General features: G+C 45.3%; 3 protein-coding genes, 1 long non-coding RNA gene and 1 pseudogene across 9 annotated transcripts; 2 read left to right on the top strand and 3 right to left on the bottom strand.

Annotated features, from left to right (window-relative positions):
* Positions 1-6795: 6795 nt before the first annotated feature.
* Positions 6796-8357, bottom strand: LOC124675963. The gene is made up of 3 exons (XR_006993472.1): positions 8274-8357; positions 7915-8029; positions 6796-6836 (listed from the first exon to the last, which is right to left on the bottom strand). It is a non-coding gene; the product is annotated as an uncharacterized LOC124675963 (long non-coding RNA).
* Positions 8358-16280: 7923 nt separating this feature from the next.
* LOC124673845 lies at positions 16281-20268 on the top strand. Of its 6 annotated transcripts, none has more exons than XM_047209880.1 (6): positions 16281-16464; positions 16864-17006; positions 17735-17785; positions 17968-18068; positions 18890-19064; positions 19857-20268. In XM_047209880.1, the coding sequence occupies exons 1-6, from the start codon at positions 16364-16366 to the stop codon at positions 20078-20080; spliced, it is 795 nt and encodes a 264-aa protein (XP_047065836.1). In that variant the 5' UTR covers positions 16281-16363; the 3' UTR covers positions 20081-20268. The 6 variants fall into 6 exon arrangements, with proteins under 6 accessions (XP_047065836.1, XP_047065837.1, XP_047065838.1 ...); XM_047209881.1 differs by having other exon boundaries at positions 19867-20070; XM_047209882.1 differs by lacking the exon at positions 19857-20268 and adding an exon at positions 19754-19851.
* A 31237-nt stretch (positions 20269-51505) lies between these two features.
* LOC124671236 lies at positions 51506-53829 on the bottom strand (annotated as a pseudogene).
* Positions 53830-54478: 649 nt separating this feature from the next.
* On the top strand, positions 54479-55562 carry LOC124669897 (elastin-like). The gene has a single exon (XM_047206432.1). It carries the CDS (start codon positions 54479-54481, stop codon positions 55349-55351), a length of 873 nt encoding a protein of 290 aa, XP_047062388.1. The 3' UTR covers positions 55352-55562.
* A 540-nt stretch (positions 55563-56102) lies between these two features.
* LOC124679083 (NEDD8 ultimate buster 1-like) lies at positions 56103-60732 on the bottom strand (the record flags this gene model as incomplete). Its single annotated transcript, XM_047214911.1, is given in 11 exon segments — positions 56103-56757; positions 56862-56898; positions 56977-57079; positions 58204-58281; positions 58373-58554; positions 58683-58785; positions 59120-59307; positions 59391-59426; positions 59524-59620; positions 59706-59828; positions 60402-60732. Coding segments are annotated over 11 exon segments (1748 nt in total), but the record flags the coding sequence as incomplete, so codon positions are not given.
* Between the last annotated feature and the right edge of the window lie 1671 nt (positions 60733-62403).

The raw sequence follows: 62403 nt of genomic DNA on the forward strand, positions 1-62403 counted from the left end.
GCCCACCGCACGGCACAGAGCTGCCGCACGGCAACGATGTGCCGCACGGCAACGAGGTGGCCGCACGGCAACATCGGCTCGCACGGCAAAGGCGTGCACGCACGGCAAAGGCGATGCGCACGGCAAAGCGTCTGCCGCACGGCAGCCTCAGGCGCGCGCACGGCAAAGGCCATTGCCGTGCAAAATGTCGACAGCGCACGGCAAAGGCGCCGTTGCCGTCGGGTTCGTTGCCGTCCACGCTTGCCGCTGTCGTCGCACGCACGCAAGGCTTTGCCGTGCATTTAGGCTCCTTTGCCGTGCAAAGTGCCGCACGGCAATGCCTGGCTTTCCCGTAGTGCAGGGAGTCACGCGCCGCTGCCCTTATCTTAGCCGGTTCGGCGTCGCGCCAAACCGCCCACACTTGCCCTTCCCGCACGGCACACGAGTGCACAGAATTTACTACTACTGTGTGGAAGTGATGGGGAAGGCGAAGAAAAACCCCGCAGCATTTAGCGTCGACTTGTACTGGGGCCCACAATACTCAATCCATTTGATTACCAGAAAATGTCGTGAAGCGCCTCCACTTGACCAGCAACCATCCTCACTTCATGGTGCATGCCATTGCCACCGCACACGAATGGCGCGCGCGCGTACGTACGTGCGCCTATAAAAACCATGCCTCGCACTGCAGGAGAGGCACACACAAAATTAACTCACACGTAGACGCAGCAAGCTCGCAGCAATGGACTCCACCAAGCTCTCCGCAGTGCTTCTTCTCGCCACGCTCGCGCTCTCCTCCTCGCCGGTGGCGCTCGCGTGCGGCTCCGCCGGTTCCGGTACCGCGTGCACCACCACCTCCAACGTCAGGCTCCCCAAGCAACCCGGACCCGGAGTCGGCGGAGGCAGCCTGGCCGTCTCCGACCTTCCGTCCCACGGCGCCGTTCCTACCGAGCTCGCCGCCGTTCCGATCGACCTTGGCCCCCTCGCTCCCGTCGTTGGAGGCCTGGCCCCCGTTGTCGGATCCGTCGCCCCCGTCGTCGGATCCATCGCTCCCGTCCTCGGCGGCGGTGCCGCTCCCACCGTCGGTGGTGCCGCTCCCATGGTCGGTCAGGTCGCTCCCGTCGTCGGTGGCTTAGCTCCCGTCATCGGTGGAGGCCTCCCGGGCATCGGTGCCGTGCCTACCAGCCTTGCCACCGTCGCTCCAGTCGTCGGCAGCAGCGGCATCCCGGGCGTCGGCGCCGTGCCTAGCAAACTCGCCACCCTCGCTCCCGTCGTCGGCGGGGTCGCTCCGGTCGTCGGATCAACCGCTCCCGTCGTCGGCAGCGCCGCTCCCATCATCGGCGGCGGGACCGTCGTGTCCACCTCCCGAAAGATCCGCCACGGTGGACGCAAGGCATAATCCCACACTCTAACGCGCTCATGCAGTGAGTAATCAGGTCACAAGCTTGATATTAGGCCGCTGGGCGCTGGCAATACAAGTATCGTAAGCTATGATACCAGTACTACAATCTAATATTATGTTCGTAATTATACACTATATAAAACAAGTTTGCCATCTCCAAGTGATTTAGCCACTGTAGATTGGCTATTTATCCACTTCTCTATCCAATCTTTTTTTGACACGTAACCTCTTCTTTCACCATTGTGTTCTTTGGTCAATCTGGTATTTTCCATCTGCATTTTTTCTTAGTTGGATGGACAACCGGTTACCGGCTCTTAGGCATTATTTCTTCATACACTCCGGTGACTGCATTCATCGCTTCTCGGTCTTGGTTTAAATCAATGGTCGGTGGCTGGGAGCCCACGTCTGACTAACGTGTTAGTTTCCCATCGAGTTGCCGCTTTGGGATGTGTATACACGTTTCGTGATATCGCCCCATTTGTCTTTCCTCTTCCTCCCATTTATTAGGAGGACAGCTCCGCAATTGTAGTTTTCTTGCGCGTCCATGGTCAGCCCACCATCCCTTATTCGATTGACTTCTAGGCCACACCTCCTCACCAAAATGGTGGCTCCCAATCTCACCGGCGGATCCATCGTGTGGGCGCTCGACGACTTGCAGCACTGCTTTCTTCCGGTGTGGTCGCTTGGCGATCTGCAGGGCCGCCGTGTGCTCCGGATGTGTGACTGCATCGTCCCATGAAAACTGCCACCATGAATTGCTAATCCTTTATTCTCTCCCCCATCTCTCCCCTTCCGCCGCTACTGCCGTCCCTCGCCAATCCAATCCATGCCTCCATGGCCGCCTTACAATATCTTCATTCTTCTCCGCGAGCACTGCTTCTGAGGGTGTCTCTGACACCGCCGCATCTGGCTCTAGGTCTAGGAGTAACCGGCGTGTCGAGCATCCCGGTGGGGTGCGGCTAGAGGGCATCTCCAAGTCGTAAAAGGGGTGGCCGTCAGATGTCCTGAAATCTGTAGGGAGAGGTTGGGGCTCGTGGGCGTCAACAACGCCGGCAACACCATGCAGCTCCGCATCATTGCCGACCCCGAGGATCCCGACGGCGTCTATGTCGCCAAGGGCAAGGGGAACATGAATATTGGCTTGCTCAGCCAGAAAATCCAGGTCCGCGCCTCCCAGACCGCCAGGGAGGAATTCGCCAACGCCTTCTTGGAGGAGATGGGCGTCATGGACTCCCTCGACCAGGTGCTGGCGGCCTTCGAGCGCGCCACCGAGGACATGGACCTCGTGGGAGGTTTCTTCACGACTAGATCTGCTACAGCTCGCAGCCTTCCAGGATGTCGACCTGGGCTTGGTGCATGTCAAAATTCGAGGCTGATGCTTGAGCTCAGCTTCGTACTGGAGGATTGTGACCCCGGATTGCGACCCCCTGAAAGTATCTTTGACTGTTGGCTGGAAAATGAGGATGTCGCTTGGCAAGATACTTCTGCAGGTATAGATTAAAATTTTAGGAGTTTAACTTCAGTATTGGTTAGAAAATGAGTATGTTGCTGGGCAGATACTTCATTAGGTATAGATTAAAATTTGAAGAGTTCACATGTACGAAATGATGTTGGCAATGGTAGACAAGTTCAGGTTTTTTATGTGGACTGCTAACTTAGAGGACACTGAATGCAAGTGCCAATAAAATTAGTTTTCTGATTGTTCCATTGCAAATGCTTTTGGTTTTATCTTATACCAAGTATACAGTCACATTTTCTGTGCATTTAGCACACCAATCCTGATTGGGTGCAGGAACCTGTTTTGCTTCGACTTGATGAGCCATTGTGTTGCTCGAGAGCTATCTTAAGGCACAGGATGTGCCAATGGTCATCTGCTTTCTTTTTTGCTATTTTATTGATATGTCCTTTCATGTCTCCTTCGTGTAGATTTCACCCTTCGGTTGATGATGCTCGGAGGCGCGGTGTTCTCCTGGTGCATGCCTTGCGCCGACCCACTGGAGGTGTTTCCCTTCATGGGGGCGATGATTCCATTATTTATGTCCTGTTTGTTCCAGGCATCATCAGCTTCCTGGCATTCAGGATGGAGGAGAAGGTCCCCTGATGTGGAGTGAGGTGTTTTATTTTTGTCCGCACCACTTTCAGGTGGTACAGCTTCGTGCTCGGACAATCTGCCATTACATGCTGCGTTCCATGTTCTGGTTCAGGAATTCTCTATTTTTATGTCTTCTTGTGTTTCTCGGGGGCATTGTATCCTTCGATTGATGATGGTGCTCGGAGGCACGAAATCTGTCCACCTTTTTGTATCTCCTTCCAGGGAATTCCGGCTCGACTATTTTTATGTGTATTCTTGGCATTTCAGCTTCTCAGTAAATCAAAGGAGAAGAATTACCTACTTCCACATGTCAAGTTAACACCCATGTTGATTCTTCTCCTTTCTGCATTTAAATTCTTTTTTATTTCCCCATAGTAAATCGGTTGGCACCAATGAACTTCTTCATCAGCTCATCCATTTGTGTTTTTTTTCCAGACTTTTTGTTCACCCCAGCATCAAATCTTATGTTTCCATCCTTTGAATTAATTGGAGTTTGAATTCCAGTCTTGGTTAACATGTATTGCCACTACAACAATAAATAAATAATTTGGTATCCTAATAGGCTATCTATATAATATCCCCTTTAATTGTTAATTCGCAACAAGTATCTGTAGTCTCAGGTACAACGCTGTTAGGATATCACCACAACGAGTAAGGATTTGATGATGCCTCTGAAGAATACGATCCTTACATGATTATGTGATAATAAATCAGATTTTTTGTGCAAATTAATATGCAGTGGAAGTTCAAACTACTCTAAAGTTAATACTAGCAGTCCTTAGGTTATATATGTTTATCCCCTGATGTGTGCTTAGTACACTATTGGTATATTTAAGTTATTGTTGTTGATGCTAGAATGTCATAGCAAATGCAAGTTTCTGATGGTCACCTGAAAGTTTTTGCCTTAGGTATAAAATGGTATTCCATCATCCTTCCTCCCAACACCATCAGAAAATAAGACATGTTTGTATATTATTTTTGATAATTACTTTCATAAGCACAATAGCATGCATAAACTCCATTGCAGTGCTCTGTTTATCTCTGCAATACGTGGAACATATAAAGCATGACATATATGTTTAGTATAGAATACTGATACACACATATCTTGTGATCTAAGTTTGCTTCTAGGGTGTTGCAACCATTTGAGAAGTTTTGAGGCACTCGTCGCATTTGTGAAGCCTCGAACAATTGCCCAAATATTTAATTTACCATTTTGCAGAAATATCAGCGATAATAAAAAGATGAAACCTGCTACATTCAATCACTGATCTTGAAGTCACCTCCACACTTATAAACTGATAATAACTGTTAGATAGATCTCCACTGTCACTACATCACGGTATAAGATTTGGGGCATTTCAAAGTGCCCCAAATTTGAACCAAAGTGCCACTAATTAGCTATAGGGGCACTTTTTCAAGTGCCACCTTTACTTGCGTCTCTAAAAGTATTTGGGGCACTACCTAGTGGCACTTTGCCAAGTGCCACTAAATTTAATTAGGGGCACTTTGCCAAGTGCCACTAAATCCAATTAGGGGCACTTTGCCAAGTGCCACTAAATCCAATTAGGAGCACTTCTAAAAGTGCCACTAAATCCAATTAGGGGCACTTTGCCAAGTGCCACTAAATCAATTAGGGGCACTTTGCCACTGCCACTAAATGCAATTAGGGGTACTTTGAGATGTGCCCCATAACCTGTGGCAATTTCCAAAATTCCGCAAATACCATTTCATGTGCTGCTCACTGTCATACAAGAATGAGCACACAATATGAACATTATTTCATACAAGAATGAGCACATACTCGTCACACAAGAATAAGAACACACGAGTACCAACATATATACTGTCGTACACACCGAGCAAAACGGAGACGAAAATTGTGACACTCTCGGTTTTATACTCGTCAAATCATCACCATGTTTCGACTTTGAACATCATAACTGATCAGCATCACCTTCAGTTGAACCCAGCACGACCGAGATGGTGCGGCATCGGTGATCACCATCACCTTGAGTATTCAGAATTGTACCTTGAGAGAAGCAGTAATATGTTTCAGCAAAACGGAGATGAAAAATAGAAGTGCAGTGTCCATGCTCAGATGCTGACAGTAAGTAGTAAACCAAGTAGTTTGGTCATGTGCACATGGTGGATGCTAAAAACTTGCCTTGTTGCATACATCAATGTGGCACAAAGGAGCATGAGTAAGTTGACGCTAGTATAGAGACCCCTATTTTGAGTGAAAGAGCTGAAAAATATGTCCTAATGAAACAAGAGAAGACAGTACTAAAGCATTTTTAACTGAAATTCAAATGCTCAATATGAACTGTCCTAAAGTCATTTGGATAACTCTGTAATAAAAGAGTTGTCTATCAATTCCAGTAACAAATATCAAAGATAGATACCCAATATCTCCATCTACAGTATGCATTTCTTCAGAAAGTCATGCAGCTGGTGTATCCACATGGCTTATTAAAAGTATTAGCTAAATGTCAATACCGTAGAAAGTGAAAGAGGGGCTTGGATTAATGCAAGTAGCAGCCTGCCCATGTGAAGTACGTTTTCCTAGCATGCAAACTGAGTAGCTGTAGCAGTATATTACACTAGATGTCTTGTATTTTTTTTCCGCCCGCTGTAATTTGCAAATATGCAGAGCAAGGGTAGTGATGCTGGACATGCTAAGGGCTTGTATGTTGGGTTACAGAGAAGTGAAGATGTTATTAAAATGGATGGATGAAGTACTCGATCCAATAAGTTCATGCAAAAGCAAAGCACTATAGGAATAATCTGTTGTTTGGACAAAAAGAAACTAGTCTGTCCAACTGAGCTTCAAGAAATGTACATACACGACAATTTTCGATTCTTCACTTAAATAATATAAATTCAGACAAACCAATTCCACTCTATAAAAAATCAAGGATTATCCTGTTACAACTCTAGACCTAATGTCCCTGTTTGGCCTGGGAAATGAAATGTTTGGTCCATCACTAACCCTCTGTGGCGTCCAGCATAGTTAAAACGCAATTGAAAACCATCATGAACAAGAAAATTCCAAAGACTTCTTGTGATGATCTAAAACTAGTACCATACACAGCATAGAATATACCTTGACAATAGATCCTTTTCCAATAAGGATGTTCTGAGGTTTCATATCCCGGTGGATAATACGATTGGAGTGCAAGTAATACAATGCTTTTACCTGAAATGAGGGCACACGTTCAAACCGTGAAGGCAATAAGTTGTAGACTGGTATGGTTCGTAAGGAGAAAAACAACATTGAGTCCATACCAGCTGCTTAGCAATTGCTTGAACTTGTTCTTCCGGAAGGCACTTATCATCCTCGAGCACCTCAAAGAGCTCTCCCTGAAACAGCCATTACCCACCATTAATACTGAAGTTTGGCCAACCCAAGTACAATGAGACCAAACCAATCATTGGCGAGAAAGCACACTGTGATAAGAAAGATCTACTCCCTCCCTAAACCCTAAACTAGAATCAGATCACGATCTGCACGATTCGCTTCCTCGCCCAGGCGCTCCTCGCCCAGATGCATCTCGGCCTGGGAGTTGCTTCTCCTCCGCCCAGCGACCATCAGGTGCTCCACCTCCGGCCTCCCGCTGCTTCTCCGCCCGGCGACCCAGCTGCTTCCCCGTCCGATCGATCGATCGCGGATGCCATCTGCCGTCCCCTTAGCCAGAATCTCATCGTTCCTCGTCCGGGGCTTCGCCAGGAGGCGCCAGGGCCATGAGGTCACCAGAGATCGGAGCGCGCTGCGCCTCCTCCTCCACCGACGATCTGGTTGCGTCACCCAGCTGCACTTCCCGGAAGCCGGTCGCACCTCCAAGTCCACAGGCGCCCAACACCCACCCAAGAGCGCCGGCCAGCACCTCCAGGTCCACGCGTCCACGCGCGCCTAGCACAACACCTTCCTCGCTCGGCAGCACATCAGATTAACATGATTCTTCCAGACATCAACTTCTCTCCACCTCAAGAGGAAGGAATCATCCCTGAAGAGGAAGGCAAATCCCTGAAGAGGAAGACAACATATCAAGTCAAACTCACGTTACAGTCAACTTTAGTATCCATTTATCTATTGTATTTGTAATTTTTCTACTATATTTATTCCACACATCATGCATGTTTTGCTACATCAATACTCCTAAACACTACTCATGATATACTAAAACTAAAATGAGCATGAGCAATGCACAGACGAAATTTCAAATGGACTGGCTGCAAAGAAGATCTTGCACAAACAGCCCAGGAAAATTTAATTTTGTTATGGTTAATTAATTCAGTATTGCACTGAAACTTGTTCCAACCCAACCAAAAGTAGTGTCATTTGTTCTTATAGCAAAATAAGTGCTGGAGTACTTTTGTGCAAACAATAAAAGTGCTGGAGCAATCCACAGATTATTTGACATAAGCAAGGCACAATTACCTAATGGTCATCGTCATTTTGGGCATATGTTATTCCTCTGCCCACTCATCATCAGTAAACTGCCCTTTGACAAACACCCGCAACTACTGTTGGATTCCATGATACTCCATGATATCTGCAAGGACATGATGATACTCCATGAGTATTTTACTGTAGCAATAATCCATAGCACAAATGTATGTATTGAAGCAACCATTTTCCCTTCCCCAAAATAAAATAGAACAATTTTGAGTAGGACATAAGCGATTAAGATCATGTTTTCTAACGTTCAACTTTCAAGCATACACGGAAGTGATTAAGAAACCTGGATCAGAAATGCTTCCACTCTACCACACCTGCATTGCTTGGCTCTGATACACCTTGGCTTTATACTCCAGCATATACGCAAGGCAAATGTCTTGGAAGCATCCGCAGAGCTAGTAGAAGATAACAAACGAACATCGCCTGAATAAAACGAAAATAAAAAAGTTTAGAACCAACTGTGCCTCATAAATGGATCAGTTTCTAGCTTGGAATCCTCTGATAAGGATTTCATGTGCGCATATTATAAGCGTAGTCTGACCATGGAACAGCAGTTAATTTAGTAGTGCAAGCACTGCAAGCAAGATCACATCGTCTGCTGTACTAGTACAAGCTGATAAATTAGATTGGAAAATGCCAGTTAGAACTGGTCCAACTTAAACAACTCGAAACGTTGGGCATTACAGATCAATGGAATTTTGAAACAAGCAGATTTGTCGCTTTTTTTTTTGTCTTTGTTAGCAGTCCTTAATGAGCAAAAACTTGAACAGTCAACATGAAGCAATTTATTATTAGAGCCTGCTTGTTCACAACAATGCTTACAATATTGATCAAATTAAGAATCCCTCCTAGTGAACCATTGAGGAGACACAATTATGACCATCACCTGACCAGAGTCTCCCGTTTAAAATCGATATATGAGTTATTCAGACCCAATGGTTTCAGTGTGATTTTAGTACGGTGATCATTGCTTAGTCAGATTAAGAATCATTCCTAGTAAACTTTCTAGGAGACTGGAGTATGCGTTCCCTGCGCTGGCAAGAACTACGATGACAGACAAAGATTGGGAAGAACGAGGCACCTGGTTCTCGGTGGCGTGCGGCGGGACGATGTCATCGAGTGAGCATGAGGTCGAGCTGGACGCCGGTGTTCCACTCGCTCCAGGTAGCTCCTCCGCACCCGTCGGTTCAACAATCTGCAAGATCGGCAACCTCCGCTCGTACTGGACCCGTACCGCGACCTCGGCAACCTCCGCCCGCGGCCTCCGCCACACCTAGCAAGACCGCCGCGACGAGGACGGTGAAGACTCCCTCGCCCAAGCTGCAGGGTGGACGTCCCTCCTCTCGTCACCAAGCACCACCGCCCTTCCGCCGCCTCCGACCACCACGCCCTCCTTGCATCCGGCCGGCGGACCAAACCTCGTCTAGAGTACTTGCGCCTCCCCTTGTAGACCTTCCCGAAGGACCCCTCCCCGACGAGCTCCACCACATGGTAGTCCTCCACCCCCATCTCGCCGCTAGCCTCGCAAAACCCTAGCCCGAATCGGCCACCGGGGTCGGAGACGCCCCGAAACACCCCGAGTCCGAGCGGCACGCCCGGAGGAGCGGCGGAACCGAACTCACCGTGGACTGGCGACGGATTGGAGCGGCACGAACCGGGCGGAGCTCCCCACCGCCGGCCGAATCCGGCCGAGGCAAGGCGGGGAGAGGGCCCGGGGTTTGCGAGCGAGTCAATCCGCGCGCGGGTTGCGGGCGGATCGGCGGGGGCGGCCGGAGCAGCTCGCCTGATCTGTGTAGGCAGCGGCTGGAGTTCCGCTCTCCTCCCGACTCCCGTGCGCTCGCTCCGGAGTTGGATTTGGAATTTCCTTGAAGACGATGGCGAAGCGCGGCCTGGCCCTCGACGGCGAGGCGCGGGCCGGGCCGTCGGCTCGCGAGGGCGAGGACCACCTCGACCGCGACGGCGAGGCGCGGGCCGGGCACTCGACGGCGAGGCGCGGCGACGGCGATGGAGCGCGAGGCGCGGGCCGGGCCCTCGACGGCGAGGCGCGGCGACGGCGATGGAGCGCGAGGCGCGGCGACGGCGATGGAGCGCGAGGATGGCGTCGTGGATGGCGTTGAGTGGACGGCGTGGAGGAGTTGATTTTTTAATATGTTTGATTTTTCAATTAAATGATGTCCTAAAAACATTAGTTGAGGCCAGATTTTTTAACACGTTAGTTGAGATGTCCTTAATAAAGATTAAATATGTCCTTAACTAAAAAAATTAGCAGATTTGAACTAATTCTAAAAATTTAGCAGAGCTAAACTAATTCACTAATGTTTTTATTAGTTAAAAAATCTTGTTATTATTTCAAGATGAATTAAAGATCTCAACTAATTCACTCATGATGAAAGATTAAATAAACCCTGGCAGATTTTTTTCATTCTGCTAAATGATGTCCTAAAAACATTAGTTCATCTCAATTAAAAACATTGGCTAACTAATAATTATGCCTGATTTTTTAACACGTGTTTGATTAATATGCCTGATTTTTTCAATGATCCCTGTTTTTTCATTAGTAATAATTATTAACATTGGCTAATACTATGGGTGCCATTTTACAATGATCCCTGATTTTTCCATTTGTTTATTTTGATTTTAATTTAAAAAAAAATGCAAGTTTATTAAACAAAATCTACTAATTCCTAGAAGATCACTAATACTCAAATTCATGCGAGTGAATCTTGTTCCCGCCAGTGACCGGGGAGCAGTTCTCTATCTTCTTCGTGGCGTTGTACCCGACCTCCGACGAAAGAAGGGGTAAGTTGTTGATCTATTATGTACAAAACAATGTATGTTAATCTATTATTAAAAATCAAGTCACCATTGTTTTATTTAACACCTTGCTATATTTCAGAGATGGAGGTGGGGAGCACGGAGTTAAATCCTATCGTGCTCTCTGATGGTGAAGAGGAGATGTCGATGGAAAGTGATCCGGACATGGACATCCCGGTGCAGCAGACTGTGCTGGTTCATAGGAGTATGTGTCTTCACATTCCTACAAATATGTCGTCCACGAGATAAACGGATATGTCTCTCACATGTACAACTATTATCTGCAGGACCGCGTATAACTGGCAACGAGGAGTATGATAAGCACTGTGTTTGGGGAAACAATGTAGTACTCAATGAAGACCAATGCAAGGCCCTCACAAATTTGGTTCGTCAGTTCCCAGGAAAACCATTCAAGTACTATGTGTACAGGATGAGCAAATCTTCTGTCATTCAAAAAAATTGCAAAATGGTGTGTACTTATTTTAACTCCTTGCATAAATTCTGAAAAAATACTAGTACTTTAGGAAGAATACAAATATTCTATCCTAATCATTCTCAAATGTTTCTATTTTGCAAGGAATTTTCCGCAAAGTTCACACAGAGGTACCTCAAGAAGTACCTGGATGATGCAATTGAGCTACCAGTCCAATGTGCGGGATATCAAAAGTCTTACAATGTCAAGATGAGGCTGGGACTAGATCTAAAGAGGGCAATGCTGACAAGTGGTCGGGCGAAGGCTGTAAGGAGGTTCGGCTTAGAAGAAGGTTGCGTCTACATCTTCGCTTCTCTGTCGATAAGAATGGCCATAACCCTTGGCTTCTCATCGACCCCCTGGAAGCATGAAGACGGTGCCAACGGTACCTGAACCCATGAAGACGGTGGCAACGGTACCAGTGGTAGCATTTTGGTTTGGTGGTAGCATTTCTCATAGCACTGTTGTGCTAGTTTGAAATGTTGGACTTCAGTAATCTAGTTAAGTATTGGACTGTTAAGTAATGGACTGTTAAGTAATAGACTGCTAAGTACGGACTGTTAAGTGACTGTTAAGTACTGCTAAGTATGGACTATTAGAAATGAACTGCTATGTTTCTATGCTACTGTTAAGTACTGCTACTATGCAATATGGGTAAGTCTGAATGAACTGCAGTGTTAGTATATATGTATGGAATGTTGCTTCCATGTGCAGCTTTTCCTCTTTCTATCAGGTTATGAAAAGATTGCACTAAATTTTCTATCCCTGTTAACTATAGGATTGGCAATGCTACTAGCTGTTATGTTTGTATATGCTAGCTATAGGATTACCAATGCTACTGGTGGCTGCTATAGGATGTTTGTATATGCTACTGTTATATTTCTATCCCTGTTAACTATATGCTAGCTATAGCATTGTTTACATTGTTTTATCCAAGTAATGATCAATTGTGACACTTAAAAGTGCCCCAAAAGGTCAATATCTATTGGGGCACTTCAAAAAGTGCCCTAGTAGATATACACATATTGGGGCATTTGAGAAGTGCCCCAATAGGCATACAATTAGGGGCACCTCGAAAAAGTGCCACTAATTGGCTACTATTAGGGGCACTTTAATAAGTGCCACTAGGACAAGTGCCCCTATATCTATGCCATGGTGTAGTGTGTGCAGACTATAGATTAACTTATTTTATTATATAGTTGCATTTATAGCACAATGCATATGTCAAGATTAACTGGCTTTAGCATCTCTTTGTTGTTTGTGGTATTTCATCCTTGAAAGAGTTGCGGGAAGAGATTCTTCACTATCATTTCTTTGCATTGTATTTACGTCAGGACAAGATGGTGGGTCATAGTATTGAAGATGCATGAGGAAAACAAGGAACCTGACCAGCAAATGATCTGACAAAATTTACAATTTTGTGAAATATTGCATCAAGATTTTGGCGATGTCGACAGTGAAGCTGGCCCTTTATAAAAAAATATCGATGATGAAGGTGACCGAAAGCATTTGCTATCTCTGAAAACTGAAGCCACAAATTATCATAGATAGTTATCGTGACATAATATTTAGTATCTCCCTTTAAGTTTTAGTCACCAGATGTATGTCCCATTTAGTAAATCTGGGATCTACTGTGCTTTCTCTCTCTGAGATAACATTGCTTGCGATGCAAGAACTTCCAAGTGATGCCACTTCCCAATATTGAAAATGATTGCAGCTATTTTTTGAGTTCAGTGATTTGTATACTTGCTGGTGTAACACGGCGGTCCACTTAGTATATGCTACTATGTAATGAGTAATGACACCTTGTTGTTTTACTCACGTGACACTGAAGGGAACCGAGAGACTTAACATGTTGGGTCGTGAAAGCCACTTGCTTTGTGGTTGTTCATTTTAGAATAAAGTTTCGTTTAGCCCTACGAAGCGTGTTGAAATCAAACCGTCAACTCTGACTCTCCAAAATTGGCACCTTGTACTCTAGATTTCCTATTCCAATTTACCTTTAGATCGTTTCTAAACAAGGATTGGTGGCGTGGCCACTCTCAATGACAAACCTGGCCCACCCTCCATGTACTCATTTTTTTTCGAAATGGAGAAAATATCGCCCAGCTTCATCTAAAGGATGCACACGGCTTTTTTATTAGATTATTCGCAAACCTTACAAGAACAATACAAAAGATCAACCTCGAAGCCACCTCACTAGACCTACAGTGGGATAAAGGGGGTGACAATACACCAACTCACATCATCCAAAAACCAAATGCCTTCCCAAACCGCCCAATAGCAGGTGAGAAGCACATCCAGTCAAGCAGACTCTCCGCGCCCGCGGCACACGCCACAGAAGTTGCTACCGTCGTCTTCCTCGACTCCATCTTCAAAAGAGATCATCGCATTAAACTTGCAAGACCTGCCGTCGATGCCACCATGAGGCCAGACGGCTCCACCATCCTGCACACATACATCATCCCGCATTCGTCGTCGATACCTTGCAGCACCATGCCACCGAGACTCAACGCCAACAATGTGGTAGATGAATACCACTCCACCAACATCCGCCATCATCCAGCAGCTGCTCCAAAACCGATGCCTCAAGAGGTAGAACGACGCAGGGCGCGCCGCCATCGTCCGATCCGGGAGACCCAGATCTAGGGTTTCCCCTGGAACAACACGAGTGTATAGATGCAGAGTGCGACAACGATGCCTCCAAGAAGGTTGCGACGTGTAGCGCCGCCATCGCCCGCCAAGACCGGAGTCGGAGCAAGCTTTTCACCGGCAGCCGCGCATCCCCACCTCGCCGAGCATAGTGCCGAGGCAAGCAAGATGGTGCCTCCTTGAGACACCACCGCTGTCCCTCAGTTTCCGTAACCGCAGAGGACACCGTCGCGCCGCCGCCGGCAGCTCCAGGCCCGATAGCCTAGATCGAACCCGCAGCGAACCGCCGCCGGCCCTCCACGTAGCCGCCGCCAAGCCACCCTTCCTCGCAGAAGTCGGCTGAGCAGCCACCACCGTCCTTGCCGCCACCCGCCCGCGCCGCCCGGAGACACGCAGCCACCACCATCGTCTGTCACGTCACCGCAGCAGGACACGCCCGTGCCGGCACGCCATGCCCCCCGATGGACGGGCCACGCCGTGACCCGGAGGAGACAGCCCGCACCCCTCCACCCGGGCCCGAGGACGAGATCTGGGCAGCCGAAGCCATCCACTCGGACGCCCCCTGCCGCCCCGCACTGCCGCAGAACCACCCAACCACAGGTCGCCCAGACCTCGTTGCGCCTCGTCCTGCGGGCACCACCGGAGTCCAGGGCCGCCGCCCTGGCATGCTGCGCCGCACCACGCTTGAAGACGACGCGGAGGTCGCCGATCCAGGCCCCCCGCCACCACCTTTGGCAGTGATGGGCCCTCTCTCATGTCTATTATCATCATTCCGATCTCTCTCGGCCCCTCTCTCTTCCCTGGACAACACTTTGCACCCCCTCCTACCTCAGGCCAGCAGTGGGTCGGGTTTGACCGGGTCGATGTCTCCCAGACCCATACCCGATTAACAAGTGGGTGAGGGTCTTTGCCCACGAACCTACCCACAGGTCTGAGATCAAACCAATGCCCGAACCCGATGGGTCACCCGACCCAAACGGGCACCCATTGGGTCTGCAAACTGCACTATAAATTTCCGATTCATTTTGAGCCAACGTGGCCAGATGTTCAGTTTTCATGTTGTAATAAGAACACAAGAAGAACACCAATAGTAGAGCTATATACACCAGAAGTCCCATAACTTTTCTTAATATGCAAACTAGTCCCACAACTTGCAAAATGTGATATTGTTTATTTTACACACAACACTTAATGCAATTATCTGTTGCTTGCACCTTAATACTTGAAGGGGTTCCGACGATAACCGGAAGGTGGATTATTAGCCATAGATGCAGCTGGATTACGTTCTATGTATTATGTTGTAATGCCCAAACGAATCTCATAGTAATCATCTTGTCATGTATGGTCGATATTATGTCAATTGCCCAGCTGTAATTTGTTCACCTAACATGTTACTTATCTTTATAGAGAGACACATCTAGTGAACTGTGGACCCCGGTCCTTTCCTTTACACTGATAAATTCATCCACTGCAATCTTGCTATGTTACTTACTACAAGCTATGTTCTCTTTAATTACTGCAAACATCTCCTTCCACTCGATACATTTAATTCTTTGTGTTCAGCAAAATCGGTGAGATTGACAACCTCACTGTAAGTTTGGGCAAAGTATTTTGGTTGTGTTGTGTGCAGGTTCCACGTTGTTACTAACGCCGGTAGTGTGCCCTGCCACTAGTCGCACTAGCAACACCTTCAGAAGTTACGCCTTTCTCCTACTGGTCGATTAAACCTTGATTTCTTACAGAGGAAAAATTTACTGTTGTGCTCATCATACCTTTCTCTTGGGGTTCTCCAACAGTGTCACTACCTCACGTCTCCACATTGCCGGCACTTTGCTGCAGGCATTTTTTATAATTTGCCGTTAATGGTAGGTTTAGCTGGCAGTTTAGGATTAGTGCCGCTAATGGTGATCTAATTACCGGCGATTAGGAAAAGTGCCCCTAATTTTGGATGAATACAGGCACAATTAAGAGCACCGCTAGTCATTTGCGGCAGTTTTAAAAGATGCCGCCAAAGTTTCCTGATTAGCGGCATAGAAAGTGCCGCAAATATTATTATTTTTTAGATCGATGACACCCGCCAGAAGGGTACCTTAGTAATTTAAGAAAGAGCCGGACGAAAAAGAAGAAAAAAAACCCGCCTCGCTCTCGTCCAGGGCCACACGGGGGCGACTCCATCTCCTAACCCTAGCGGTCCTCTCCCGCTCTCACCGTCCCCGCCTCTCCCGCCGCGGCGAGGATCCATGGCGACCGGCGCCGCCGCCGGGCGGGCGTCGGTGCGGCCCGTCGACAGGAACGGCGCGGCGCCACGCGGCAGCGCACGCTCCAAGTCGGTCTCGCCGCGGCGGCCGCCATCCCCCGCCCGAGCGCGCCCCGCCGCTGCCGACCACGACGGCGCCGCTGGTACGTCGGCTCCTTCCTCTCCCGCGAATGTATCGGATGACGCCCCGCCCTTGGGCGCTCTTCCTGTTTTGGGGTCAGCAGTAGCAGAGGATGGCCAAGGAAGGAGCGGGGGGAGGGCCCGACTGGAACGGCCTGCTCAAGTGGAGCCTCGCCCACGGCGGCGACGGCACCACCCCTTCGCGCGCGCTCAGGTCCGTCCAGATCCCCCCCAAACCCTCCCTCTCCCCGATTCAGATTTTAGGGAAGGCTAGAGTTGCTGGTGTATCGGTCAATTGGGATTCAGATTTTGCGGCTAGAGTTACCAGTGGGTTCTAGTGTGTATCAATCAGTCGGGGTTCAGATTTCAGGGCTAACGTTACATCTCAGTTCTAGTGTGTATCAATCAGCTGACTAGTGGAATGAAACCGTAGCAGCCGTAACACACTGAGTCATTAACTTGTTAGTTTTATCTAGAAGTCTAGGCACTATTCAAGCCTCTGAAATTTCTTGCTTGGGGCAGATGAGTTTCCCGGATTTTAAAATGGCTGAAAGACATTCCGAGCGGGGCAGGTATTCCTGTCGCTAACACTCCCTCGATATTCCGTTTGCAGCGAGGAGGACAGGAAATGGTTCATGGAGGCGATGCAGGCGAATACAATCGATGTTGTCGGCAGGATGAAGGAGATCGCCCAGGTGATGAAAACCCCTGATGATGTGTTGCAGTCTCACGGCGTGACTACAGAGAACATTGAAGGTACCTTTTCAAGTGATCATGTCCTCTTCTTGCCATCTCGATTCGTTCTCAAAGAAGCATTTGCTTTATCATGGCTTCTACATTCTGGCTGCTACATTCTGGCTGCTACATAGCTGTTGTTTTGTTTTATACAGAGTTTGTTTATGTACCCAACACACTGTTTAGCTGCTAGTGCTCACATCTCTAAGAGCGTTTTCAACATTGCAATAGAACCAGTGCTGTACAACATGCAAATCTTTCATTAGTTTTATAACTAGGACCTAGGAAGTTTACTTAAGTTAATAGTTTTTCTATGCTAGAGGATATGATAGATGAATAAAATGTGGCAAACGGACAAGTGACTACAGCGATGAGCAATATTTCCTGTTCTGATTTTACACAGTTGGCTTGCTTTTCTGCTGCCTTTATGATGTGAATTTATTTTTCTTTTATTTGATTGTGCAATTGTGTGCCTTGTCGGATTGTTTGACACTTTATGATATACATGTGGTTTGAGGGAAACATTGTTGCAAGTGCCATCAAGTTTTTCTGCTATGTGTTTCTGTATCTATTTCCTTCCTGCTTGGCCGCTTCATGTTCTAAATGCAGTATATGACTATTTGGACTAGCTACTGCTTTTCCTTTCATACCCTCTGTACATGTTTAGAATTCCCTTTTGCACCTGAATCTGATTTTTATGTGCATGCTAAAAGTCCATTGAGCTAACCATTCTATAACTTCATGACCAGATATGTTGGATGAGTTACAAGAGCACGTGGAATCCATTGATATGGCAAATGGTAAGATCATCGTTGTTGAATCAAATCATCTCTCTGATCTTATATGGTCATTTTGTGGTTAATCATATGATTTTTTTTTTGCGAATTAGTTACATCATGATAACTGGCACATTACTGTTCTTATTACTACCATTTACAATTTCTAGATCGTTTTTGGAATTGATGAAGGGTGCGCTTCTCAGATGTGTGCAGAGTAAGGGTCGCGGGAAGGATCTGGCCGAAGAACGCCGATGAACTTGCTCAGGGCGCCGACTTCGATAATATTGTGGAGTTGCAGCCTGAGGTTAGTATGTCCAGCCTATTTTACTCGCTGAGCCCGTGCTTCTTTATTAGCATCACCGACATCATGGATTAAAGTTCTTTTGAAATTTTTGCTCGCTATTGCAAGTACATTGTATAGGATTGGTGGATTTTGCAGATCATTGTTACTCCATGGTTGAGAGGAGAGATTCCTGTTGCATAGTTAGCACTATATTATAATAGATCACATGATTAGTCCACCTACAAAAGTGATGCCATAAACTTGTTAATTTGGTATATGTAAAGTGAGTTATCTAAATTTGTGAACAATCTCTCTGCTGTTTGCTAAGAAATTTAACTGTAGCTTTACGGGCTTGGCTAGTCGATTCTATGTAGTTCCCTTGTGTTTGAGATTTTGGAATGTAGACAGAGGCACGCTGATGATAGCTGAGTCCGCAAGCTGATGAAATTATATCTCGTATTGGTGATAATGTTTTTTCTTTCTTTTATCCGCAGGTTCTGTTTATACTCAACAAAATCTGTGCACTTAGCAGCACCTATTATACATCTTCAGAAATCGTAACCTAGCCGGACACTTACTATTTCCTATGTCCTGAATCTAATTCACATGAACTGGATTTCAATTTTTCTTGCCCTTCTTCTCTTGTTCATGTTCATGCCTTTTATGTCTTATTATTAATCCTCTTTTCAACTTATTACTAATCTGGCATCTAGGTGAGACGTAGAGCAGTTGTACCATCTCTACACAAAAGATTTCTCCCAGTGATCGTTCGTCGTCGTAGCTTTTATATCTTACTTATTAACCCTTTCTTCAACTTATTATTTGTCTGGCATCTATTTTAGGTGAGACGTAGAGCAGTTGTACCATCTCTACACAAAAGATATCTGTCAGTGATGGTTGATAAAGTATTTTGTAAATGTGCCGAGAGATTAGTGGAAAAGCTTGAGACATATGCTTTGAGTGGTGAACCTGTTAATATGGAAGCGAGGTTTTCTCAAATGACTCTAGATGTGATTGGTTTGTCCTTATTCAACTACACTCCCATAAATTTTAGAAGTTTACCATATATATCAGTATCTGGTTCCAAACACTAAACTAACTCTTAGAAGTTTGCTGCTCATCACTTTCTCGTGTTCCCATGTAGAATGTTGAATTAGCTCTTATTCTGTACTCCCTCCGTTCCCTATTAACTGACTCTGATTTATTACAACTTTTTACTAAATCAGAGTCAATTAATAGGGAACACAGGGAGTACTTGCTTGCTTAATGCTACCCCCTACAAAAAAAGATTGGCAATTGAAATTCTTTGGACAGTTAATCAACAGTTGACAAAAAACATTCAACCTGCTGTCGACGATGTCCAGTCTTATTCACTTGCATTTCTTTTCACATTTAATGACATGCCACTTTCCTTTGAATCTTTTACTAGTTCATTGCTCTCTGATCTGCTTATATTTTGGTTAGTTTTCATTTAACCTTTTGTTGTGTAGAATAAGATTGTATAGGGATCTGTCGATGTCGAACTATTCTTAGAGGCTGCACTTGGTTTATATTATGGAAAAGTAAACAAACCTGACAGGCTAAAGGTGATCATTGTATTGCTTACTGGTTAGGGACATGTTACAGTTACACAATCAAACATGAATTGGATTTATTGTGTTCTCAGCTACTCAACTTACCTCTAATTCGGAACATACATTCTGTAGGCTCTTTTACTTCTTGCACGCTCCATTGAGGCAGATCCAAGCACATTTGTGTTTTATCTTCATATTTACTATCAAAAGGATGAAGGACTTGGAACATTTTCAGTGAACTGCAGGAGGATGGGTGGAGGGCGGAGGGCGCGCTCACCGGTGCTCTGGCATCATGCTCGACGAGGAAGAGGGCTTGGCGTCGGGGACGTGAACCTGGCTGTGGCGTCGGATGCATGGCGTAGCTGGCGCAACTTCCTCTGGCCGCACGACGAGGCATCTGGCCTCGCAGCGAGGCATGGCCCAAACTCCATGACAACTTTCTTCCTCGGCGGCAGATGAACCCTGTTGTTCATGATGAGGAGATCAACGCTGTTGTGTATTTTATCTAATGGTTTCAAACCATGTTGTTCATGATGTGGAGATGAACCCTGTTGGTCATGTAAGTTAGATGCCTGGATTGTGAATCCTTGAATGTTTCAAAATGTTGGTTTCAAACCTAGATTGCTTGGAAATATTGGTTTTAAACATTGCTTTACTTCTTGAGTGTGATGTATGCTTGATTGTAGATTGCTTGAATGTTTGCAGGCAGTATAGCAACCTTAAAAATGCCTAAGAAAATAATCAGCGGCACCAGAATTTAAAGCCTGAAAAAGTAATTGTAGGCATCCTTTAAAAGTGCCGGCAAAAAGTTTAGATGGTATCCCTAGAAAAGTGCCGAGTAAAAGATTTCGTGACATTTTTCGAAAAGTGCCGGTAAAAAGATTCTATGGCATTTTCGGAAAGTGCCGAAAAAGATTCCATGGCATCTTTCAAAAGTGCCGGCAATACTAACTAGAGGCATTTTTGGAAGTGCCTTAAAATATAATTAACGGCACTTTTCTAAAAATGCCTGGCAAAGACCTACCTCGACTGGAATAAACGCAGCACTTTTTTTTGTGCCTTGAAAAATCTTTGCCGGCACTTTTGGTGCCTTTGCCGGCACTTTTTTGTGCCGGCAATTTGGGTACCTGACGCAGTGTGTGTAATCTACGCTCATCATTGATCTCCAAGATTTTAATATCTATTGATAAAGAAACACATCATGCTATTCTAGATTTAGGATCTAGTGTTTCTATCATATCAAAAGAGCTATATGAATTACTTAATATAAAAAATATGTAAACATGTTCTATTGATTTATTACTTGTTACTTGTTGATGATTCAACCAAAAAGGATTTAGGCTAAGTAAATGATGTAATGGTTAAATTGCATATGACATCTTCTAAAAGCTCTAAGCTCCCAGTACGTTGCGCTTCTCTGGGTGAGCAGCATGTCGCTTTCATTGGGCCCACTCCTAGGAAGGCGGCGTTTCTGGTGTTCTGGTCGTTGCGTGTACTGTACGTGGTTGGCTGAGATGGCGTGGTCTACGTCGGTTCATGATTACCAGCTAGCAAGTCTCCCGCTGCCTCTTCTTCTACTCTATTCCCCACAAATCACCGCCATCGGAACCATCCTCTCCCGCAGTCCTTCTTACCACCCAGCACGAGGGCTTTGTGACGCCGTGCTAGAGGAGGAAGGGGCAGCGCGCTTGAAGCGCCAGGTTGCGTGCGGAGGCGTGGGCGGGCGGGGCCGGGCCACATCGGGCCCAAGACGTAGGCAAGGCCGTGCAGGCGCCGGAGCCCCGGATCGACGCGGTGGTGTGGCCGTGTGACGCCGCGCCGATGACGGCTAGCCGGATCGAGTTGGAGGCGAAGGCTCAGCGATGCCGGCCTCTCTGCCGCCCGTTGGAGACGACGCCGGGTGAGGGAGGCTAGGTTGCACATGCTTTGACCGGGTCGGCGACGACGAGCACAAATAGACGATGACGGCCGCCGGTCACGAAGAAGGAGCAGCGAAGCGAGGCGAGGTGATTCTCACCTTCTTTCTATGTTATCCTCCTCCCTGTACGAATTTGTTAACGCTCCTTCCGTATGTTAAAGAGAAGTTTGATGCATGTGTCTATGATTACCCGTATCTTTACTTTTGACTACATGGAACCAATTGATGGTTTACCTACTTTTGTATATAATATTTTTCAAGTCTTTGGTGCCTTCCTGATTTACGATTTCTGCTTTTGTTTTTTTTTTTTTTTTTTTGAGGAAGTTACCACGCATACATTAATCAACATTTGGTTACAACGCAGCAACAACACGAACAACCCAGAAGCACCAGCTGGGCCTACATTTTGCACAAAAGACCTTGCGAAAAAAGAAAATTACAATGAAGCCCTGAAGATCTCTGTGCACGACGCCGATGAGCATCTCCCGCCGCCGCCGCCGTCGAAGACACCGGAAGGGAAGGAGAAGGAATCCACACACCAAAACTCGGAGGAGCACCTTCGCAGACACCGCTGCTTTGTGGACCTCAAACCGCACCCACCGCGCCCGGCGGGATTGCCTCCATTGGGGAACGTCGGCCGGGGAGAACCCCGTGCTCATCCGAGTCGCCACGCCACCGGAGCCGATCGACAAGGCCGATGGAAAACCAGCGCGTCGCCCGCCCGCATCCACACAGCCCGCGTCGGCCAAGCCAGTCTCTGGATCCTGCCGGCAACTAGTACCGGCTAAACTCCTATACAAATCCCCTCGCACCCCACGCCGGAGATGGAGAAGACGCCGGCGAAGAGGGAGCGGAGAGAGGGGAACAAAAGTCCCCAGCCGAGCCGCCGCCGCCACCACAACGACTCCGCCTGGACACACACACAGGCCGGCCAGATCTTCGATTGACAAGGGCAGACACCACCCCACCAACCTCGGACCTGGAGGCATATTATTGAAGCCCGCCGCCGCCGCCGCCGGAGCAGAGAAGCAGGGAGGGCATACTCTAGCACCGAAGACTGAACCTAGTCTACTGCTATACAAACCCGGACGCCCGATCCGGCCACTCCTCCACCACCGACGAGCACGAGGCCCTCGGGACGGAGAAGCAGCCGGAACCGGCGCCGGAGAGTTGGTCGCCTCTCTGGTCGCCTCTCTCAGCTACTGTGGAAAGAGATAGGGACGAGAGGAAGGAAAGTCATGCCGCACGATTTCTGCTTTTGTTGGTATGTCCCTCTGTACAGCCTATTCTTTGAAGCTGAAAATTAGGTTGAATTACTCATGGAGGTGAAAATATGTTTTGTTTGTAATTTGTATAAGTGTGTACATGCAGATAATATTTGACAAGTTATCGGTATGAACAGATACAGACTTCCTGAATTGGATAGTGGAAGTTGATCTGAAACTGTTCGTTATTAGCAGTATGAAGTCTTTTGGTTAACTGACATGTCAAACTTTTGTGCTACATGCCATCATTTGCATTGGATATATGCCTTTTAATTTGACAAGCTTGGTTGGATAAAACTCTCAACAAGTTTATCTTTATATTCAGATGTAGCAGATGTTAACGAGGAGCTATTGCATTCATGATGGCACAAACACTTCTTTGTATGCCACTTTTGCTTAAACGACAGATTCTGAAAAATATATACCTATTGATTTCATTATTATAGACATTGGGAGAAATACCTCTAGTCCTATAATTCTTATAAGACCTTTTCTGAGAAGAACAAGAGCTATCATTGATTCTAAAGAAGAGAATATGAAGTTTCAATTCCCTCACAAGAAGTGTATGGATCACTTTCCAAGAAAGACGGAAGTAGCATTTATGACATAATTTTCATAACACTTGAATCAAGTAAGTAAGCGCAACTATATGGCTATAAAGAAAACGCTTTACGGGAGGCAACCTGAGATATTTTTATTTGTGTTTTATTTTATTTTTGCATGCTTGTTGTAGCATGTTAGTTTTATTTTACTTTACTCTCTGGTTTTAAATAAAGTATCAATTTTTACCTATTTGGATGTTTAAAGTTGCAAACATAGTATGAAGTTGCTAATTTCTGCACTGCACTTTTTAAGTGCATGATTTTTTTATCTTTTGTGGGAGATCCTAAAATCTTGATAAAATAACAGTAGCTGTAACTTTTAATCCTCTATATATGCACGTAAATTGGCTAAATTTTCTGAGGTGTATAAGTCGTGCCAAAAATTTAGTTTTTCTGCAGTAACAATTCTGGATAGATTCTACCTTACTTTGTTAGATTCATTCTTTTGAATATAAAAATAATTTTTAATTGGAACTTTTGATATGCTAGAATGAGTAGCAAATTATATGTTATCTTGTTCATGAATATATAATTTTACTCTTGATTAAAATAGCAGCAAGCATGATTCTTTGTACCTCTAACATCACCTCATAGAAAAGAAAGGGCAGAAAAGTTTGTGTTAAAGTTTTTTCACATGGAATGGAGAAATATCATACTAAGATGATTCAAGTATGATTAATATCATAAGCTTGGGGATGCCCATGACACCCCATTAAACTCATTCAAAAATTCCTGGTTTGAGTACCTCCAAACTCTGTTTTTGAGCAACATAGAATTTTCGTAAAAACTTGAAGCGTCCTTGTTTTATTTGTGTCTCGAAGATCGGAGGGCGAAACTCCACCGGAATCATTGCCGGAGGAATCTTCACCCTCTCCAACGTCTTCATCATAATCACGATGACCAAGAGGGAGTAGTCCACCTCTGTACTACGGATTTGTGGCTGTAGCTTGATCTATTTCTCTCATGTTCTTAATAGTTCTTAGTGCCATATGACGTGCCTATCATGATTATGGTCATATTTGTAATACCTATGTGCTGGATCCTTATTCTATGATACTGTTTTATGAGATCTGATCATATATGTGAGATGTATTGATAGATGCATATTATGTACCTCGTTCTTAAGTATTTGTTATGATCAAACTTATGTTCAATAGCGTGTGCGGGGTGATATGTGTATTAGATAGAGTAGCATAGTTTTAGTGATTGGATAGTGACAATATGTTCATGATATATTATGGTTTTGCCTTTCTTTTGCTACCTCACTAGGGATAAAGTGAATGCATGTGCTATGTTCATCACGTGACCGTAGTGATGATCTTATTTGTTCAAGGTAGAATATTTGATATTCAAACTTCGTGTCAAAGTAATTATCTATGCTCTGTTAATTCTTAATACAAGATTGATGAAGTTTCTTTCTTGTGGAGTATAAGAGAGATGTGTTGCATCATATTTATGTTAGGAGGCGATGCCCATATTAATTTTGATCTTACATATACTATAATTTGCACCTTCATATCTCATTGATAAATTGCTATTTATCCACCACAACTTAAAGAGAGAATAGCCAAGTGAACACATGAACCCCGGTCCACTTCTATCATAAGAAACACCTTTACATTGCTATTATCTTTTTTCTATTCACTGCATTATTTTAATCCAAAAATATAAAAATATTTACTTTTCTTATTGGCATCCAAACACCAAAAATAATCAACATCTTTACAGTTTTTTACTTAGTTATTTTATCTAGTTTAGTTTTTACTTGTGTTATTTACTTACGCGAAACTTTGTGCTTGATAACTACACGGTGGAGTTGGGGACACAAGGCATTTTATTTTACTTTCATGATCGTTAGAAGAAGAGAGAAGATATACTCTTTTTCTAGTTCTCCGAGAGTTCGATATAAACTCTCGAGTTTGTAGGCATTCGTTGCATAGAAAACAAAAAATTTCCTACCGCGAGAACGCAATCCAAGCCAAGATGCAATCTAGAAGACGGGAGCAACGAGGAGATGATCGAGACTCACCCTTGAAGATTTCCAAAGCCTACAAGAGGAGGCTTTTGTTGCTGCGGTAGACGATCACTTGCCGCTTGCAAAAGCGCGTAGAAGATCTTGATCACGGCGCCACGATCGGGCAGCACCTCCGTACTCGGTCACACGTTCGGTGTTGATGAAGACGACGTCCTTCTCCCCGTTCCAGCGGGCAGCGGAAGTAGTAGCTCCTCCTTGAATCCGGCAGCACGACGGCGTGGTGGCGGTGGCGACGGAGAACTCCGGCGGAGCTTCGCTAAGCGTTGCGGGAGAGGTGGAGGAGAGGGGGCGCTAGGGTTTGGGAGAGGGGGGCGCTGGCCACTATAGGGTGCGGCCACCTTGTGGTCTTGGGGTGGCCGGCCCCCTCCCCTTGTCCCTCATTATATAGGTGGAACCCCAAGTGTTGGACTACAAGTCTTCGAATAAGACCCGAACCCAAAACCTTCCATGTAGTAGGGAAACCTACCCAAGGTGGGACTCCCACCCAAGTGGGATTCCCACCCTTCCATGAAGGGGGTGGCCGGCCCCCTTGGTGGAGTCCACCTTGGACTCGCCCCTCTAGGGTTGGCCGGCCATGGGGAGGTGGAGTCCCTCCGGGACTTCTCCTTCCTTAGTGATTTCTTCCGGACTTTTCTAGAACCTTCCATAAATGCACCGGATCATTTCCAAACTTGGAATATGACTTCCTATATATGAATCTTATTCTCCAGACCATTCCGGAACTCCTCGTGATGTCCGGGATCCCATCCGAGACTTCGAACAATACTTCGAACTCCATTCCATATTCAAGTTCTACTATTACAACATCAAACCTTAAGTGTGTCACCCTACGGTTCGCGAACTATGTAGACATGGTTGAGATCTCTCTCCGACCAATAACCAATAGCGGGATCTGGAGATCCATAATGGCTCCCACATATTCAACGATGACTTAGTGATCGAATGAACCATTCACATACGATACCAATTCCCTTTGTCACGCGATATTTTACTTGTCCGAGGTTTGATCATCGGTATCACTCTATACCTTGTTCAACCTCGTCTCCCGACAAGTACTCTTTACTCGTACCGTGGTATGTGGTCTCTTATGAACTTATTCATATGCTTGCAAGACATTAGACGACATTCCACCGAGAGGGCCCGGAGTATATCTATCCGTCATCGGGATGGACAAATCCCACCGTTGATCCATATGCCTCAACTCATACTTTCCGGATACTTAATCCCACCTTTATAACCACCCATTTACGCAGTGGCGTTTGATCTAATCAAAGTACCTTTCCAAGTATAAGTGATTTACATGATCTCATGGTCATAAGGACTAGGTAACTATGTATCGAAAGCTTATAGCAAATAACTTAATGACGTGATCTTATGCTACGCTTAATTGGGTGTGTCCATTACATCATTCATATAATGATATAACCTTGTTATTAATAACATCAAATGTTCATGATTATGAAACTAATCATATATTAATCAACAAGCTAGTTAAGAGGCTTACTAGGGACTCATTGTTGTTTACATAACACACATGTATCAATGTTTCGATTAATACAATTATAGCATGGTATATAAACATTTATCATAAACATAAAGATATATAATAACCACTTTTATTATTGCCTCTTGGGCATATCTCCAACAGATCTCCCACTTGCACTAGAGTCAATAATCTAGATTACATTGTAAGGTACCTAACACCCATGGCATTCCGGTGTTGGTCATGCTTTGCCCTAGGGAGAGCTTTAGTCAACGGATCTGCTACATTCGGATCGGTGTGTACTTTGCAAATCTTTACTTCTCCATCTTCGATGTACTCGCGAATCGAATGATAACGCAGCTTGATATGCTTCGACTCTCTTGTGTGACCTTGGTTCTTGTGCATTGGCGATGGCACCCATGTTGTCACAAGTAGATGACTAGTGGGTCCAATGCACTAGGAACCACACCGAGCTCTACAATGAACCTCTTCATCCATACCGCTTCGATGAAGCCTCCGAAGCCGCTATGTACTCCGATTCCGTTGAAGACTTCGCCACCGTGCACCGCTTCGAGCTTGCCCAGCTTACTGCAGCACCATTCAATATAAACACGTACCTGCATCGTGACTTAGAGTCATCGGGATCGGTGTTCCAACTTGCATCGGTGTAACTTGTTACAACGAGCTCTTGGTCACCTCCATAACAAAGAAACATATCCTTAGTTCTTTTCAAGTACTTTAGGATATTCTTGACCGTTGTCCGAGTGTTCCATTCCCGGATCACTTTGATATCCGCTAGTCAAACTAACGGCATGTGCTATATCCGGTCTAGTACATAGCATGGCATACATGATAGAGCCTACTCGCCGAGGCATAGGGGATCCGACTCATCCTTTCTCTTTCTTCTCGCCATAGCCGGACCTTGAGTCTTACTCAAGACCTTGCTCGGTAACATAGGTAAGAATCCTTTCTTACTTTCGTCCATTCTAAACTTCTTTAGAATCTTGTCCAGGTATGTACTTTGTGACAGCCCTATTAGACGTCTTGATCTATCTCTATAAATCTTGATTCCTAATATATACGATGCTTTACCAAGGTCTTTCATTGAAAAACTATTATTCAAATAACCTTTTACACTGCTTAATAGTTCTATATCATTCACAATCAATAATATGTCATCTACATATAATATCAGGAATGCTACAGAGCTCCCACTCACTTTCTTGTAAATACGAGCCTCTCCATGACACTCGTATAAACCCGAAGTCTTTGATCACCTTATCAAAGCGTCGGTTCCAACTTCTCGATGCTTGCTTCGATCCATAAATTGAACGCTCGAAGTTTGCATACTTTGTCAGCATTTTTAGGATCGACAAAACCTTTGGGTTGTACCATATACAACTCTTCCTCAATGTCTCCATTAAGGAACGCCGTTTTGACATCCATCTCGCCAAATCTCATAATCGAAAAATGCAGCTATTGCTAACAAAATCCTCACGATTTTAGCTTCGCTACGGGTGAGAAATTCTCATCGTAGTCAACACCTTGAATTTGTCGGAAACCCTTTGCGACAAGTCGAGCTTTATAGACAGTAATATTACCATCAGCATCTGTTTTTCTTTTGAAGATCCATTTATTCTCGACAGCCTTGCGGCTATCAGGTAAGTCTACCAAAGTCCACACTTTGTTATCATACATGGATCCCATTTCAGATTTCATGGCTTCTTGCCATTTGTTGGAATCTGGGCTCATCGTCACTTCTTCATACGTCGCAGGGTCTTCATTATTGTTGTCCACAATCATGACATTTAGACAAGGATCATACCAATCAGGAGTGGCACGTTCCCTTGTCGATCTGCGAGGTTCAGTAGCTATCTCGTTTGAAGTTTCATGATCATCATCATTAGCTTCCTCTGTTGACGGTGTAGGCGGCACAGGAACATCTTCCGGTACTGCGCTACTCTGATCAATGAGTGAAGATTCATCAATCTCATCGAGTTCTACTTTTCTTCCAGTCACTTCTTTAGTGAGAAATTCTTTCTCAAGAAAGGTTCCGTTCTTAGCAACAAAGATCTTGCCTTCGGATTTGTGATAGAAAGTGTACCCTATAGTTTCCTTAGGGTATCCTATGAAGACGCATTTCTCCGCTTTGGGTTCAAGCCTGTCCGGTTGTAACTTTTTTACATAGGCTTCGCAACCCCAAACTTTTAGGAACGATGACTTAGGTTTCTTATTAAACCATAATTCATACGCCATTGTTTCAACGGATTTTGATGGTGCTCTATTTAAAGTGAATGCGGCTGTCTCTAATGCATAACTCCAAAATGATAACGGTAAATCAGTAAGAGACATCATAGAACGAACCATATCTAAGAGAGTTCGATTACGACGTTCGGACACACCGTTTCGTTGTGGTGTTCCCGGCGGTGTCAATTGTGAAAGTATTCCGCATTTCTTTAAATGCATGCCAAACTCATAACTCAGATATTCACCTCCACGATCAGATCGTAGAAATTTAATCTTCTTGTTACGTTGATTTTCTACTTCACTTTGGAATTCCTTAAACTTCTCGAAAGTTTTGGATTTATGTTTCATTAAATAGATATACCCATATCTACTCAAATCATCTGTGAAGGTTAGAACATAATGATAACCACCGCGCGAGGCTACACTCATTGGTCCGCACACATCGGTATGTATGATTTCCAATAAGTCAGTAGCTCGCTCCATAATACCAGAGAATGGAGTCTTAGTCATTTTTCCCATTAGACATGCTTCGCATCTATCAAGTGACTCAAAATCAAGTGATTCAAGTAATCCATCAGTATGGAGTTTCTTCATGCGTTTCACTCCAATATGACCAAGACGACAGTGCCACATATAAGTAGAATTATCATTCAATTTAATTCGTTTAGCATCAATGTTATGAATATGTGTATCACTACTATCGAGATCTAACAGAAATAAACCATTCTTTTCAGGTGCTTGACCATAAAAGATATTATTCATAAAAATAGAACAACCATTATTCTCAGACTTGAATGAATAACCGTCTTGCATTAAACAAGATCCAGATATAATGTTCATGCTCAACGCGGGTACAAAATAACAATTATTGAGGTTTAAAACTAATCCCGAAGGTAGATGTAGAGGAAGTGTGCCGACAACGATCACATCGACTTTGGATCCATTTCCAACGCGCATCGTCACTTCATCCTTCAATAGTCTTCGTTTATTCTTTAGTTCCTGTTTCGAGTTACAAATATGAGCAACCGAACCGAGTATCAAATACCCGGGTACTAGTACGAGAACCAGATGAGATAAACATCTATAACATGTATATCGATATACCTTCTTTCTTCTTCTTGACAAGGCCGCTCTTCGGATCCGCCAAATACTTGGAGCAATTACGCTTCCAGTGTCCCTTCTCCTTGCGATAATAACACTCAAGCATCGAGCTTAGGGCCGGTCTTAGGTTTCACGAGAGGCGTGGCAGCTTTCTTGCCACCCTTCTTGTTCTTGCCTTTAGACTTGCCCCGTTTCTTGAAACTGGTGGTCTTGTTGACCATCAACACTTGGTGCTCTTTCTTGATCTCAATCTCAGCAGATTTCAGCATGGCGAAGAGTTCGGGTAACTCTTTGTTCATGTTCTGCATATTGTAGTTCATCACAAAGTTCTTGTAACTAGGTGGCAATGATTGAAGGACACGATTAATCCCCGCTCGGTTAGGAATCACTATTCCCAAATCACTGAGTTTCTTCGCATGCCCGGTCATGGCGAGGATGTGCTCACTAACGGAGCTGCCTTCTTCCATCATGCAACTGAAGAAGTGTTTCGATGCTTCATAGCATTCCATGGCCGCATGAGTTTCAAAGATAGTTTTTAACTCATTGACTAACTCATGTGGATCGTGGTGCTCAAAACGTTTTTGAAGATCGGCTTCCGGATCGCATAGGATGGCACACTGAACTTGAGAGTACCGAGTTTTCCGAGTAGCGTAAACATTCTTTACTTCATCGGTTTCAGTTTCTGCAGGAGGGTCACATAGCGGTGCATCAAGCACATATTACAGGTTTCCACCATTGAGGAAAATCCTCACATGACGGAACCAGTCGGTGAAGTTGCTACCGTTGCTCTTAAGCTTTTCTTTCTCTAGGAATTGGTTAAAATTGATTGGGGACGCCATATCTACAACATATATTTGCAATAGTTTAGACTAAGTTTATGACAAATTGAGTTCAAATTTTAATTCAACATAATTAAAAACTAGGTGAACTCCCACTCAAAACAATATCCCTCGCATTGTCTTAGTGATCACACGAACCAAATCCACCACACCAAGTCCGATCATCACGAGACAAGATGTAACTTCAATGGCGAACACTCAAACTGTTCATCATATCAATCATATGATTCATGCTCTACCTTTCGGTATCATGTGTTCCGAGACCATGTCTGTACATGCTAGGCTCGTCAAGGCCACCTTAGTATCCGCATGTGCAAAACTGGCTTGCACCCGTTGTATGCACTTGTTGAGTCTATCACACCCGATCATCACGAGATGCTTCGAAACGACAAGTCTTGGCAACGGTGCTACTAAGTATGAACACTTTATTATCTTGATATTTTAGTGAGAGGGATCATCTTATAATGCTACCGTCGCGATCTAAGCAAAATAAGATGCATAAAGGATTAACATCACATGCAGTTCATATGTGATATGATATGGCCCTTTTGTCTTTGCGCCTTTGATCTTCATCTCCAAAGCACGGACATGATCCTCCATCATCAACGGGCATGATCTCCATCATCATCGGCGAAGCACCAAGGTCAATGGCGCCGTCTTCATGATTGTCCTCCATGTAGCAACTATTACAACTACTTTGAAATACTACTCAACATGAAATTTAAAACAACCATAAGGCTCCTGCCAGTTGCCACAATACAATAATGATCATCTCATACATATTCATCATCACATTATGGCCATATCACATCATCAAACCCTGCAAAAACAAGTTAGACGGTTCTAATTTGGTTTGCATATTTTACGTGGTTTAGGGTTTTCGCATAAGATCCAATCTACCTACGAACATGAACCACAACGGTGATACTAATGTTGTCAATAGAAAGAGTAATTTGGATCTTTACTATAGTAGGAGAGACAGACACCCGCAAAGCCACTTATGCAATACAAGTTGCATGTCGAGCGTGGAGCAAATCTCATGAACGCGGTCATGTAAAGTTAGCCCGAGCCGCTTCATCCCACTATGCCACAAAGATGCAAAGTACTCGAACTAAAGACAACAAAGCATCAACGCCCACAAACAATGGTGTTCTACTCGTGCAACCAATCTATGCATAGACACGGCTCTGATACCACTGTAGGGATTCGTTGCATAGAAAACAAAATTTTTCCTACCGCGAGAACGCAATCCAAGCCAAGATGCAATCTAGAAGACGGGAGCAACGAGGAGATGATCGAGACTCACCCTTGAAGATTTCCAAAGCCTACAAGAGGAGGCTCTTGTTGCTGCGGTAGACGATCACTTGCCGCTTGCAAAAGCGCGTAGAAGATCTTGATCACGGTGCCACGATCGGGCAGCACCTCCGTACTCGGTCACACGTTCGGTGTTGATGAAGACGACGTCCTTCTCCCCGTTCCAGCGGGCAGCGGAAGTAGTAGCTCCTCCTTGAATCCGGCAGCACGACGGCGTGGTGGCGGTGGCGATGGAGAACTCCGGCGGAGCTTCGCTAAGCGTTGCGGGAGAGGTGGAGGAGAGGGGCGGCTAGGGTTTGGGAGAGGGGGGCGCCGGCCACTATAGGGTGCGGCCACCTTGTGGTCTTGGGGTGGCCGGCCCCCTCCCCTTGTCCCTCATTATAGAGGTGGAACCCCAAGTGTTGGACTACAAGTCTTCGAATAAGACCCGAACCCAAAACCTTCCATGTAGTAGGGAAACCTACCCAAGGTGGGACTCCCATCCAAGTGGGATTCCCACCCTTCCATGAAGGGGGGTGGCCGGCCCCCTTGGTGGAGTCCACCTTGGACTCCCCCCTCTAGGGTTGGCCGGCCATGGGGAGGTGGAGTCCCTCCGGGACTTCTCCTTCCTTAGTGATTTCTTCCGGACTTTTCTAAAACCTTCTAGAACCTTCCATAAATGCACCGGATCATTTCCAAACTTGGAATATGACTTCCTATATATGAATCTTATTCTCCGGACCATTCCGGAACTCCTCGTGATGTCCGGGATCCCATCCGAGACTTCGAACAATACTTCGAACTCCATTCCATATTCAAGTTCTACTATTACAACATCAAACCTTAAGTGTGTCACCCTACGGTTCGCGAACTATGTAGACATGGTTGAGATCTCTCTCCGACCAATAACCAATAGCAGGATCTGGAGATCCATAATGGCTCCCACATATTCAACGATGACTTAGTGATCGAATGAACCATTCACATATGATACTAATTCCCTTTGTCACACGATATTTTACTTGTCCGAGGTTTGATCATCGGTATCACTCTATACCTTGTTCAACCTCGTCTCCTGACAAGTACTCTTTACTCGTACTCGTGGTATGTGGTCTCTTATGAACTTATTCATATGCTTGCAAGACATTAGACGACATTCCACCGAGAGGGCCCGAGTATATCTATCCGTCATCGGGATGGACAAATCCCACTGTTGATCCATATGCCTCAACTCATACTTTCCGGATACTTAATCCCACCTTTATAACCACCCATTTACGCGGTGGCGTTTGATGTAATCAAAGTACCTTTCCGAGTATAAGTGATTTACATGATCTCATGATCATAAGGACTAGGTAACTATGTATCGAAAGCTTATAGCAAATAACTTAATGACGTGATCTTATGCTACGCTTAATTGGGTGTATCCATTACATCATTCATATAATGATATAACCTTGTTATTAATAACATCCAATGTTCATGATTATGAAACTAATCATCTATTAATCAACAAGCTAGTTAAGAGGCTTACTAGGGACTCATTGTTGTTTACATAACACACATGTATCAATGTTTCGGTTAATACAATTATAGCATGGTATATAAACATTTATCATAAACATAAAGATATATAATAACCACTTTTATTATTGCCTCTTGGGCATATCTCCAACAGAGTTACCCTTGTGGGGAAAATTACTCCGCTGACACAACACCCTACACTGGGAGTCCCAACGTCAGCACCAAGGCATCGTGAGTACGTTGGGACCCCGATCACGAACTATGCTCAGATGAAGATGATCTTGACGCCCTGGTGTGTCTGCAAGGTGTAGCTGTTCCAACCTAAGCTACTGGCCAGGGCACTCAACTACATTGTAGACAACGAAGAAGAGTATTCCGAGTACCGTCAGCTGCAGCCATCGGAGAGGAGGACCTAGCTTAGGACCTGGCTACCCAAGCAGTTTGCTGCTTAGTGCGTATGCTTCCTTATTCATGATTTGCTAATTTTGGGAGGTGCTCTCGTATCCATCCATTAGGTATGACTTGCTTGAACCTGATCCCCAGTCTGTAATGATGAACTTGTTCGAGATGGTATATACTAACCCCTCGTGCGATGAAACTGTGATGCATCACCAAGTATAGTTGATTTTCTTATGATGCATCGCCCATTAGGGTAACTACTTGTTGCGTGTTAGTACTAACTTTTGAATGAACTGAATGTAGCTGAATGTGTTGTTATTCAGTAGCAGTACTAGGTAATCTCACCGCTCTAAGGGAAGAGGTTACCACAGGACTCTCATGTTTGCAACCAAAAAAGGTGTGCGATGCACGACCAGAGAAGAAAGACGTCTATGCAGGCACCCAAACAATGGGGTCTGGTTTCTCTCTTCGGTGCAAAAAATGCCACGCGGGCAACCAAATAACACACATATTATTGCCCATGGCCTGTTTGCAACGCGCATGAGCTCCCTTCTCACTGCGCCAGTGAGCCCCAAATCGAGCCCAGGCTACCAAATGCACCCTATATACCAGTTGTAGTACGGGGGCATGGGCAAGCTTGGACGTGCGAAGAGCCATTGCTCTTTCTTTCTCTCAAACCATCACTTTTAGCGCAAATGCTATATGTCGACTAGGTCGCGTACCGCACCCTGCACATCCCGCGGTATGGGCTAGGGCCAGCCTAGTTCGGCGCTCTCACTTTTTCCCATTTTGTTTCATCTCTTTGTCTTTTCTTTTATGGTTCTTTATTTCTTTTCTTTTTTCTTTTCTTTTTCTATTCCGTTTCATTTTTTGTAAGATTCGAAAAAGTTAAGATTTTTCTAAAAAATTAAATGTGTAGAATTTAAAAAATGTTTAATTGAAAAATGTTCAAAACTAAAAAAACGTTCAAATTTGAAAAATGTTCATGTTAAAAAATGTTCAAATTTCAACAACAAATAGGTTTAAACATGTTTAATTTTGAAAAAATTGCAATTGAAAAACTTCAAAATTAAAAAATATATGGATTTTCAAAAAAAAAAATGAAAATGTTAAATTATTCTAAAAAAGGTAAAAACCTTAAAATTTAAAAAATATAATTTGAAAAAACAAATCTCTACTTTTTTTAAAAGTTAGTAAAAACATAACTATAAACACAAAAGGAAAAAATAAGAAAAAGATTTACCTGATGGGCCGCGCGACCAAATCAACGGCGATCCCTATACACCAACCAGGTCATCACTTGCCTGGTTCCGCACACCACGTGAATGTCATGGGTTGGCCCAATAGATCACATTTTTTTCGTACTAATTTGGCGGTCTTTTGTCTTTGTGTCTTTCAGGTTTTCTTTTGTTGTTCTATCTAGTTTTCATCCGTTTTCAAAAAAAGTTCAGTTTCTCAGTTCAAAATTTATTTCGTTTTAAAAAATGTTGCTAAATTTTCAACAATTTCGATTATTTTTTGTCTGGTTTTTGAAAATGTTTGTTCAAAAATGATCAATTTTAAAAATTATTTGATTTTTAAAATATTCATTTAAAAATGTTCATTTTTTAAAATCAAATTTTCAAATTTGTTCACATTCAGCTTTATAAAATGTTTTCAGACTTTACAAAAATTAAGAAGAAAAAGAAAAGTAAAAAAGTATACATCGGGAAAAAAGGAAAAGCGAAAATAAGCAATACTTGTTTTGGGCCCGGTCGAACAGGGCTCCCACAGGGGCGCGAGGGTGTGCGCCACCTCATCCAGCATCGATCGGGTCGGGGTATAGGCACTGCCCAATTAACCACCGCTAGGTCGGAGGGGTGTGCGGCACCCGTACGTGCCAACTCGGTCGCCATATAGGAGCTCCCGCTTTTAGCGCCTCTTATGGTGCTGCTGATCAGGGAATTCCTTTGCGTGGGCTACCCAGGTTTTTTACCTCTTGTTCGTTTGTTTCATGTTTCATGTTTCTCTCTTTCTTCCTTTTCTTTTCATTTTTGGTTTTTTTAGCTATATCTTTATTGTATAACATATATTGAGGTTTTTTCCTAATATATTAGAACAATTAACGAACATATATAAACTTGAGAAAATAAATATATTTATATAGAAATATTCACGATGATTGCAAATTATACACAAGGTTCAAAAAAAGTGTTTGTATATTTCAAAAGTGTTCATGGGGAATTATAAGAATGTTCACGAGGTTTGGATAGTTCAAAAGGTATGTTCATTTGAAAAATAAGAAAGTTCATGATGTTCAAATAATTGTTCACGAGGTTAAAAGAAGTTCACATATTACACAATAAAAGAATTGTGTGAATTTTAGAAAGAGAAAGCTTTCATGAATTTGACATAATTGTTCACAAGGTACAATAATTGGCATATTACAAAATAAATTTAATCAACTTTTATTACAAAAAATGAAAAAAAAAAATAGGAAAGGATGAACAGAAAAAAACAATAACATGAAAAAAAATGAAAAGTAAAACAAAAAAACAAAGAAGAAGAAGAAACCAAATAAAACGACTGTACCTGGGCCGGCCCAACGAGGCCAGCCCTCTAGGTGTCGGCTCCCCCAGAGCCTGTGCACCATCTGGTAACCTGGTGCACAACTTCTAGCCCGTCCTGTTTTTTAGTTTTTGAGACTAGCCCATCCTTATTTGAAGGCCTTTTCTAGACGGTAAGCACGTCTAAAAAAACATTTTAGGGCCGTATTTTCGTGCCTTAGGGTGGCTGGGTGGGCTTATTGGGTTCTGCCCATGCTTACATGTGCCTTACACGATGACCCCTCCTCCAACGATTCGTCATCGCTGAGTCTCCCGACGTCGCCAGAGCCGACCGCAAAACCTCCGGCGAGCAAGCCATCCGCGAAACCTTGTACGGAGTATGTGAAGTGCACGGAACTCACTTCTAACCAAACCTGTAAATATGCATGAGATGCATGGTTTGTTGTGCAAAATCGGAAGGAGCTAAGAACATAGTACATGATAGTATATAGTTCAACATGCTGGTTGTACATTGTTAGCATAAACCAAAGTTTTAAATAGCCAGCTATAGTTATAGCCTGACTATCGACTATAGCCTTTTGGAACTGCGGCTATGTCATTTACAGGGTAAACGAGAAAAAAAATGCTAATAGAAAGCTATAACACTATTTAGTCTCTAATTTAGTCGCTAAATCTCTTGTATTTTGATTTTTTGATTTCTTATTTTCTTTTTAAGGGGAATTTGATTTCAATATAATTAGATAAAAAAATTGTATTAAATAATTGAATACTTATTTACCTTGAATAATTGAATGAGTTGTATCACAGATCATGTTTAAGTTATAGTTTTTTTGTAAGATATATATAATCGAAATATTCTAAATTTTTATTAAAACATTAAATAAAATAGCCCGCTATAGTCTAGCTGTCCGGCCTAGTCTCCTTCCTTTCAAGGGGCCACTTCACAGAGTAGTTATCCACAATCGCCTCTTTATAACCTCTAAAAATATAGCGGCTAAATAAAATAACCGGCTACTTTAAACTAAATTCAAAGCTCTGAATGGCGAGAGATTTTCTAGACACGCCCGCGATCGATGTCAGGTACGTCGTGGCACAGCTCGCCTCGATCGGACGGAATCACGAGGCAGGGAAGCGACGTCGTGCGTCCCATCGCGCTGAACTGGCCCCTGATCTTGTCTGATGAATGAAACCACGTACGTCCCCGTCACATGAGCATGCATGATTTCGATCGCCTGCTGGTCGTCTCGCGAGCGTCCGTCCGTCCGGATGAAGCTAGCTGTACCCTGTGCGTATGACTAGACCTGCCTGATCGGTGAAAAAGTGTGGATTATTTGCTTTAGGTCGACCCCAATGAGACCTGGCTCAGCTCAGTCACTCACATGCAAATGCAATATGCCAGCCGATGGCATCTCCAACATGGCCCGCATTTCGGACACCGAACAAAGCCCAATGACACCCTAGTTCAGTCACGAGTCTGTGACTGAAATTTTTGTAGCTAATTTCTATATTTGTATTTCACACATAAAAATAATCCAAATACATCAAAATTAATAGCAAAGAGTGAAATTTTACGAAAATGAGAGCAAATTAAGTAGTACTATAATGTAATTCAAAGTTCCAAAAGAATAGATACAAATGGAAGTGCGATCGTGTGAACCACGTGTCTCGATCAAGGGCCACCTTCCTGTTCTCCAACCATGCCCATTTAGTAGTCTTCAATGCTAATGCTACTAATTTTTCTGCTTCTTCATCGTGTTGTACGAATAGTTGGACTTGGTGCATTGCTCTGTTATCACCGGAATTTGACCAGGTTAGAGGTGGGCCGTGATCAAGATGGACTTAAAGATTATATACGGAAGAAATATGTGAATCGGCCTTGTATGCAAAGTTTGGGCTAGCATGCCCGTGTATACTGTACCATAGTAGGATACGTATCGGTTAGGAGTTAGAGTTTTACCCGTGCACGGTTAGGTGCACGCTCGAATTAGAAAGTCCCTTGGACTATAAATATGTATCTAGGGTTTATGAAATAAACAACAACCAACGTTCAACACAAACAAATCTCGGCGCATCGCCAACTCCTTCGTCTCGAGGGTTTCTCCGGTAAGCACCATGCTGCCTAGATCGCATCTTGCGATCTAGGCGATACTAAGCCTACCTACGTTGTTCATGCGTTGCTCGTCTTTGAAGCCTTTTTGATGGCGAGCAACGTAGTTATCTTAGATGTGTTAGGGTTAGCATTGTTCTTCGTATCATATGCTTGTCGTAGTGCAACCCTTATACATCTAGCCGCCCTTACACCTATCTTAGGTGTAGGAGCGGCACCCCGCTTGATCATAGTTTAGTAGATCCGATCCGTTACGGTTGCTCCTTGTTCTCGCAAGGATTAGTTTAATATCCGCAATAGTTAGGCCTTACAAAGGGTTGGAGGATCCAGCGGCGTGTAGGGTGTAGTTTGCTAGCCCTAGACAGGATGTTCCGGGGATCAATCTCGTGTTGGTTTTTAGGCCCTATCTAGGATCGGCTTACGGACACCGTACGCGAGCGCGAGGCCCAATCGTGAGTAGGATGATCCGATTATGTGGTGAAAACCCTAAATCATCGTAGATCGCATTAGCTTTATCTTGATCAAGCAGGACCACCATATATTCGGACACCTTGTACGAATCATGGGTGGATCGGCTCTTTGAGCCGATTCACAGGATAACCTCGAGAGCCGATCGAGGCTCGTATTTAACGTTTACGTGTATGCCATGCAGGAAACTAAGCGAGGCATCATCCAACACCTTCCCGACCGGTATAGGTCAGGTGGCACGCCCTTGCGATAGCATCGGACGTGTGACCGAGGAGGCTTTGCGGGCCGTCGCTCCGAGGGACCGGGGCCAGCCGTAGCCCTAGTTGTTCCCGGCTCTACGGTGTTGCCGATCGCTGCCCGCCGGTGGGTTTCCGACCGCAACACATTCCGGCACGCCGGTGGGACCATCTTCGACATCCACCGCATCGCCATCTACATCCGAGATGGCGGAAAGCACTCCGGTCAAGTACGAGGATCCGACCGACGAGCTCAAGAAGAAGCATGACGAGATCAAGGCGGTCCTCGAAGCCGAACTCATCGGCTCTTTCCACGGAACCCGCTCCCATGGCGTCGGGTGGAAGGGGTTCTCACCGAAGCCGCACTCGATGGAGTGGACCTGTCCGCCCCGTCGGAAGAACGCACCAGGTCGCTGCGTCAGGAGATCAACTACATGGTGGCTCATTCGCTGCACCGCCACTCTGAGAGCCTGGTAAACACTTTGGAGCGTGTCGCTCTGCGCGTGGTCCAGGAAATCATGAGCCCTCAGTACCCTCTGTCAAGACCAGCTCGCGGGACCTGTCAAGGAGAGGTGCAACTCCAGTCCCGTCCACCGTTGCCATGCGCATCACAGCGCGCCGGAAGTGCCGAGTTCACCGGCATACGCCGTTAACGTGGTGGAGTGTACTTACCATGGAGGGTGCCGACCAGATTTCTCGTGCAATATCAACATGGTAGGACCTGGACACCACTCGGTAAGGACGGAGATGAGGGCAGGCTGCTCTCATAGCAAAGACACGGAGGAAGCCGCTCCACGCGATCGGCTCCGCCAAGACGGCAAGCGCTACGTCACGGAGGGAGAAGTGAAAAACATAAGATATCGGCGACCTCTCTCGATCACCTCCTCAACAAGTATGTGAGTCAGTACGACCAACGCCGGCGATACAACGACGATGATGAAGAAGATCGTCTGGCTAGGGACGACAGGAGACGTCGTCGGCATGATCACGACGAGGAGCGATACGAGCGCCACGCCAAGGAAAAGTCGAGGGAGCAAGACGACGTGGATAGGCACTGGGACTGCCCCTTCTTCAGACACTGCTGGGATTCAGGAATGAGCCGATTGCCAACAATCGGCAACTGCCCAGAATGAAAACAGAGGAAGAAGGATGTAGCTAACGTGTCCGTGTTCAAACGTCTAGGGCCTCTCCCGCCTCAGAACAAGCATGCTGAGTCCGCTCGGGTGGAAGATCTCGAGGAACTAAAGGACGATGATGAAGAAGACAAGTATCATCGGCCAAGGTGGTGCCCTGATGGACTCAGCCGTTCCCAAAAACGAAGGGTTCAGCGTCTGCGTGGGTTGGAAGAAGCTGAAAGATTATACCTGCACACGTTGAGAAAGGCACGGCCTGATCTGGCCGCCAAAATTCAGCGAACCCTGGACGAAGAGGGTCGACCACAAACAATGGAGTGGCGCCCCAAGCAAAGGAAAGCCGATGATGAGACATCGGCTGGCACAAACATGGTCTTCATCCTTCCAACGGAGTTTAGCGCTCAAGGATTATACGAAGCACCTGTGGCACAATTGGACTCGCGGCCCACGGCCGGTCATCTTTGAGAAGCCACGAGAAAGGAGTTACGAGCATCCGAAGGCCCTGTACTTGCGAGGATACATCAATGGGCAGCCTCGTCAACAAGATGTTGGTAGACACCGGAGCGGCGATCAACATTATGCCATACTCCATGCTACGTTGGTTGGGACGCTCTAGCTCGGATCCGATCAAGACCAATGTGACACCGAGCGATTTCAACGGCCAAGCATCCGACGCACAAGGTGTTACGAATGTGGATCCGACCATAGGAAGGAAAACCGTCCCTACGACGTTCTTTATTGTCGACGAGCAAGAGTACCTATGCTGTCCTACTAGGGAGAGATTGGATCCACGCCAATCGTTGCATTCCATCCACGATGCACCAATGCCTAATACAGTGGGATGGAGATGAAGTAGAAGTTGTCCACGCAGATGATTCAGTCGAAATTTCAACAGCTGGCATGGACGTTTGGGAGACATCGGGCCAAGAGCCACTCTCAGGCATCAATTTGGACGACTGCGAGCGCATCGACGTGACAAAGAACGGGGTTAGGCTGGTTTTATCCACAGGCCTGACCGTGTAACAAAAGAAAACATCGATGGACGAACGTGGTGATGCCGATCCAAGAGATCGGCCCCAAAAGTTTATGGAGGAACATTACAAAACCTTCATCGAACAAGCAACGTGGAGGCCGATTCCAGCAATCGGCCAGAATTATCCTCACCATCCGTTCTGCCTGGGTTCAACGTTTGATCCAGCAGGGAATACCTAAAGAGCCGATACCATCAAATCTCTTGACAGAATCGGCTCGGGGGGGCACCTAGGTGGATAAAACACGAGGATATGAAGTAGGAGTATCTTGCAAACGACCAGCAGCCCGAGATATTCTTTGATGATGGGTATTGAAGTGTGGGGGCCGATACATAAATCTCGGCCGTAAAAAAATTCAAAATTTTTTAAGCACGGCCGATGCAGCAGACATCGACTTAAGGATATAAAGCCGATGCATGGCCATCGACTCAAGAGGTATAACTGTTATAATCAGAGGGTCAATGGAGCAGGAAGTGGATCCTCTCTTCAAGGATCTCCGGATTATCTTTGCGAGTATTCGAGTCCGCGATGATCAGCTCGGGCAGTTTGAGGATCATGACCCTGACCAATGCCAAGAACAGCATGGACGTGCAGATCAGGTTAAGGATGGGTTGCATCAAATCCGCCAAAGGAAGGAGCCGATCTGACCTGCAAGGTGCGAGAAGTGGACTGAAGAAGCTCGGGGGGCAGCTCACCCTGAAGGTTCTCTGCTCTGGAGAGCCGATTTTGTTGAAATCGGCTGGCTCTGCATCATGACTTGAAAACCGATGGCGACACGTTTGGTTAGCCCATCGCTATGCTCGCCTTGTTAGAGGCTCGGGGGCAACCGATCGCGTAGATATTCTGTTCTTAAGAAGCCGATTGGGATTTCATCGGATGGCCCTCCATCATAACCTTTTTAAAGGGGATTGGGCAGGTTTGAAGAGTATCACTGAATATCTGAAAACCCAGAGGTATCGACTTCAGCATCAAGTCGTTTCAGCAGTGGTTCTGGGGCTCTCGAAAGGGCGTTGATCTGCCTAGTTGTCCGCCAGAGCTCAAAGTCATCGGTCGGAAAAGGCGAAAGATAGATCGTGAAGGATTGATATGTTAACATCAGCTTTCGAGCATTGATCAAATTCACGATCGCTCCGATGTCAAAGGGATGAAGAATGGGTCATGAGAGACCGATGCGTTGTCATCGGCTCATTAAGCATTGGCTAAGTGACGATCGGCGGGATCAGTATGAAGGGAAATCGGCTAAATTGGCATAAAGGAAATCGGCAAAATCAAATTGGGGAATTTCTTCATTGATAAACCAGATTTCTTACATAGAAGAGCTGATTGCTCTCAAAAGGGAGTACTAAGGGGATACATTGCCCCGTCTACTACCGCTGATCCTATACTAAGGGTCCTATCTACGGGCCGTCGCCGCCCTCGTCGTCACCCTCGTCGCCGCCGTCGGCGCGCTGCTCCCGGCGGGCTCGTCGTCGCTGCCGTAGCGGCCGCCGGCGGGACCTTCGTTGTCCTCATCCTCCTCGTCGTCGTCGTCGTCGTCGCCGTCGTAGTCACCGAGATTCCCCGGCCGGGGCAGTGGCGCTTGGCCGGCGGCTCGTCGGAGGGGCTGTCGTCGTCGTCGTCCTCCTCCTCTTCCTCCTCTTTCACCTCCTCGGAGGAGGTGAAGTCATCCCAGGAGAAGCGATCGTCATCGCTCTCCTCCTCCGATTCCCCGTCGGCGAGGAAGCGGAGGTCGCTCTCCCCGTCCGTCGAGGACTTGTCGTCCTCGGACCAGATGGAGAAGTCATGGTCTGGCTCCTCCCCGGCCTCTATGGCGCGGCGGGTGTTGGCCGCATGGACCTCTTGTGGGTTCCGTTCTGGCGTCGGCTCGTGGGAGGAAGAGGACTCGAGGGAAAGTCCCGATGAGGCGGAGGAAGAAGAAGACATGGTGCGCAGAAGGGCTTTTGGAGTGCTAATGCGGAAAGGATGAGGAGAAGAACTGTTCGGTACGGTTGAGTAAAAGAAGTGGGGATTTAATGTTCGAACAGTTTTCAAGGAGGTGGTGCCAAAAAACTGTCAAATCGTGCAGAGAAGTTGGGAAGGCAAGTTGTCATGATGGAAAATACTGCGACGGTTCTGCTCTGCCACGACATGACCCCTCGGAGGAAAAACAGAGTGGTTTTGAAATTATCATTACCAAAACCAGGGGGGCATGTGTTATCACCGGAATTTGACCAGGTTAGAGGTGGGCCGTGATCAAGATGGGCTTAAAGATTATATACGGAAGAAATATGTGAATCGGCCTTGTATGCAAAGTTTGGGCTAGCATGCCCGTGTATCTGTACCATAGTAGGATACGTATCGGTTAGGAGTTAGAGTTTTACCCGTGCACGGTTAGGTGCACGCCTGAATTAGAAAGTCCCTTGGACTATAAATATGTATCTAGGGTTTATGAAATAAACAACAACCAACGTTCAACACAAACAAATCTCGGCGCATCGCCAACTCCTTCGTCTCGAGGGTTTCTCCGGTAAGCACCATGCTGCCTAGATCGCATCTTGCGATCTAGGCGGCACTAAGCCTACCTACGTTGTTCATGCGTTGCTCGTGTCTGAAGCCTTTTTGATGGCGAGCAACGTAGTTATCTTAGATGTGTTAGGGTTAGCATTGTTCTTCGTATCATATGCTTGTCGTAGTGCAACCCTTATACATCTAGCCGCCCTTACACCTATCTTAGGTGTAGGGGCGGCACCCCGCTTGATCATAGTTTAGTAGATCCGATCCGTTACGGTTGCTCCTTGTTCTGCAAGGATTAGTTTAATATCCGCAATAGTTAGGCCTTACAAAGGGTTGGAGGATCCAGCGGCGTGTAGGGTGTAGTTTGCTAGCCCTAGATAGGATGTTCCGGGGATCAACCTCGTGTTGGTTTTTAGGCCCTATCTAGGATCGGCTTACGGACACCGTACGCGAGCGCGAGGCCCAATCGTGAGTAGGATGATCCGATTATGTGGTGAAAACCCTAAATCGTCGTAGATCGCATTAGCTTTATCTTGATCAAGCAGGACCACCATATATTCGGACACCTTGTACGAATCATGGGTGGATCGGCTCTTTGAGCCGATTCACGGGATAACCCGAGAGCCGATCGAGGCTCGTATTTAACGTTTACGTGTATGCCATGCAGAAACTAAGCGAGGCATCATCCAACACCTTCCCCGACCAGGTATAGGTCAGGTGGCACGCCCTTGCGATAGCATCGGACGTGTGACCAGGAGGCTTTGCGGGCCGTCGCTCTGAGGGACTGGGGCCAGCCGCAGCCCTAGTTGTTCCCGGCTCTACGGTGTTGCCAGTCGCTGCCCGCCGGTGGGTTTCTGACCGCAACATGCTCTTAGATCAATGCCAACCTTTTTGTGAGAGAGGTCTCACTCGAATAAATCTTGGGTCACCCAAGTACATTGCTCTTGGGTCAATGCCCACCCAAGTGCTTGTGCTCGTGTAAGTACTTGAATATCTCCCCTTGGAATGTGCCTTCCTTTTGATGGGCACCACAAATTGGGTGGGCACCACAAATTGGACCTTGTTCAATTTCTATATAAGGCTCGCAAAGACACACGTCCTCAAGTTCCGTGTATCCTCTAGTTCTTTTGGACTCTCCTTTAGCTTGGCAAGCAAGCTCGTCCTCAAAACAATGGCTCTTCTTCGATATCCATCGGGTTGTTTGGGTCTCAACTTGGGTAACACATTGGGTCTTGGTGCCTCCCCATCATTGATCATGGCATCTATGGAGGTAGCGCCATTCAAGAAGGCATGGCACATATGTCGTCGGATCGGGACGCAAGCATGCTAAATCTATGGACACAAAGCTGGAAACAAAAGAGATTCATACCATGTCGAAGGGTGAACCAGGCCGTGCCGGCATTCCTTCAAATAGGTTACATGGCATGGGGACAGCGACGGGTGGCAAGTGTTTCGCAGGCATCCTTTGCACCCCCCCCCCCCAATGAGCCACTTCTCGGGATGTTGAGGTCGATGTTTGGACATGCCGATACTGCAAGAAGGACTTGCCGACCTCCAGTGGTGTGTCCCTCGACAACTGGGACGGTGCTGAGCGCGAAGTTGGTGAAGGAGAATTTATGCGCAACGTTGAGTGGAACCCCAAGAGGAAGGTATGATGAGCACAACAAGAAGTTTTTCCTCGGTAAGAAACCAAGGTTTATCGACCAGTAGGAGAAAAACGTTCTCTCCCGAGGTGTTGCGAACCAACTCGTGGAAGGGCGCACTGCTGGCGTCAGCAGCAACGTGGAGACCTGCACAGAAACAACCAAGTACTTTGTCCCCAACTTTCAGCGAGTTTGTCAAGCTCACTGATTTTGCTGAAAACAAAGGATTAAACGAACCGTGTAGAAAAAGAATTGTTTGCAGAGAACAGAACAGAAAAATGTTGTAGAAGATTGCAATTAAAAGAAGGACCGGGGCCCACAGTTCACTAGAGGCGTCTCCCCAATAAAATAAATATGCTGGGTAAACAAATTACAGATGGGAAATTGACAAACAGAGATTCTACGCTAATGGTTGGTGCAGAATACATGCTATGAAAGTATGCGGGCATTACAACAATATACATAGACCGTAATCCAACTGCATCTATGACTAATAATCCACCATCAGGATTGCATCCGCGACACCCTCCAGTATTAAGTTGCAAGCAACGGACTATCGCTTTAAGCAATGTGTGTAAAGTAAACGATGAAATTACCCTTGAATAGAACACCGTTGTTTCCTCCCTAGTAGCAACATCACATCTACAACCGTAGAGAACAAGGTCACTTCCCATGGTTAAATAGAGGCATGAACCCACTATCGAGCATAAATACTCCCTCTTGGAGTCGCTAGCATCTACTTGGCCAGAAGATCTACTAGAAACGGAGAGCATGCAAGATCATAATAACATAATACATAATCTCAACCAAAGTAATCTCTCTATAAATCGGATCCACATCAAACCAACATGTAGCAATTACAAATAAATGATCTTGATCATGTTAGGCAGCTCACAAGATCTATACATGAAGCACAACAAGGAGAGGACAGCCATCTAGCTACTGCTATGGACCCATAGTCCCATGGAGAACTACTCACGCATCACCTCGGATGAAGACAAGGCGATGTAGAGGCCTCCGGCGGTGATTTCCCTCACCGGCAGGGTGCCGGGATGGACTGCAGAACCCTCCCGAACTAGGGTTTCGGTTGACAGCGGCGTCGGAACTTTTCATGGATGGAGGCTTGGGTTTCTGGGGTTTTCCTGATACGAGAAATAAATAGGCGGAAGGGCGGAGCAAACGAGGTGACGAGGCGCCAGTACATGGGCCAGGCGCGGTACTGCCACGTGGCAGCTCTCCTGCACGTGTCCTTCTGGCTCCGTCTTCGTCCCGGAAAAATAAGACTCTGGGCTTTTGTTTCGTCCAATTCCGAGAAACTTTCATGTACAACTTTTCTGAAACACAAAAACAGCGAGAAAACGGAAGCGGCACTACGGCACTGCGTTAATAGGTTAGTCCTGGAAAATGCTAAAAAGTGTGGAAAAGTGCACATAAAACATATAAGAATTGTAACAAAACAAGCATGGAGCATCAGAAATTATAGATACGTTTGGGACGTATCAGACGGCGCCAATGTATGTCCTAACGAGCGTTGGGGCTTGTTCACAAATGAGTGCGAGCTCGTCTCTAGGGCGTTGGTCAGCGTCTGACCATTGATCATGAGCAGAACTTGGGAGACCATGGGCTCGGCGTTAGCGCAGGCTTGAACTTGGGCGACATATGCCACTACATTGGCCCTTTCTTGGGCCGCAACGGAAAGCATGTTCTTGACGTTGTCTCTAACATAGTACACTTCCTCGACTCCTCCGCCTACTCCTCCGGCATTACCTCCTTCTTTGGCTTGACCAAACCGGGCACAATGACCTTTATTGGGGAATCGCGGCAGCCAACCAGAGCAGTGGCCACATCGGAATGATCTGTGGGCGCGATGTCGGGTACGATGTCAGGTAAGGAGGGGGACGTCATGGCCTCCATGGATTAAAATAGAGCAGGGTTGTGCAGGAGGCGGAGGCTGGATGAGAGCGGATGGGGAGTGTGGCTGGCTGGAGGATCCGAGGCGGAAAAAATAGCCACACAACGCGGCCATGCAAAGTGGACATGTGGGCTATCTATTCGACCACAAAGTCAGACCAAAGTTGGGCTAGGAATGTGCCGAAACGGACCGATCGATGGGGCTTGGTCCTTTTGCATGTCGCTGTTGGAACTCTCCTTTAGGCCGCATGGCCAGCAGTGTGTAGAATATGTTCATTTGCGGGCCTCCGTTGTAGATGGCTTGAAGGTGATCGAGGTTTTGAGATCGAACTTCCCAGCAGATGTTCCTTTGATCTTGTTTTTTTCATATGAGGCAAAAGTTTTACCTATTTCATTGATCAAGAAGAGATTAAGGGTTCACAATACAAGGAGCAAAAGGAGGCTCCAAAACACAATCCTCCCAAGCCATTCCACTCCTTGATGCATCTTGAAATACGAAGGTGGTATGTACAACTGAACATGAGGTGTGCCACATTCTCTGGCTCCCGCTTGCATAGTTCACAAAGACCGTAATTAGGGCATCCACGATGAGGAAGGCGGTACGCTACCTATACACGATTTTGGAGGATCAACCACACAAAAATACCTCTTTGGAGGGACCCCTTTATACCACAGAAGGAAGGTTGGAATATTGGACAACACCAAACATGAGACGATATGGATATATACATCTTTTCTTACTGAAGCATACTTGGACACCCAAGTACCCGACTCAACAGGCCAACTCGGCATCTAAGGGTGTGTTTCAATACTCGCAACCTTTTTCTACATCCGGGGAGATCTTGTCACTAGATCCATGATTCACTGGGCCAAGTCCAAATTGTGCATTTAGTTTGGTTGATAACAAAACAAATTTTACCCATCTGTGCACTTTGTTTGGCTTCCAACATATTTAATTTCTGTGTAGGGGATGAAAATTTTGGTTGTTTGGTTTCATACGTTGAGATGTTGTGGTAACCACTTCTCACAAGTAATGGCATTAGCACATACTACTATGAACTAACGGGCAGGCAGCATATCGAACTAATAGGCAACACCAAATTAACGTTGTTTATCCCTATCTACTAGCAAATAGCAGTTCGTCGACATATTACCTAGATACTATCGAATAAGACTTTACCACAAGTACTACTTACACACACATAAAGGAGTTCGCAGAACACAATGAAATGGTGTTTCCTCATCAGTTATTTTCTTCACTTCTGAAAGGAAATGGATGGCGCCTAGTGGGGGTGAATAGGAAGTTTAAAACGTTTACGATGTTGGATTAACAAATGCGAAACAAAACTACGGTTTAACTTGTCAATCACAAAACCTATATAACTAGGGTTTACCTACGTGCACTAAAAACTGAAGCTAAGCAAGACAAGCAACTATTTGATAGCAAGATATATAACTTCAAGATCGAAGGCTATCACAAAGTATAGTGCATAAGTAAAGAGCTTGGGTACATGAATAACCGAGGTGACGCGGAGACGATGATGTATCCCGAAGTTCACACTCGTGCGAGTGCTACTCTCTGTTGAAGCAGTGTAGAGGCACAATGCTCCCCAAACACCACGAAGGCCTCAGTGTATTCTCCTAGCACCTTCCCACCAAAAGTTAATCCATGCTCCACTATGGAATATTGAGGGTGGTCACTGAACCCGCACAAAGCTTGTTTCGAGGCTCCCAAGAAACCGCCACCAAGGCCTCACACTTGAGGAATCTTCAAAACTTAATTGGAGGCCCCAAAAATACCACAAAGATCACTAAGCCATCTACGGTCAAAATACCTAAGAGAAACAAGCTCTGGGAACAAGCTTTCTAATAGATATCTCACGAACTTTCACCTCAATGTATCACACGGAGAAGTCAAACCGGTGCACCTAATGCAATGTCAAGAACACCACAAAGATGTTGATATCCTTCACTTTCAAATTCCAATAAAGCTACTAAAGCTATTGGGGGGAAAGAGAGGAAGAAAAAATAGGAGGAGGAACACCAAATTTCTCTCCAAGAACAAGATCTAGGGATTCCCTCACAAAGAGGGAAATTGATTGGCGGGATTGAAGATCTAGATCTCCTCTCTCTCTTTTCCTCAAATATGAGCAAGAATCATGGAGAGATTAGAGGGAGATGAAGCTTCTCAAAGTCAACAATGGAGTAGAGAGAGTGGGGGAGCTCATGACCCAGGGGAGAAGGGTCTATTTATACCCCAAAAATGGAATCTAACCATCGGAACGGGGCCCAAAAACAGCCCGCAAGGCCACAACCGGACCTTTCAGCCATGGTTAGACGACTCTGGTTGGCCGGACCAATCCGGGCACAATTTTTCGTGCACACTGAAATCTCTCCGGACCAACGGGATGGACTGGTCCGGTCGTGGCCAGACCTTCCGGGCCTAGCTGGACCACTCCGGCGGTACTGCAGGAACAAACCCAAAAAGGGCATAACTTGAGCATCCCGACTCCGATTTTGATAATCTTGGGCTTGTTTCAAACTAGAAACGAGCTCTACAAGATCATGCAGAGAACCATCATAGTCCAACAAGGGAGGGTAAAACTAAATGATGAAATATTTTAACCTATCTAAAAAAGGCCGATAAAACCTCCAACATCGAAATGACAACAACTTGAGTTAGATTTGGGTGAAACCAATTTTGTTGGAAAGATGATGACAATATCTACCCCACAAAGAATGGAAATATTAAGAACAAGTAGGGAAGATTTTCTATGAATTTAGAGATGAAACCTCTCAATATGAAGTACAGAAAAAACTCCAATATCGAAAATGCAACAAGTATTTCATGTGGAATCCGTTTTTCATGAACTAGAGCTTGTCATGAGAATAAGCACAAGATGTGTAACAACATATGGATAGACCCAAATAACAACCAAGAAAGATTATGCAAAGATCCAAAGGTTTGAGCTCTCTCTGAACAATATGACCGAGTTACTCACTCGAGAGCCATGTTCATAGTACGGTAACTAACCTATAAACCGGTCTTCCAACTAAACCACGATACCGATGAGAAAGAAACCCTATGAGGAACAAACCTTAACCTTGAGCATTCCAGTTGAGCGCGCTCGATGATGCCGATCTTGACCGCACCAAGATGGAACGTCTTTCTTGAAAGTGCTTGCTTGATGAAGTCTTGCGGATTGCTCTCCCCCCCCCCCAATCCACTATGGGAGAGCTTCTTCTTGTTCGGCGCATCTTCACATATCCCATATGGATGGAAAGCTTCAAGCATATGATCTCTTCGAGTGGCTCATTTTGAACTTGCACAACGTTTCTTCTTTCTTCCTCTTGTTGATATCTTGAAGATACACATGAGAGCTCAGTCAATCTTCTTCTTCAAGACATGCTTGTAACTTGATCTTCTTCATGTTCTCCTTCTTGCAACCTTGAAGTCAACATATGGTTCAATCATTGCCTATGGACAAATCCTACAATTGTAACTCAATGCAAACATCAGTCCATAGAAATTGCCATTAATTACCAAAACCACACATGGGGGCTCCATGCACTTTCAATTTCTATTCTTTAGTTATTCACTTCCTCCTCTTTAGATCCTGATGTTGCCTCTGTTAGCCCACATAGCATTAGCCCACTTCTGCCTCTTGTTCTTCCAGGACTCGTTATCAGCAGCACCGACACCATGGCCAACATCAAAATCACCAGTCCTCACATCATTCTCATCCGGGTAGAACTCTTCAACACCCCACCCCAAAACCCAGTTGTGCAGAATGCAACATGCAAGAACTAGCTTAACTTGTGTGGGGAAAAGATGGAATGGCATCTGATCGAGGATCTTAAACCTGTTCTTCAGGGAATTGAATTCCCTTTCGGTCGTCACTCTAAGGCTAGAGTGTCTCAGATTGAAAAGTGCATGGCCATTCTTGGGGAAGAACTTTGCAGGGAACTCATTCAGATGGTACCTTGTTGACCTGAAGGGTGGGAGATTTCCAGGGCGATAAGCATATCTAGCAACAGCTAGGTAAAAGTTACCCTTGGTGAATTATAGGCCATGTGGTCTCTCCAAGCTATCAGCAAGAATGTATGCATTATGAGCTGAACCTTCCCATCCAGCTAACACATATGTAAATTTCATATCAAAATCAACAACGTCAAACATATTTTGACTGTTGTAGTGCTTTCTCCCCTTGTATGCATGAGCCATACTTCTTGGCACTCTAGTAGTCACATGAGTATTGTCGATCTCCCCAACACAATCTTAACATGAACATGAAAAAATTGGTAGGTATCACTGCAGTACAACCTTGCATTTCACAACAAGACATAATTTCTCACCTCAAAATATGGAAACCATTGGTAGATATCCTTGATTTCGTGGGGATGCGAGCAAATGTCGGCTTGATCATCTCTCCTTGGAGCTCTCTGATAGCATACATGACTTGCCTAAAGTAACAAGATATTGCCTCAGTTCACCTCTTCCATGTGTTGTGAATCACTCAAAATCTTTGATTATGTCCAAAAATATGGAGGAACATTACCACTTTCTTCTCAATACAGATGTTGATAGTATCTTGAAGCAACCCCCTTTCCCGTAAATTATGCACAAGGTGGTTAAATGTGGCTATGCCCATCCTAAGCATGTTGATAGTTTCTACATCGTTGTTATTGTAGATGTAGTTCAGAATTTTTATACGTTCTATGTCGTGCTCAAACATTGGACCATGGGTGATGGAGGGTCTATAGTTGTGATTTGTGACGCGCTCTCTGGCGGATGAGAAGCATCCATGCCTGAATCGCAGCTATGAAAGCGGTCGTGTTAATGAAAAAGCTTCAAATGCTTGACCTAAATATTTCATTCCGCGTAAGTAATAGCTTAATCGGCCTAAAGTTTGAACACATTAAAGAAGATACATAATTAAAGATGGGGTGCAAGTGGGTTATAGGTGCTTACAGCTTGGTTGAAGGTGGTGTCAAGATATCGGAGACGGAGACGACGGAAAAAGAGATTGCTAGAGATAAAGGGGACTTGCTGGTGCCGCAAATCTAGGAGACCCACCGCCTGCTAAGGTGGAGCAGCGGCTGCCTGCTATGGTGGAACCGAGCTTTTCTCAGAGGACAGGCTAGAGACTGTTTTGAACATCATGCTAAGCAAGAACGAGAATAATGGTTCGCAACCAGACTGCTGATTTTTGCATCCATGGAAGCTAGAAACGACTTCACGAGTACCCAAACACGCTCTAAGGGAGACATCTCATCTCACGGATAAGGGCATGTACAATGGTAGAGAAGGCACACCTTCTCTTAGTAGTCCATGTCATTTAGAGAGGATGATAAATATAATGGATACAATGCATTATCTCTTATTGTCGTCCCTTGCAATAAATCATAATTAATTATTTTTAGTAGGAAATTATGTGTCTAAGGGAAGACATGTCATACAATGGAAAAAATAGCCTTCTCTTATTTCATAAGAGATTATCGCTTAGCTAAGAGAAAACAGTCTTCTCTTCCTTCATTCTCTCTCCGCCAACTAAGCAAAATACAACGTGACAAGTGTAAGAGAAAGCTAACATCACTCCATTGTACATGCTCTAAAAGTAGCTGTGGTACGCGATATGAATTGCATATCCGAAAGATAACATGCATTAGCCTTGCCCTTGATAACTCGCCGGTACCTGAATGTCGAGATCTCTGATTGTGCCTGTGAGGCTGTGGCTATCAGACAACAGTATATACCTGAAGGTATGAAGTGACGGAGAGACATAGGGATTGAAGTTAGGCAGCATGTCCTTAGAACTGAACGTCCACGATTGCATCAGCTAGAGACTAGAGTCGAGATCGAGATGATTGGACCATCGGACAGCTCCAAACGTAACACTGAAGAGATACAGCTTTTCTTTCTGAAGCAGACATGGACGCCCAACTGGCAAACTCTGCATGTTAGCAAGGCATGTCACAATATTCTCATCGATGCACACGCAGGATTGGATCAGAAGGATGATTTCGTAAGCTACTCCCGCTCCGCTCTCAACTGCAACGAAACCACGATTTTTTTTTCATGCGCAGTTCAATTTCACCCGACGTTTCTGCTGCCTTGTTCTTGCTGAAAAGACAGACAGGTTGAACTGAACCAAGCCGCGACGACGAACACAGTACCGAGATTACGCTCGTACACCACACAAATCTAGCCCCTAATTCTAGGCCAATCCAGGAAGCAGCTAAGGTAGGGGATCGTCGCGCTAGCACCGCAATCATTCTTCCCCGGCGGACGCAGCCAAGCGCGAGTCACACGCCGCCGCGCCTATTTTGGCGGCTTCGGCGTCGCGCCAAGGCGGCCAGCAATGGCGATCCCCCACCGTCACAGCGCCTCCACGTGACCGGCCGGCCGCATGCCATTGCCACCGCACACCAATGGCGCGCGCGCAATGATACCCATGCCCGCATCCCATGCCAGTGGGCCACGCCCCCGAGCTCGCCCGCCTATATAACACGCTCGATCGGAGACCTCCTGCCACAGAACACAGCACAGCACGTAGCGGACTCACGTAGTAAGCTCGAAGCAATGGAGTCCACCAAGGTCTCGGCGCTGCTGGTGCTCGCCATGCTCGCCTTCTCCTCCCCCATGGCGCTGGCGTGCGGCTCCGCCTCGTGCACCACCCCGTCCGGCGGCACCGGCACCACCATCCCGTCCGTCGGCGGCATTGTCGGCACCGTCTCTCCGGTCGTCGGCACCGTCACCGGCGCCGTCCCTACAGTCGGCGGTGTCGTCGGCACCGTCGGCGGCGTCGCCTCTCCGGCCGTCGGCACCGTCACTGGAGCCGTCCCTACCGTAGGCGGCGTCGCATCTCCGGTCGTCGGCAAAGTCGGCGGCATGGTGACTCCCGTCGTGGGCGCCGTCGGCGGCATGGTCTCTCCGGTCGTAGGCACCGTCACCGGCGCCGTCCCTACAGTCGGCGGCGTCGTCGGCACCGTCTCTCCGGTCGTCGGCACCGTCGGTGGTGCCGTCCCCACAGTCGGCGGCATCGTGGGCATCGTCACTCCCATCATCGGCGGCGGGAGCCCCTCTCCCAAGCGCCACGGCGGACGCAAGGCCTGCCCGCCTTCTCCCCCGACGCCCACGCCGTCTCCCCCGACGCCCGCGCCGACTCCGCCCACGCCCACTCCTAGCCCCACGCCGTCCTCCGACACCTGCCCCATCGACACGCTCAAGCTAGGCGTGTGCCTCAGCATTCTCGGAAACGAGGTGCACATCGGCGACAGCAAGGTCAAGTGCTGCGCGCTCGTGCAGGGCGTCGCCGGCCTCACCGCCGCGGCGTGCCTCTGCACCGCCATCAAGGCCAAGGTGCTCGACCTCTCCCTCTACGTGCCGCTCGCGCTCAGCCTGCTCGTCAACGACTGCGGCTGCGCCGTCCCGCCGGGCTACAAATGCGCCTAAGCCATCCTTCCCACCCCCACGTACCTACGCATGCATCCACTGCATAGTCAAGCCACCCACAAGTTTGAAACTATTAAGGTTGTTGTTTGGTCGATGAAGCCACTTGCTTCCGGGTTGTTCATTTAGTACATTTATTTTATTTATTACCATTCCCATCATTTGGTTTGATATCCATCTTGTAAGATTTGTATATCCACATCCTATGGAAACTGTCATTGTACGTTGTGTAACTATTTATCCAAATGTAATGCCATTTTTACTCATGGTTTTGCACTATGATGTCCAAAGTCATGACGAATCACCCGCAAAAAAAAAAAAAAAAAAAAAAAAAAAAACATGACGAATTAATGTGGTACAAAAACATGAATCTGAACATATATTGACAACAGAGAACGTGGATCCAAAAATATCATGCCAGCTAGAGCAATTAGTGGTACATTGTGTAACTATCTCGAACTATTTATCAAAATGTTATGCCATTCTTCAAACAAGAACACATTGCTCGTTCTCTTACTGATGGTTGCAATACGGATACGGTTTCAAAAGTTGTGAGCAATGTGGTATGAAAACTTCCATGAATCTGAAACGAATATCCCCAACAAAGAATGTGGTTCTGAAAATCTCATTTGCCAACTAGAGATAACAAAGGATGGGTGTAACATTTTGCAACTCATGAAAAATATGCAGTGACATTCATCCCTAAAATTTTCTACAGATTTAATATGCACAGGAGAACTCGCACACAAAATAATGAGCTGCGATGAGAAATTTCTTCCACCACTACGGTTATGAGTTTCCGGGAGTCACTCACAAAAGTAGCATCCATATTCATATGTACAAAGTGAACTTCTACCAAGTAATCAAACTCTCAGTTTGAGGCTACGCTATGTTCTCACACCTTAAGCTTTTAAGTTTCAAGATGCATATCTTTGCACATCAAGAGCTAGCAGCAGACTCCAGCAAGCTCAAGTACTCTGCTATAGCCTGACCTTCGTTGCCAACATCAATGTCATAGTCATCCAGGGCATCCCCGGTCAGCTCGTTGGCGAGCTCATTTTCCATCACTACATCCCGGTTTGGACGTTGATCATGGCTTGCACTTGCTTCTTCCTCGTTCACATCTGCTTCATCGATCATCGCTTCATCATGGTTCCCAGCTTCTCCATTGTCGTTCACAGCTTCTCCATTGTCGTTCCCAGCTTCTCCATTGTTGTTCACAGCTTCTTCATTATTCACTAACTGCTCCTGATCGCCATCAGCAACGTTCAAATCTTCTTCATTATTCACTAGCTGTTCCTGATCTCCTTCAGTAGCATTCAAATCTGGGACAAGTGACGGAGGGTTAACCACCCCTGAAGCAGTCACAGCGGCAGTGCCCCTTGCTCTTGATGATCCTGCACCCAAAACTAACAGGAAAAAGGGAACAAAGTGGGGTGTAAGTAAGTCCATTGTATTTGCAGCCACACAATTTTTCAAAGAGCAACGACGAATGACTTCTATCCATACGTACCATGAGATGGTCGTTTCCTCCTTGACTGAATTTTACTCTACAGTGAAAATGAAAATATATGTGTTAACAACTGCAGAGCATCTTTCTAGCATAGGAGCAAGAAAATAACACATACTTGTAGGACACAGTTCTTCTCGGGATCTGTCAAAAGATCTAATGCTTTTTCAGCATCATTTTCATTTATGCGGAGTGCCTCTGCAGCAAGATACTTCTCAAACCTTGAAAATTGAAACAAACTAACCGGTTACAAATAGAACGAATATCATGACAAACGTGGTAATATAATAATAATAGTTTTGCTGCCGCCATGCACAAGTGGCTACAATTTATTTTGCTTATATTGGACATTGTTGCTAAGTATCTGTAATCTAACATGTAACAGGAAGGTAAATACACATTTGTTTCTTTATTTCCTGAACACAACAAAAAGAAATATCATGTCAAGAGCAGATTTCTCATGAATCATGATATAAAGTTTCCTGCAACCCCATCTCCACAAGACAAATAAAGAGATACTGAACTATACTTCTCTAAATGATAATGTGTGGGTAGCTCAAAATAGGTGTCCCAGTCTAGTTTCCATAGATTGGTTCATAAAATGGAAATCTATTGGTGCACATGCGCATGCAGCGCTCACTGTTAAGAATGCTCAGTTCCATGTTTTCAAAAGTTCTGACAAAATGTGTATATGTGTATTGTTGTATTTAGTGTGAATCTGCAAAAAATGGTGCAAAATAAATCTATTTATGTGCTACACAAAAATAATATTTCTAGTTGTTTTAAGGCCCTGGTGCATTTACTTTTTATTTGCACAAAATTGGTAGGTTTACATTCATTCTAACATTGTGCTCCTACAAAAAAAAGTAAAACAAAATCATAACTTATAAGTATTCCTTCATCACTAACATTTTTCTCTAAGAAATATGTATTTTAAGCTGATTGTGAATTAATTTAAGATGAGTTTTTGACAATGTGGTAAATAAAACTTTGGATTTTTAGGTTGTTCTTGGTGCTCGCTATTGTGGACTTGTGGTGGCCTATTAAAAGCGTTCTTTTATTATTTTTACATGGTACTAGCTGACTGTGAGCCTCTACTTTGGACTTAAATCCTTTCACTGGAAAGGGTAAAGAGTCTGTACAACCTAGTGTGAAACTGAAACATTGATACCAAAGCACAGTTGTATAATCCACATCTAGTGCTGCCCCCGTCCAATAATATAGGATGTTATTGTTATTACAACCAATATGCTCCTAAATTGGTTGTAATAACCTCTTATATTATGTGATGTAGGGGAGTAATAAAATACTTCCAATTAATATAATAAGATCAAAACACTCTTACCCAATAGTAGTCAAGCTTTTCAACTTCTGCATATCAACTCCCTTGTTCATGGGAGTTTTACCATATTTCATTTGTTCCCTGGGATAACAACAAACAAAATGTGCACAAATCAGCTAACAAGGAAAAGGATACATAGAAGAGAAACAAAGCCTCTTGATGAGAAGCTTACAAGATCTCTCTTTGTGTCTCTTGGTCCTGCTTCCTCCTAAGAATTTTCTTTTCACGCTCCTCACATAAGAGAGCGACAGAAGCTTGAATATCATAGCCAGTCATCTTTAGTGCTCTTTTTGAAGAGCGTTCCTCGTAACCCATTTCCATTAACATCGTCATAGCTTCATCTGGTACTTGCAGCTAAGATTCATGTATTTAGCAAAAAAAATTAAAGCTGACATTTATGAACAGCTCATGCTGTGGTACTAAGGTTAACGTGCAGAGTACTATTCAATAAGCTACAAAATAATGACAGCCAGCATATATACCTGCATGAATTTAGACTGTGCCGAACTGAGAGAGTCGCGTGCCTTTTCAGTATGACCATTATAATATGCTACCACTCCTTCCAACAGCTCCAGCCTTACATAGCTACAATACATGCAAAAAAAAAATCATACATCAGGAAACAATGGAAGTCAAAGTTAGAATGCTCGACAGGTCTAACTCTTGGAGAGCCACCACTAGAACAAGTTATAAGAGTAAAGCTTTTGTTAATGAAAATCCAGAAAGATCAAACAGAGATGTACATCACATCCAGAATGACACATTGTGGGAGTCGCCAGTTGATTTTACTGTGAGCGCCTCCTGTAACTTTTCAGTTCTTTTTTCTTTCTACGTGTACCGATTAGTCCTCAATTTCTCAATCACACTATCTCTCCAAACAACCATATAGTAAAAGAGAGAGGTAAAGACAGAGTCTTACATAGCAAGATCTGCATGACGAGCAGCCTGGAGTAACCTGAAGCGAGTGGAATCTTTACCATGGGAACGTTCAAATCCTAACCTCGCTTTATTTAGGCGAGCCCCTGCAACTTCTAACCGTGATACTTCACGAAGCATAAAATAACACCAGACTATATCCAGCTGAAGCATTGGCACATTATCAACCCTCTGCAGAATGAATGGAGTGTAAGAAAAATACTTGCAGTACTCTGTTTGACACAGGTAACAGATAATCTCATGGTTCAAGTTACCTCAATGAGTTTAGGGTCACAAAGCGAAAAGGCTTCCTGGTAAACACAATAGAAGGTATGGGTCAGTATCCAGCTATTTAAAAGCTTCACATGCTTCTCACACTAGGAAAAAAATCACATAAGGAAGCAATACCTCGGCCATCATCAACACATCCAGTGCCTCCTTATAATTGTCCTTCTTGATAAGAATTTTGGCTTTTTGGTGAAGCATCAGAGCCATCTTCAGAGCCCTAGAGATAAGATAGGGTCATACAAGATGAGTTAATTAGTACAAATCATATAATTAAAGCCCTAGTTATTGAATTAATATATTACTTGATATCATCTGTAGATCCAAACATCACTTTCTGTCCACTCTGATCCTCAAGATCCAGATTGAAATCTTCTTCAGGGAAGGAACCATCTGAATGCCTTTGAGACAATGATTTTGCAGCTTCCCTACAAACCATAAAATTGGAAATTGAGTTCAGCACATGTCAGTTCCTGCAGGATTCGAGGTAACTTAGGGCTGAACCTAATTCAGTACACACGATCCCCATATTCAATCTAGGAACACAGCTACATAAAATCCCTTCAGCTTCAGTAGGAGTTCTATGTAGTACACCTAATTTTCTTCGTTTACTGAATCTCAAAATTTTCTGAATGGCGAACTGCACATTGTGGTCGATTACGGAGAAATAGAATGTGCTAGTCAAGGGTAAATCATGATCGAATTAACAATAATATGTGCCACCTCACTGTGGAAGCAAACCCTATTGACTAGGGTATACTTGACTTGCCACGAGAGTCAATGCCCTAAGCAGGGACAGTGGGATTTTGCTTATGGTTCCGCAGTTGAGAATTTGTAACAGGACAGTAACATCAGGGTCCCCAATTTTAGATAGAGAAGTGAAATCCTGCTGCAAAGACTGCAATTTTTTTCCGCCGGAAACAGGGGAACAGAAATCTCGAAATCCAAAAAGGCCATCAGGATTCTAACGGAGAGGATCGAGAGCTCGAATCGATTCTCACCAGAGCCTGACGAGCCTAGCGGCGTGCTCCTCCTCGGCCGCCGCCGCCGCGGCCTCGGCGGCGATGGCCTTGCCGCGATCGGGGGAGGCGAGGTTGGAGAGCACCTTGGAGTTGCTCTTGAGTCCTGCCTGCTGCAGCGAGGTGGCGGGGTCGTCCTTGAGCACGCGGCCGCCGAAGATGAGGCCGATGCGTTCGGGCTCGACGTCCCCGGCCCGCCGCGCCACCTCCGCCCGCAGCATCGGCACCGTCCAGGCGCCCAATTCCACCTCCAGGGGGCCGGCCCACGCACCGACTACACGAATCTTCTCCGCCGCTGCGGGTGGCGCCGCCGCCGGGACCTCGCCGGACGCCATCGGATGATCAGGGTTGGGGTTTTTGGCTCGGGTTGGGAGTGGTTTGGTGGTTTTGGTGTGACCTTTTTGTTTTGGGGTTTGTTGCGGGGCTTGCAGATAGGAACAGAAATAACCAACGAGTTGTTTATGTAGACTCGTTTGATATCCTCCGGATTTATTTGCGTCGGTATATCCTCCGGATTTCGGGGTGTTTTGAGTGAGGGTTGATTTGTAATTTCGGATGGAATTCACAGCTTTTGACGGTTATTGTTTTTTTATTAATCTACCTTTTGCCAAGTCTAGAAGCCATACATACCAAGTCTGAGCCTTGCGAGAAGACCCTTGTCAAAAATATAAAAATAAAACTACAAACGTCCCCAACGAAAATTCATCACCGTCTATGACTTCCATTAGCTGATGGCACACCGTGAAACTACTTCGATGCCCCACCTACTTCACAAACCTAGAGTCCAGGAGTTTTACAAGTGTGAGAGAGAAGTGAGACACCGATGATAATGACTATAGCACACAACGTAAACCAGGATAAGAGGCGAAAACCTGATCCACCCCCATGTTGACATTGAAGGGCCACCATGGGAACTTACTGACGAGACCACAAGGTCACCATAAATCAAGGTGGAAGCATTGTGGTTGATGACTCTCCCCCATAACTCGGCATATAAAATCTAGAGAAGTCAACCCTCACGTGGCCCCGCGACAGCGCCTCGGGGCCACAATGTCACTGATAGAGCCAAAAGCAATCATTCCAACATGATGTTGCCTCCACTATCCAGATGAACAACAAAAGGAGACCAAAACCGAACAAAATAGACATGGACTCTCTCCTAAACCAGTTGTGGATCCGTCTACTCGAAAGAGGCCGATGGAATCAACGAACAAGGATGAGAATTATGTGACCGGTAGGGAATATTCGGAGGAGATAGCTTTTGAATCAAAAAAAATCATAATATTTTCAGGTGCACATAGTAATTTGAGATTCTAGGAAAACTCATAAGATGCATTTAACACATAAATCGTTATTACATTATCTCTATGCTTTATCAGTGCTGAATTCCACACTATATGATGTATTAAGTTTCGTGAAGTTAAAGATTTGACCATCAACTACTTCATACATCAATATGAAATTGATGTGACATAAAGTGATGTCGTTAGATTCATACTCAAGCATACTTAGCCACGAATAAGAATTTGCATCATATAAACCATATAGCACATCAAATGTTTTTTTCTTTTTGTCTTCATAAAACTTAACACATCCTAGATTGAGGATTGGAAGAAATAACTATTAGGGCACTAACTAATTTACTTGGTAGATAAGGAAAACCTATGTTTTCCTATGTTTTTTTTTTGGAATAATCACCTAGGATGTTTATATTATTTAAAAAGGGGTGATACGTCTCCAACGTATCGATAATTTCTTGTGTTCCATGCCACATTATTGATGTTATCTACATGTTTTATGCACACTTTATGTCATATTCGTGCATTTTCTGGAACTAACCTATTAACAAGATGCCGAAGTGCCGCTCTCGTTTTCCGTCGTTTTTGGTTTCAGAAATCCTAGTAACGAAATATTCTCGGAATCGGACGAAATCAACGCCAAAGTTCTGAAGGAGATATGCCCTAGAGGCAATAATAAAGTGGTT

The sequence above is a fragment of the Lolium rigidum genome, chromosome 7 (assembly GCF_022539505.1).
Source record: "Lolium rigidum isolate FL_2022 chromosome 7, APGP_CSIRO_Lrig_0.1, whole genome shotgun sequence".
NCBI lineage: Eukaryota > Viridiplantae > Streptophyta > Magnoliopsida > Poales > Poaceae > Lolium > Lolium rigidum.

What these genes read in the sequence shown, in the direction of transcription:
- LOC124669897 (XM_047206432.1), top strand. Translation starts at nt 54,479, where the DNA reads ATGGAGTCCACCAAGGTCTCGGCGCTGCTGGTGCTCGCCATGCTCGCC.
- LOC124673845 (XM_047209880.1), top strand. Translation starts at nt 16,364, where the DNA reads ATGGCCAAGGAAGGAGCGGGGGGAGGGCCCGACTGGAACGGCCTGCTC. An exon ending in ACCCCTTCGCGCGCGCTCAG is followed by an intron (nt 16,465 to 16,863) that starts GTCCGTCCAGAT and finishes TTCCGTTTGCAG; the next exon opens with CGAGGAGGACAGGAAATGGT. An exon ending in ATCCATTGATATGGCAAATG is followed by an intron (nt 17,786 to 17,967) that starts GTAAGATCATCG and finishes TGCGCTTCTCAG; the next exon opens with ATGTGTGCAGAGTAAGGGTC.